General features: G+C 38.8%; 1 protein-coding gene across 7 annotated transcripts; it reads right to left on the bottom strand.

Moving 5' to 3' along the window:
• Positions 1-19,019: 19,019 nt before the first annotated feature.
• Positions 19,020-70,448, bottom strand: khk (ketohexokinase). Of its 7 annotated transcripts, none has more exons than XM_051924622.1 (9): positions 70,226-70,448; positions 45,547-45,663; positions 40,737-40,874; positions 40,280-40,414; positions 34,278-34,350; positions 25,614-25,760; positions 24,306-24,394; positions 21,651-21,808; positions 19,020-19,462 (listed from the first exon to the last, which is right to left on the bottom strand). In XM_051924622.1, exons 1-9 carry the CDS (start codon positions 70,315-70,317, stop codon positions 19,377-19,379), a joined length of 1,035 nt encoding a protein of 344 aa, XP_051780582.1. In that variant the 5' UTR covers positions 70,318-70,448; the 3' UTR covers positions 19,020-19,376. The 7 variants fall into 7 exon arrangements, with proteins under 7 accessions (XP_051780582.1, XP_028653052.2, XP_051780583.1 ...); XM_028797219.2 differs by having other exon boundaries at positions 40,737-40,871; XM_051924623.1 differs by having other exon boundaries at positions 40,737-40,849; positions 70,226-70,372.
• Between the last annotated feature and the right edge of the window lie 1,641 nt (positions 70,449-72,089).

The following is a 72,089-nucleotide window of genomic DNA, read 5'->3' as shown; positions in this document are numbered from 1 at the left end:
TATGAACTGCATTAGATCCTACAATAGTTCATTTGCTTTTGCATATACCGGAGTAAATATCAGGCCACCAAAAGGCAATGGCCTATACTGCTTTCGCATATGTGCACAAATACTGCATCGCATTGGAACAGTGCACCCTGAAACAAATCAACAACGCAAATATGCACAAATCTACATCCTACATCCACATTACGCAAACTATCAATCAAAGTGCTGCATCACAACAGGCACGGATTCAAAACGAAACACCTCCCGTCTCAGACATACGTTAATGGCAGCGAAGGCTACAACGGGCTTCTCACACAGCACAGGCAAATCGATTACAGCTCCAAAACAACACGTCCCAAATACTACACATGCAACAACGCGCCTCTAAAACTACACAAGGAAAACATACACCAGGAAAATTCATTCGGATTAATGAATGTCATTTGCAATTATTGTCATTCAGTTCACTTCCCTGAAGAAACAACTGGCAATACAAGTTATACATTTACACGTTGTTGTCAAAAGGGTCAAATTAGACTGCCTTCTTTACATTCATATACTGAATATCTACAGAAGCTTATAACTGAGGATGTACCTGAAAGTGAAATCTTTATCAACTACATTAGATCCTACAAATCGGTATCCACTATGAACATTAACGGTGGCACTGCACGTGACATCCGTCTTGAAAAAATGTTGTTTATTGATGAATGTTCAATGGCATGAAGTCACTTACTCAACACCATTCATAAACTTCTACAAACGTTTATGAATAATAATATTTGATTTGGAGGAAAGGTACTTTTATGAGGAGGAGATTTTAGACAGTGATTAGCTATTCTTCCAGATGCCATGCACTCAGCTATTGTTCAGTGCACCTTAAAATACGCAGACAATTGGCATTGCTTTCAAAAGATACAGTTAGTAAAAAAGATGCGATGTCCAGAACCAGATCATAACAATTGCTTATTACAACTGAGAGATGGTACACTCACCAATACAGATGGACTTCAGCCACATATTATTACAATTCCTCAAGCCTTTATCTGCGACGACTTAGTTACAGAGACATTTGGAACAGCAATCTCATTAGACCAAATGCCCCTTTTAACACAACGCACTATATTATGTCCAAAAAATATTAATGTGGAAAACATTAATACCCAAGTCATTCCATTACTTCCTGGAGAGACACAACTCTTTCTAAGCTCTGACAAACTTGACTCTGATCACAACAATAACCATCTTAAATGACCTTACAAGTTCTGAGCTGGAATTACCTTTTACACTTAAACGGCGTGTACAAAGAAATTTTCAAATAAACCTTTACACTGTGCCACACACTTTATTGTTTGCTTTCTATTTGCATCATCTACACCGTCACACTATTCTATATCTCATTCATACATCACGTTCTTTGTCATTCCCAACACCAGGGGTTGGCGAGCGAAGCGAGCAGGGGGCGGAGCCCCCTAGTTGTATTCAGATTTTGAATTCATCAAAGTAGCCACGTTTTGTTGATAGAACAGCCCAACTGTGATAACCCCAGACCATCACACTTCCTCCTCCATGTTTGACAGTTGATATAACACACTGAGGAACCATCCTTTCACCAACTTGATGGCATCAAGCACCCTGTGTGATGAACTGAAGGTTTCAAATTTTGATTCATTCTGAGTTTGCACAAAGTCTCCTCTTCACAGTAGAAACTGAGATTTGCTTTTCTTGACCACTGCTAAGCTGTGTTTGATGCTGTTGTGTTGTGAGGCTCCTACTACGCAAGCTGGTGACCCTTACAAACTTGTCTTCTGATTGGGTTTTGACTTTGGCTCTGCCAGATCTCTTCCTGTCCCAGTTTTTTCCAGTTTCCAATTGCCTTTGGATTGCATTGGACACTGTACTCACTGGCACTTTGACTTTTGTTTCTCTAAATGAAAGGCCTATAGCCATGGCCAAAAGTTTTGACACAAATATTAATTTTCACAAAGTTTGCTGCCTCAGGTTTTATGATGGCAATTTGCATATATTCCAGAATGTTATGAAGAGTGATCAGATCAATTGCAATTAATTTCAAAATTCCATGAAAATTAACTTAATCCCAAAAAAGCCATTTCCACTGTATTTCAGCCCTGCCACAAAAGGACCTGCGCGTGCAGTCATCATTGCTTTGCACAAAAACGGCTTCACAGGTAAGAATATTGATGCTAGTAAGATTGCACTTAAATCAACCATTTATCGGATCATCAAGGACTTCAAGGAGAGAGATTGAATTGTTGTGAAGAAGGCTTCAGGGCGCCCAAGAAAGTCCAGCAAGCACCAGGGGCCTCATGTATAACGCTGTGCGTAGAACTCACATGATAACATGGCGTAAGCACAAAAGCGGGAATGTGCGTACGCACATAAAAATCCAGATGCAGGAATCTGTACGTACGCAAACTTCCACGTTCTTCCGCTACATAAATCCCGATCAGCGTGAAAAGTAACGAATGTGCACGCGCCTTCTGTCCTGCCCCAACTCCTCCCAGAATTACGCCCTTTGAATATGCAAATCAATATAAAGAGCCTTCTGTGAAAAGACAATGGGAAAAGCACAGGGGAAAATAAGAATTTCAGCGAATACCAAGTGGAGGCCAAGGAAAAATGTACTATTTGTTGGTTTAAACAGTGGTATAATCAACAAAAGGAAGTTGATCGAGTGACAGTGTCGGAGAAACTCGAAAGCTCAAGTTCACAAAGTCGCACAGTGCCTGAAATAAAGAAGAAGTCGCATATCAAAGTCGCCATGAAAAGGTGAGTCGTAACCCACCGTCTGAGTGTCATATGAAAGCTTATTAGGGTACAGACAAAAAAAAAAATAGGCACACAGTGTGCAAAAAGCACGAAATGACAACTTTAATCTCAAAATTTCCACTTTAATCACGTAGTTTATTTTGCGATTAAAGTAGAACATCATAAACTTCATCTTAAAATCGTTTAATTTACTAGTTTCTCAAATCCCATTGTAACTAAAGTAGCACGTTATATGCTTTGTTCTGTATTTGATCTTCTATGTGCTCTGTGTGTGTGAATCACTACCTGCTTCTTAAACGGGCTTTCTCTTTCTCCGACAGGACACATAATCCATTACATTCGTGATATTACAGCTCTCTGAATAATTAAAATACTGAGATGTATATGTGATATCTTTTTCATGATGATAGGAATGAAAGCATGTTATTAAACATAGGAACACGGTGGCGCAGTGATTGGTCGTGTCTTACGCAAGAGGCTTGCTGCGCCATGCGCGACCTTCGATGAAATAATTTATTACAGAAGTACTGTCTCTTTCAAAGGTACTAACCCCCAATTCCTGTCCTTACTTTTCTTTCTCCAAATACCCAATCGCCACACAATCAGCTCTGTAATAGACGTGAAGCCATTTGTAAGCTTAGAACGCCGATTCTTCACAACCTTTAAGGAACATTGAAATATCTTCGTAGTACATGTTTAATTATTCTATCCATCTATCCTTCCATGTCGCATCAGCACCAGCAAGAATACAACACAATGCAGGAAGAATCCATGATTGATCCATTATTGTCTGTTTTTTTCCTGCATTGTTATCAATCTTTAATTTAATATTGTTTTTTGTATCAGTATGCTGCTGCTAGAGTATGAGAATTTCCCCTTGGGATGAATAAAGTATCTATCTATCTATCTGAACTAGCTAGCGCTGCGGCACCGTGTCCTCACATGTTTAATTATTAACAATACAGATTATTTAAATGAAGTTAAAGTTTTATCTGTATAATATAATCAACATATTTTGCTGCATTTTATCTAAAAAATGATATCGTCATCATATGTAAATACGCGTTTTATAAAGTTGTGCAGGTTGTGGGTTCGCTTCCCGGTTCCTCCCTGTGTGGATAGCACTTTGAGTACTGAGTAAAGCGCTATATAAATGTAATGAATGAATGAATTAATTAATTAAATATTATAACTGTAGTGCAAGTTTACAGTGAGGTAATTGTACTTATAAGTACAAACAGTTCTACAAGGAGCACTTGGACTGATTGAGTGCGTTTATAGTCCTTGGGATAAAACTTTTTCTAAACTGCAAAGTCCGTACAGGAAAGTCTCTGAAGCGTTTTGCCGTGGCTGAGGCAGCGTCTGCTTCATGCTGTATACCGATAATTCTCTTTCCAATCAGCTGCTGCTGTGATTCCCCACTCAGATACAGTGATATAGATACTCTGAGTGGTGCAGTGAGAGTAATATGGAAAAAGATGATCTGCTGTGGCAACCCTTAACGGGAGCAGCTGAAAGAAGAAGAAGATGCAGAGAGTAACAACGCTAGAGTAACAGCGAGAGTAACGACGCTAAAGCAGTTATGGTATTTGGAATACTATGGCTATTCCCTGGACCATTATATTGCTGCAGGTTAATTACAATCAGATGCATTACACTAATAAACAACATGCAGTTAGTTTCAGTGTATTTATAAAGCCGCGTCAGGAATGTGGATCTAAGAAAGAAAGGGTGACCACACAGGAACAGTAGCACTGCTTTGACGCTGGGTGCAGCCAGTCTGCAAAACCGAGCGGAGAAATTGCATACGCCAGGGTATAAGGTACCGTGGAAATGTGCGTGGCTTTACACCAAGTTTAGGTTTTATACATCGTGATTTAAGCGTGGAAATGTTCATACGCAACACTTCTGTGCGTACGCACCGTTTATACATGATGCCCCAGGACTGTCTCCTAAAGTTGATTCAGTTGCAGGATCAGGGCACCACCAGTGCAGAGCTTACTCAGGAATGGCAGCAGGCAGGTGTGAGTGCATCTGCACAGACAGTGAGGCGAAGGCTTTTGGAGGATGGCCTGGTGTCAAGAAGGGCAGCAAAGAAGCCACTTCTCTCCAAGAAAAACATCAGGGAAAGACTGATATTCTGCAAAAGGTACAGGCTGAGGACTGGGGTAAGTCATTTTCTCTGATGACTCCCCTTTCCAATTGTTTGGGGCATCTGGAAAAGAAAAGGTGAGCACTGCCATCAGTCCTGTGTCATGCCAACAGTAAAGCATCCTGAGACTATTCATGTGTGGGGTTGTGTCTCAGCCAAGAGAGTGGGCTCACTCACAATTTTGCCTACAAACACAGCCATGAATAAAGAATGGTAAAAAAATATCCTTCGAGAGCAACTTCTCCCAACCATCCAAGAACAGACTGGTGACGAACAATGCCTTTTCAGCATGATGGAGCACCGTGCCATTAGGCAAAAGTGATAACTAAGTGGCTCGGGGAACAAAACATCGACATTTTGGGTCCATGGTCATGAAATTTCCCAGACTTTAATCCCATTGTGAACTTGTGGTCAATCCTCATGAGGCGGGTAGACAAACAAAAACCCACAAATTCTAACAAACTCAAAACATTGATTATGCAAGAATGGACTTCCATCAGTCAGGATTTGGCCCAGAAGTTGACTGACAACATGCCAGGGCGAATTGCAGAGGTCTTGAAAGAGAAGGGCCAACGCTATGAATATTGACTATTTGCATAAACGTAATGTAATTGTCAATAAAAGCCTTTGAAACGTATGAAATGCTTGTATTTATACTTCAGTATACCATAGAAACATCTGACAAAAAGATCTAAAAACACTGAATCTGCAAATTTTGTGAAAACCAATACTTCCGTCATTCTCAAAACCTTTTGCCACAACTGTACACTTCTACTGGTAATAATGCTCTGTCTCATTTCATTTGGTAATTCCAATTTTTCATTGTCCTGCTGGAACACCCATGACCTCTGATGCAGACCCAGCTTTCTGACATTGGGCCCTACGTTGCGCCCCAATATCTTTTGATAGTCTTCAGATTTCATGATGCCTTGCACACAGTCAAAGCATTCAGTGCCAGAGGCAGCAAAACATCTTAGAACCTCCACCATGTTTGACTGTAGGTACTGTTTCTTCGTAGGCGTCATTCCGTTTTCTGTAAACAGTAAAATGATGAGCTTTACCAAAAACTCTACCTTGGTCTCATCTGTCCACAAGACGTTCGCCCAGAAGGATTTTGGCTTCCTCAAGTACATTTTGGCAAACTCCAGTCTGGCTTTTTTATGTTTCTGTGTCAGCAGTGGGGTCCTCCTGGCTCTCCTGCCATAGCGTTTCATTTTGCTCAGATTTCGACGGATAGTTCGAGCTGACACTGTTGCACCCTGATTCTGCAGAACAGCTTGAATATGTTTTGAAGTTGATTGGGGCTGTTTATCCACCGGACTATCCTTCGTTGCAGTCTTTTATCAATTTTTCTCTTCCGTCCACGTCCAGGGAGATTAGCTACAATGCCATGTGTTGTGAACTTCTTGATTATGTTGCACACAGTGAACAAAAGGAACATGAAGATCTCTGGAGATGGACTTGTTGCCGTGAGATTATGGATATTTTTCCACAATTTTTGTTCTCAAGTCCTCAGACAATTCTCTGCTCTTCTTTCTGTTCTCCATGCTTAGTGTGGCACACTCAGACACACAACAGAAAGGCTGAGTCAACTTTTCTCCATTTTAACTGGCTTCAGGTGTGATTGCTATATTGCCAGCACCTGTTTCTTGACACAGGTGAGTTCAAACAAGCTTCATATGCTTGAAATAAAACGATTTACCCACAATTTTGAAAGGGTGCCAATAATTTTGTCCGGCCCATTTTTGGAGTTCTATATGACATGATGTCAGATTTGGCTTTTTTTCTCTGTTTTTTTGTGTTGTTGCAATGCACATTAAGGAAATACACGTGTATACCAAAACATTTGTAATTGGAACAATTTTCTGGGAGAAATGGTGCATTTTCTGGGAAAATTCCAGGGGTGCCGATAATTTTGGCCATGACTGTTGTGGACTATGACCGGCAGCTTATCCCGGCCAATACCCCCAAGCCGCCAGGTGGAGCCCTCCCTGCAACGTGGAGATGTTACAGCAGGGCATCATGGACCTTGGAGTTTCCCTTCACAGCCCTGCTGGATACCATGGGGACCGCAAGGGGATGCTGCAGGGAGGCCCAGGGACTTCTATTTGCCTTATAACCCGGAAGTACTTCCCAGTCGAGGGGACAGAAGCAATGACGTACTTCCGGGTTGAAGAAAAGGAGTTTTTACCTGACCCAGAAGTGTTAACAGTCACATGGACTGAGGGACAGAAACACTTCCGGGTCAAGAAGTATAAAGGGACTATGGGTAACCCCAGCAGCCCGAGTCGGGAGTGGGAGTAGGACAAAGCTCCCAGGAGGAGAGTAAAGGCAGCTAAGGACTGAGAGATAAAGAAGTTCATTGTGGGGATTATTGCTGAGTGCTTTGTGTGGTGTTTGGGACTGAATCTCGTATATTATGGTGCTTAATAGACGTGTGAGTTTTATAAAGAGGTGGTTTCCAGGCAAGTCTAACACTGTACTTCAGAGTTTGTAGTAACACAGTCTGTTCCAACTCTGTTTTAAGTAAGCAACAAAAGTTGGGACACCTGTACAAATTGTTTGCTTCAACTTGCAATTTAATTTAACTGCTGCAGAACATCTGTAGCTTGTAGGCTATTAGTTGTTCCCTGAAGAAGGTCCATTTGTAATATTCTGATATTTCTTTTTTTCAGTTTTTGTAAACTCAGGCTTTAAATTGAAACCTCTGGCAGTTTACTGCTTACTTTTTCACCATTTTAGGTGATTCATTGCATTTCAAATGATTACATATGAAGTAAAATGTGAAAACCTGAGGTTCTAAAACTTTTGACAGGTAATGTACACATATTGATGACACCAGTTCAGGCACCATGAGGGAGCAAAAGAGAATATCCCCCAAAACCCCCCCCCCCCCCAACTTAAATGTCCCAAACCACAGTTTTGGACAAAAGAACTTCTGCCTCACGGTTGTACATTACGACACTGACACTTAATGCTAATTCACACTAAACTCAACACATTGACACATCTTAAGATCTCATTTGTCCTACTTCACATAGTGAAACACTACACGCAGGAAAAATAACAGCAGACTCTGCTAATACGTTGTCTAATATGTTTTAAGTGAGACAAGTTTACAGTTTAGCCAATGCTCTTCCTTGGGAAAATTTTGAAATTTCAAAACTCTGTACAGCATTCTCTGTTCGAGATATCACTAGTCAACTGGGTGTGATACCCTGGGTGCCTGCAGCCATGGGAATCTTCAGTGTCCTAGGACATCCATTGTCATAACAAGGATGGACTAGGGCAAGTGAGAATACAAGTTAATGGTGCAAAGTGTAAATATGTGTACTAATTTAAACAGTATAAAGTTAAACCGTGCCCAAAGTGCAGTGCTATTAAATGTCAATAAATAATCCATAACAGTGTAGTGAGGAAGTTAAAATCCAATAAATAAAGTCAATAATTAAAACCAAGGATAAAATCACAGTCAGAATCAAGGCTACCCTCTGGTTTCTCGTGCTGTCACTTTCTCTATCTCTTCATCTCCCCCAATTACACTTGAGGGGGAGCATGGCTGAGACAACAGTTATCACAGTCTTCAATGTGGCTTCCATTCCAGCCACCTCCTTTAGTATCTGGTGGGACACACAAGTTTGATTCCCACTTCCTGCCATCTTCCGTTGGTCTAGCAGGAACCCTGGAGCTCACAATCTTCCTTTTTCTGACCACTCAGCTAATATGATCTGCCTCTGCATCTCCATTCCTTTTGATGCACCATGGGCATTTCTGACCACTTTGCTTCCTCTGTTACACTGGCCCGAATGTCTAATCGTACTCTTCTCAACTCTATTTCCCACTATTTTTTCTTCTTCCAATCTTTGGACCTACTCATATCTTCTATGCATTTTATGAATGTAGGTGCTCTAAGCAAGCAATAATGATGGATAACTGTGCCAATTATGCTTACACACATGAACAAACAATTAGCCATTTTCCCCATTAAACACCCAATGGCTGCATGTCTTTTCCCCCGCACACATCCACACTCACAAAATCTGAGCCACACTATTCATAAAATCTTGCATGCACCGGATCCTCCATGGACTCCGGACAGGATTTTGCACACTGGGAGGAGAGTTATTTTAGGCAGACAAGCAGACAGATAAACAGACATGGAGACCCCAGTAGTTGCTTTTTGAACCAAAAAAAAAAAAAAAAAAGTGTTATGAATTATAACGTCTGTGGGAAAAAATTAGAAACCTTTCAAAAACACTTTGTCCAACATTTAAATATTTAATTAGATTAAATAAAGAATTTCCATAATCAACAAAACTACTTAAACTCCAAAAAAGGTACAAATTACATTTTTCAAAAGCAGAATAAAATTTTTAAAGTTCAAACAGAAAAAAAGCAAATCAAATCCAAAATCTACACAAGGGAAAAAAGCAATCAAACAAAAGACCAAGTTCAAAGTCAACTAAACTGAAAAACAACAAATCTAAAAACAACAGCCAGGTAAAAAAAAAAACAGGAAAACCACCATTTAAATTGTCAAAAGGATGACCAGACTTATAAACAAGGGGTTCACAAATGGGAGCCAAAGAACACTGTTACCAGAGTTAATACCACAGAAATGTGGCAGCAGGTGCCTTAAATAGGCCTCTTGTGTAATCTGACTGAACACCCAAGAGCACCAAGCAAGTAATTCTGAGGAAAAGGACTGGGTAAGAAAAAATGTAGACAGGGGTCAAATATGGATGTACGAGGTACAAAAATTACAAAAAAAATGTAAATGTTAACACTCACAAATTTGAATTAAGCGACATTTACTTAAAAGGACGAATTAGTCTGCAGTTAAAAGATACGTTACAATGAAAATCTGAAGCTACTATCACTGTCTGAATGGAAAAATTAGAACTGTTTGTCATGTATGGAAATGAAGTTATGTGCTTTTTATTTTTGCTTTGTAACGGCCGACCCCTTACCCAGCCGGCAACTACACCTCCAAGACCTGTGGCCTGGATAATTTACTGAGATGAATCTAAACTATTAAGCCGTACCTCTAACAAATTACACTTTTCCCCCACAATCGACGGTGTAAATATAAGTACACAAAAATCAGATGATGTAAAAAATAAACTGACTAAATGTATTAAATGAAACCACAAGACAAATGCAAAAATAGAAACATAAATATCCCTCCACCACATCAACAAAGAGACACCACCATATATAAATACAACAAAACACTCCCTTGCCCCTGTAACATAACACACAACACGAATAACAACAATGAATGATATACTGAATGATTATGAACTTGAGTCCGGTTATAAAAACTGTCCTGAATACGGATGACTGAACTAGTGGTAAATGAGTCGTTTGAATTTCCCGGCAATTGGAGCAACCTCACCATGATTCCTCGGCGTATGGTGGATGGCGAATCGACCCCGGGGTCTCAGCAGATGAAGGATGAAAGCAGTACGGCAAAATGAAAAACAAACTGGTACAAAGGCGCGATGTGGAAAACAGCAAGTAAGTTGATACATGGTTGAAAACGAATAGTCTCGTCTCGTCTCTTCTCTTCTCTCCTTTCTAATTACTTAAATAGTCCTTGTGACGGCTGTAATTGATTAATTAAGAACAGGTGTTTTCCAGGTTAGAGGCTGTGGTCTTCTTCCATCATCCGTCCCCGTTTCCTGATACACATACATAAACAGCAAACGGGACAATGGAAACAAGACGCACTCAGAACTGACATTTGACAACACTAACTATGTAGCCCCACTACAGCTTATTATTGAGTTATTATTTTTAATGCCTTTATGCAATTTTTATTGATTTCATATTTGGTTATATATTGGTGTACCGTCTCTATAAATACTAGGGGGCTCCGCCCCCTGCTCGCTTCGCTCGCCAACCCCTGGTGTTGGGAATGACAAAGAGCGTGATGTATGAATGAGATATAGAATAGTGTGACGGTGTAGATGATGCAAATAGAAAGCAAACAATAAAGTGTGTGGCACAGTGTAAAGGTTTATTTGAAAATTTCTTTGTACACGCCGTTTAAGTGTAAAAGGTAATTCCAGCTCAGAACTTGTAAGGTCATTTAAGATGGTTATTGTTGTGATCAGAGTCAAGTTTGTCAGAGCTTAGAAAGAGTTGTGTCTCTCCAGGAAGTAATGGAATGACTTGGGTATTTATGTTTTCCACATTAATATTTTTTGGACATAATATAGTGCGTTGTGTTAAAAGGGGCATTTGGTCTAATGAGATTGCTGTTCCAAATGTCTCTGTAACTAAGTCGTCGCAGATAAAGGCTTGAGGAATTGTAATAATATGTGGCTGAAGTCCATCTGTATTGGTGAGTGTACCATCTCTCAGTTGTAATAAGCAATTGTTATGATCTGGTTCTGGACATCGCATCTTTTTTACTAACTGTATCTTTTGAAAGCAATGCCAATTGTCTGCGTATTTTAAGGTGCACTGAACAATAGCTGAGTGCATGGCATCTGGAAGAATAGCTAATCACTGTCTAAAATCTCCTCCTCATAAAAGTACCTTTCCTCCAAATCGAATATTATTATTCATAAACGTTTGTAGAAGTTTATGAATGGTGTTGAGTAAGTGACTTCATGCCATTGAACATTCATCAATAAACAACATTTTTTCAAGACGGATGTCACGTGCAGTGCCACCGTTAATGTTCATAGTGGATACCGATTTGTAGGATCTAATGTAGTTGATAAAGATTTCACTTTCAGGTACATCATCAGTTATAAGCCTCTGTAGATATTCAGTATATGAATGTAAAGAAGGCAGTCTAATTTGACCCTTTTGACAACAACGTGTAAATGTATAACTTGTATTGCCAGTTGTTTCTTCAGGGAAGTGAACTGAATGACAATGATTGCAAATGACATTCATTAATCCGAATGAATTTTCCTGGTGTATGTTTTCCTTGTGTAGTTTGAGAGGCGCGTTGTTGCATGTGTAGTATTTGGGACGTGTTGTTTTGGAGCTGTAATCGATTTGCCTGTGCTGTGTGAGAAGCCCGTTGTAGCCTTCGCTGCCATTAACGTATGTCTGAGACGGGAGGTGTTTCGTTTTGAATCCGTGCCTGTTGTGATGCAGCACTTTGATTGATAGTTTGCGTAATGTGGATGTAGGATGTAGATTTGTGCATATTTGCGTTGTTGATTTGTTTCAGGGTGCACTGTTCCAATGCGATGCAGTATTTGTGCACATATGCGAAAGCAGTATGGGCCATTGCCTTTTGGTGGCCTGATATTTACTCCGGTATATGCAAAAGCAAATGAACTATTGTAGGATCTAATGCAGTTCATAAAGTTTTTACTTTTAGGTACATCGTTAGTTAGAAGCTTTAGTTGAGCTTTGCGTTTTTGGAGTCGAGACATTTTTTCTTTTAGAAATATGGATAAGTAATAAGGAGTATTGCACTCACTGTTAATATGGAGCCTTTTCTGCGGTTGAACGGTTAATAGTGCCTTATTGTAATGAGATCCACCTATGCTGCATAGCCGTCTATTTTGTTGTTTCTTTCGTGTTCGTGTGTTTGTTCCTGTTATCATTTCCTTTTCGTTTTGTACCCGTGACCGTGTATTCATGACTTGTTTCTTTCTCAGCATGCGAAATATGGATAAGTAATAAGAAGGATCGCAGTCACTGTTAATATGTTTCCTTTTCTGCAGTTGAACGGTTAATAGTGCTTTATTGTAAGGAGATCCACCAATGCTGACACCTATGCTGTCTAGTGTGAAGGTGTTGATGTTCACTTTAGAATATGTGGCTTTGGGTGTCACTTCTTATGGATGTGTGTGTGTGGGGGGGGGTGGGAGGGGGGGGGTGTGAGGATTGTTGTGGCGCGAGCGTCTTCTTTCTTTTTGTGTTCCTGTCTTGTTGAATCCCCCTCTTGGTGTGTGTCCCGTCCGGTGCCTGTAGGGGGGGGGTGCCTTGCTGTTGTGCGCGACCCTTTTTTTTTTTTTTTTTTTTATGTCTAGTTTCGTGTGCAATGTGTTTCGTGCTTTGCTTGCGTTTGAATACTTTTTTTTGTGCCTTTTCCTTTTTTCGGTGCTCTTTGCGCCTCATTTCTCCATTTTTCCTGTGCTCACTCCTTTTTTCTGTGGTCTTGTCCGCCTCTCTCACCCTCTTTTGTCCGCCTTTCTCGGCTCCTCAGCCGACTCTCGCGGACTCTTTTTGCGCCTGCGCAGTACGTCTTTTTGCAGCTACGGCCCATTGCCGGATGTGCCTGCGTCCATCATCCGGTTTAGCATTCTCGGTTAGTAATATGGATAAATGTGAGTATGTTCCATGGGTGGAACCCCAAGAGACAGGACCATCTGTCAATCTCTGTTTGGGAACTGCCCACCAGCCTTATACAGGTGATAAAGACAGGTGGATCAAGTGGAGTGTGGAAGGAAGATTCAAGTTAGAATAGGAATTGCTTTTTCCAAAAAGTATGAGATTGGGAATGGGTCTCCACTTGGAAATGGGTGTAGTCCTTCTTTTCAATGTATTGATTAATGACATTTTTTCATCTGTTGAATCAGACATTGATAAGTCATCATTTGCCAAAAGAGGAAGAAACATTGAATACATAGCCAGGAACATTCAGGCTGCTATAAACAAGGTTAAGGACTGGGGATATTATTGGAGATTCAAATTCTCATTAGGAAAGACTCAGGTAGTTTGCTTTTATTGAGAAAATTTGTAAGCCTAAAATTTGACTGAAGTTATACGGTGTGTCTATTCTACAAGAACTGCATGTACAATTTCTGGGTATGTGGATGGACTCAAAGCTAACTTCAAAGGTTCTTATTGATAAAATGGTGGAAAGGCCTTAAATCTTCTTAAGTGTTTAGCTGGTTTTGATTGAGAGGGCAAAATGTAAGTCTCTCAAGCAAATTTATATTGAATTAATAAGATCAGTGTTTGATTATGGACGTGTTGCTTATGGGTCAGAAAAACAAATGGGTCAGAAATACCCAGAAAACATGGATTATTTTTATAGCTTCAGGAACGCCTGAGAAAATGCAAATAATAATTATAACACTTATTTACTCCAGCCAAATTGAACTTAATAATATTATTATTAATAATAATGCTTAATATCAATAATAATAACTAATATTGATAGTAATAACTAATACTAAGAATTAAGGGTCGCTTGGTCCAGGGATTATCTGGGCAACATCAGGAACAATGCAGCACTCTCTCATTAATACTGAGCTAATTTAGGGATGTCAATGAACCAAACATGCATTCTTTTGTTATTTGGAAAGAAACTGGAGTTCTCACAATAATAAACATCCATCCATCCATCCATCCATCCCTTTTCCAACCCGCTGAATCCGAACACAGGGTCACGGGGGTCTGCTGGAGCCAATCCCAGCCAACATAGGGCACAAGGCAGGGAACCAATCCTGGGCAGGGTGCCAATCCACCGCAGGACCCGCACAAAAACCCACACACCAAGCACACACTAGGGACAATTTAGAATCACCAATCCACCTAACCTGCATGTCTTTGGACTGTGGGAGGAAACTGGAGCGCCCGGAGGAAACCCACGCAGACACGGGGAGAACATGCAAACTCCACGCAGGGAGGACCCGGGAAGCGAACCCGGGTCAATAATAAACATGTTGACTCAAAGCAAATTTGCAAATACCACACAGAAAGTGACCAAACCAGGAACTGATCTTGGGTCCTTGGAACCGTAAAGCAGCAGCACCAACCACTGTGCCACAAGTCACACACTGGGTCACACACTGAAGATTAAAGCAGTTTTTTAGAATACAGGGTTCCTGGAGTTTGAAATAAACTGTCGTTATGTTGGTTCAGCAGAAGACTTAATAACTGACACTGGATAAAAAATAACTTAATGGAGAGATGATTTCTCCACACTTATAAGTTTTACATTTGATTTTTAATGTCCTGATCGCAGGCCTTATGATAAATCACAGTGATGTGGAACAGGTTCTGCAAAAAAGAGGTACAGTGCAGCATTTAAAAGTCAAGTATGAAGTTAGACTTTTAAATATACATGCTTTAATAGTGAGAAGAAAGCAAAAGAAGTATATGCTGAATGCAGCTAACATGTCCCTGAAAAGCAACTTCTTTTACTGTATACAGTATGGCTAAATTTCACAATGATGAAAAAAAGACTGGGGTTTTTTCACATTAACATTTTTGTATTCAGCATACTGAGGTTGAAAGTGGACTTTATGGAATTCCTCAGTTATCATGTGATGGAATTTAATAAGACCTCTAACATATTGCACTGTCCGATACTGCAAGTCAAAGGTAATACTGTTCAGCTGAAGAAACATATCTTGCCATTGTTAAAGTAAATTAAACAACAGTCACAAGACCATGTCTAGTTAACTCTGAATTACCTGACATATTGTGGATCTTCAAGAAGGCTAACGTGCAACAGTAAGATCTATTTTGCAATTAAATGATATGATCAGCAAATGGAATTGGATACTTTTTGATCATCATAGCTTCTACTGAATGTCACTTTAGGCTCCTTCCTGAATTTAATACAAGAACATAGCTGATATTGAAATTCTTTTTTGGAAAAGTTTTATGCATACTGGTTTAGTTTTCTTGTAAGTTGTACAGATTCGGTCATCGCTGAATAATGTCAGATGATGACATCCATCTGTTTTGAACACACTCACACAGTCCAATTCTCTGTCTCAGTGAGGTGATGTCTAAATCTCTTTTCAGAAAAGCCATTAAGAGCTTATCACAGAAAAACAAAAAATCACTTTATATACAGTATGTGAATATTAAATACTTAATTTTTTTAAAGAAAGTTACCAGCATGTGCTGACCAAAACTTGGAGGTCAATAATGGTGTCAACAATAGAAAGGAGAATCAGACAAGAAAGAAATAAGTGAGTTAAACAATATCCAAGATTAATACTGAGGACAAGTAGCATACCTACAGTACCTGCATGAGTGACAGGATGGCTAACTTGGCTGCCTTATAATCTGTAAAGTCCCGCCCAGCCACTGCGTTTACACTTGGTGCTCCAGTTTACCCTCTCATCCCCTGGCTGTGCTTGTGATGGTCCTCAGTGAGTGTCACAATGTGTGTGTTTGTATCTTAAGATACATTGGGATCACAATGTCCTAAAATCCTGAAATGGAACTGGGGTAACAAAATGGACAGATGTATGATATATTGCAATAAAGTTTATAGTGTGTCACAATAACCAGACATAAGAGTCGTGAAAAGGTTTGGGGCAGCCACCTGTATAATTTGGTTTCCTGGCTGCAAAGTTGCGTTCAATACAAATAGCACTGATGTGCACAAAACCGAGTCCAAAACAGAGCTGAGGGAACAGGGAAAAGGTGGAGACTTTTAAAGAGGAAGACAGGAAGTGAAGTCAAAGGGGTCGGGTTCATGAAGGTCTTCTGTCATTGGTGCGAGCCCAGACGTGACATCACAGGGGCCGGAGACGGCAAGGTCTCCTTCCATTGGCTCGGTCCCGGAAGTGACGTCAAGAGGACCAGGTGGGATCTCCCGTGAATGGTCTGCAGGCAAGGGAGAAAAAGAGTCAGTGCACTCTGCCACATCCCAGTATGTCTCAGAACTGCCCTTACTCAAGCCCTTTAGCTGCCTCCCATGCGCACGTGTGTGACAAGTGAAAGAGTGTTGCATTATGCAAACATTACTTATTTCTTACACATAGATGCCAGCTACTTGTATCAGCTAAGTGAAGAGAATATTTCCACCATATTTCCCATGAGATAGGCCATATCACAAAGTTTAGTTTTGTGAAACATAGAATAACTAATTATAGCTTTTTTTTTCTTTTCTATTCAGTTACAAGAAGTGCACTTATATTTGAGGTAGGATCATGGAGGCTACAGCAGGGAAACGGCCTGCAGTAGCATGGAGGCACGCCAAAGATGAAGTGTTGCAGGTGGTTCAATTTGGTTCAAGGAGGCCTGTCACCCATTTTGAACCGTCAAGCCCTTGCACATACAACATCCTGGCGTTACTTAGAGAGGATGACCAATTAAGTCTGCATGTGTCATGGCAATGTTAGCAGCCAGAAATTAGTAATCATAGTATGTAGTCTCATTTATTCTTTTCATAAATATGTTACACTTATGTACAGCCTGGAACTGCCATAGGATATTCTCTATTAGCTGTTGAAGCAACCATTGCACAACCAACCATGAATTCCAAATACTAGGGAAGTAATGCATTCTTTCACCATACCTAAGCTGCCCAATCTGCTCTAGTGGCATAACCACCATAGTGTCTTTAGTTTAAGGTATCCCTGTTATGACCAAAAGTGATAATGGAGCACACTTTCCTCTCTGGTAGTGTTTTTCTTTAAGGAATCCTCATGAAATCAATTATAGACTGCAATCGTAGAGCTTTCTGACACTCTTAAACATAATGGTTCTTCAATGGTTCTTTACTAGATTGAGTGATTCCTTGTATAACCTTTACAATTTAATTCTATGCAGGGTTCTGTACACATTAAATTGGTCCTTCAGAAATCTCTAATGTATACTAGGTTAACTAGCAGGATACTAACAGAACAGGAAAAACTGAACTTTGTGTTATTGTGTTCAGCAAGAGTTCTTTAACAATCAGGAACTCATTCATATTTCACAAATCTGTTGTCATCTATGCATGGTTATTTATTGAACCTGTTATGGACCTAAGTAAAGATTCTTTCTGAAACCTTGTGTGGATGGGTCTTTTGGGAACCAAAAATGGTTCCCCTATGGCACGGGTGTCAAACTCCAGTCCTGGAGGGCCGCAGTGGCTGCAGGTTTTCATTCTAACCATCTTCTTAATTAGTGACCAGTTTTTGCTGCTAATTAACTTCTTTTGCTTTAATTTTAATTAACTTGACTTGTTTCTTTTTCCTTAATTAGCAGGCAAATAATAGTGAAACACAAAACAAGCTGCTCACCTGTACCCATCACACAATATCTGAAAATAAAGAAAGGTGAAGGCCTCACTAAGACTGAACTCTCAGGTCACCAAAACATTGTGATGGTGTTCTTAGAAAAAACAGAAAAATCAGCAGTTTTGGAAATGTCTGCTGTGGCAGAATAAGAGCAGCAACAAGGCATGGAATTAAATAACGACTTTAATTAACAGCAAGAATTGGTTTCTCATTAAAAGATTGGTTGGAGTGAAATTGGTTGGAGTTTGAAGCCCCAATTTAGCTGGTCATCTGTCAGCTCATTTCATGTCTCATTTCTGTTTGGCTGTCATTTAATGACTGCGGTGGGTTGGTTCCTGCCTTGTGCCCTGTGTTGGCTGGGATTGGCTCCAGCAGACCCCCGTGACCCTGTGTTCGGATTCAGCGGGTTGGAAAATGGATGGATGGAAAATTAGTTAATTAGGAGTGAAAACGGGTCACTGATTAGGAAAAGGGTTAGAATGAAAACCTGCAGCCACTGCAGCCCAACAGGCCTGGAGTTCGACACCCCTGCCCTATGGAATCACTTGGAAGAACCACTTTGGCACCTTTATTTTTAAGAGTGTGCTGCCAGGACTGATATTAAAGTGAGTTTTCCTCTTAATCCATTTGCATTTGTTTCATGATGGTGCTTCTTAGTTAATTTGAATGGTGTCTTCTTAATAAAGGCAAATAATGAAACCTAGCCCTGTTTGATTATTTTACTTTCAAAGTGTTTGACTTGTGAATAAAATATGAAATTGGTCAATAAAAATAATGAATTTTAGTAGCTATTACTCCCTCTGCCCAAAGGAATCTCACTACAGCACATTGTTCAACAATGGTACAATCCCACAGTGGAGTGCCCAAGTTCATTTGCCCTTGGCTTCAAATGATGACTAATGGCAGAGCACTGTGCATGTTTGACCTACCCATATGACATTACGAACGTGTTGTATTGCATCTGCTTCTATCCACTGCAATTACTGTATCATTTTCAAATTGCTTTTTAGTTTATCCTCGCATTTACCAAGTGGCTAAATGAAGAATCACTCGCCTGTTTTGCTTTTATCTTTACACCAGAAATAAAAAACATTCTTTTTGAAAGCAACAGACACTCAGTTAAAACACAATACATACAATTTAGCTTTTTTCAAATTAAATAAAATTTATTGAGCTATTTTTCTTTAAATTAAAATAATTTAGCATACAACCATGAATGCAGATGACTCCTGCAGCTGGAGACATGCTTGAAACATGAAATTTCTTCTGTTAATGTATGAAACTAGTAAAGCATATATATTTTCAAATACCCGAACTTTAAAATTACATGAATTGCAATTAAAAGTGATAAAAAATATAAGGTAGTGCCTATTTGTATTAGCAAATCAAAAATGATACAAATGTGGCAAAACATATAAGACCACCACGCTCTTTCTTTATAGTGTTGGAAATATTGCTCCATTTACTCATTCTTAGTTCAGGAAGAACTTCTTTACTTAAACAATGCCATCATATCCATGTAATCCACACTTCTTTCCAGCAGTTTTACAGCCGAAGGTTAATGCTTCTTGAAGACTTTTCCCTGTAAACATATGGAAATATACCATACTAAGTAATTCTGATTACTTTCCACTTTTGTATTATGCTTACTATTTTTAAATACTGCAATTGAATAACTATTTTGTGGAAAAAAATACAAGCCAAACCAGCCCTGGACCTTACAATATACCTGCATTTTGTAATAAAATCTGAAAAGTATTTTCCCTGACTTGGTTAGAAGGAATTGAACTGTGATGATATCTGGTGTCTTGAAATCTTTTGGCATTGGAGCAAGGAATCTGTCCACCTCTAAGTTTTCACTGAAGCTACATATCTCCAAACCATTTTATGAAGGACATGTGGGCACATGTTTAGTTGGGGTATCCTCCTTGTATTCCTCCAGAATATTGCAGTTATTCACCATTTCACATAAGACTAAAAATTCTATATTCTGCAGCCATTACTCCAGTGCTTTAATGGCAAACTCTCTTAGCTCACCATTAATTAGTCATGTTTAAATGATAATTAGTTAAGAGAGGAGTTGCAAGGTGTTGGAATTCCTAAAGTTCAATTATGGATTCAAATGTGACCAAAATGAAACTTTCTCAAGAAACATTAGTCTATTGTTGTTTTGTGAAATAAATGTTATTCCATGTGACAAATTGCCAGAAAACTCGAGATTTTTTACAAAGGTGTCCACTATTGTCTTGTACCATGAATAAGTAAGGTGTATAGAAAATCCAAGAAAGTTTCACAAGGGGGATTAAATTAGTCCTCTAACCCGAGCCCCTCAAAATTCATCAGTGGTATTTATATGAATTGGTAGTAGACAAGGATGAACACAACAAAGAAGAAAGTGTAGTATAGATGTCACTGTAACAAGGAATAAATTATTTATATTTTTATTTTATTAATTTTCATTGTAATCATTCCATACAAACAGATCAATTTATAACCCAACAAATTTGAAGACTAATCAAACCCCACCCCTGAGAAGGAGAGCTTAGCTAAAGGAAAATTGCTTAAGGCTTTTTAATAAGGCAACATTAAACAAAAAAAAGGGAGAAGTAAATATCTATGTAAATAAGAGATGGAGAAGGGAGTTAAATGCGGTAATAATTATTTCTCTTATTCTAAAATAATATTGATTAAATCCTGCCATGTTTTGAAAAAATTTTGTACAGATCCTCTAACTGAAAATTTGATTTTTTCCAATTTCAAATAATATAAAACATCGGTTTCCCACTGACTTAAAAGAGGAGAATTAGGATTCTTCCAATTTAACAAAATAAGTCTGCATGCCAAAAGTGTAGTGAATGTAATCACCATTTGCTTGTCCTTCTCCAATTCAAGTCCATCTGGAAGAACACCGAACACAGCTGTTAATGGGTTAGGAGGGATTGTGATACCAAGGCTGTCTGAGAGGCACTTAAAAATTTTTGTCCAAAATAAATAAATGGCTTTAATTATTAACAGATTTCTTCAAGCATATGACTAACATCTTTTTTTAAAGGTTTGAAGAATCAAAAAGTCACAATTGTTAGTCTTTCAACCAAACTGTACTTTGATTTTTAGCAATTTGCTCAAATCTGCAACTGCCTCTTTTATGTCTTGACATGCTATTTTTTAAGAGTAACATAAACAAATATTTTTATGTAGATATTTAATTTTTTGCCAAAATTAAACATATCAGAGACTGACAAATGATAATGTAAATGTTATTGTAAACAGGCATAACTGCAAATGCTTTCAAGTGCTTAATTCATTATTTCAGTGTTATCTGTGTTTAAATAAGAACATTTATTTTTATAGCACATTTTCATGCAAATGATGTAGCTCAAAGTGCTTTACAAGATGAAGAAAAAAAAATAAAAATAAAAAATAAGATTAGGCAATACGAAGTAACAAAGAATAAAGTAAGGTATGAGGGCCAGGAGAACAGAAAAAACAAAGGCCAGAGGCCTGGAGAAAAAAAAAATCTGCAGGGGCTCCGAGGCCACGAGACCACCCAGTCCCCCCAATAAGATGCCTGCAGCAATTAAAGAAAACTTCTTAAGTACACAAGTGCAAGGCTAGTTTACTAAACCAATATTGAACTGAATAATTTAAACATTTGTTTTACAATTAGAAAAATACATTAAGGCCTTACACAGAACTAATAAAACAACTAAAACTCTACATATAAAAAACAAAAATAGGCAGAAGAATTAAAATAAATATTCTCATCTTACCATTGGATAAAGCAAAAATAACTGAGGCATTGAAAGTATCCCCTGCTCCCAGGGTGTCCACTATTTTTTCTGGGGGGAAGGCATCTGAATGAACTATCTTATTATCAGAGCATAGTCCATCGGCCCCTTTCTCTGCCCAGGCACATATCAGAATTGCTCTGCAAAATTACAGCTTATTATTACTAATTTGCATTAAGACTTTATGATTTTGGAAAACAAAGCAAGTATTTGCACTTTTATTTCTAAAAAAGACAAAATACACTAAATCAAATTTTAGTTTTGATGTACAATCAAAGTTGTTAAAAGGGGTAAGAATTCCTAAAAAAATTCTCTGTTTCTTACTACACTTTCCTCACAATGCCTATCAGAATATATTTGAACCCTTTCTATTTTTGGTTTATAATTTTACTGAATACCTAAAATCCTTCAATTACATTACTAAAGGTCTGCACTAAAAAGTTACTATGAGAAAGGTGCTAAATAAAACTATCATATTGATCTTTTCCCTAAACGGTCCTTTCAAATCATTGTCATGTATGTGTGTTTGTGTATCACCCTCCAGGCTCATCTAAAATAGGTAATACCACCCTGGGCCAAGAGGGGGGCTCGCGTTATCATTCTTATCTTCTTTTTCCTCCAGACCCCAGCGAGGGCAATTGATTCCTTCCTTTCTGGTACCCTGGCTTTAAATCCCAATAGTGCTAGAGAGAGACAGTTAATTTTGACTCGACTGAGATGAAGGATGGAGTTCCGTGTTCCTTAGAATTGTTGCCAGAATGGCTTGAATTAATTTGTTTACAGTTATTTGTAATGGAGGTGCACACAGTGGCCCTATTTGTTTCATTTTGGGACCTAAATTAAATGGGGATGATTGGCTTGACGACTTCACTGCAAGGATTATTCTCATCAAGACAAAGCTGGCAACACTGTGAGGATTATGTTTTTGATTTCTTCAGTGCCTTGAATACCATTCAGCCACCCCTGATGAGGGATAAGATGAGAGATATGCAAGTGTATGACAGCACGGTGTCCGGGATAATGGACTATCTGTCTGGTAGACCGCAGTTTGTGAGACTCAATGACTGTGTCTCTGATATGAATGTGAGCAACACCTGAGCCTCACAAGGAACAGCCCTGTTTCCTTTTTCACTTTATACACCTCAGAAAATAAATATAACACCAGGGCATGTCTCCTGTAGAAATTCTAAATTGATTCTGTATTTATGGGGTGTATCGATAAGGGGGATAAGACAGAGTATAGGAGTCAGGTACAGAACTTTGTTTCTTGGTGCAGATAGAATTGTCTGCAACTTAACATCAGCAAAGCCAAGGAACTGGATCTACACCCAGACACTATTCAGGGAGTGGATGTAGAGGCAATGCACTCTAAAAAGTACAAGGGAGTCCACATCAATGACATGCTAGACTAGTCTCATAACACAGAGGAACTATGTAAGAAAGGGCAGAGCAAACTCTTTTTTCTTAGGTGGCTGTGTTCCTTTATTGTGGGTTGTTTTGTCCTTCACATCTTTCATTACTCTGTGATGGCCAATGTTAATTTTCTATGCTATGGTGTGCTGAACTGGTAACATCACTTTAAGAGATGGCCACTGCATCAACAAACTAATTAAAAGGGCAGGCTCCATTATGGGATGCACTCTGGACACCCTGGAGTTAGTATCAAAACAAAACTGAGTGCCATAACAAACAATGCTGCATATCCTCTCTCTGACACACTAATACTGAGGACTCATTCAGCTGAAGTGTGTCAAGAAATGCTACTGGGGCTCCATTACACCAACAGAAATATCACTGCATAATGCCTCTCTCTTACTGTTTCTTTCTTTTCAGTTTTCTTTCTTTTTGATCATTCTGATGATTATTCTGATCATTGTGTGTGAGTGTGTATTTATTTATTTGTGCTTCTGTAAAAAGACTATCTATCTATCTATCTATCTATCTATCTATCTATCTATCTATCTATCTATCTATCTATCTATCTATCTATCTATCTATCTATCTATCTATCTATCTATCTATCTATCAATCAATCATTAGGTAAAACAGCATTATTCATAATTTAAACAGATAATACTGAGATACAGTAGATTGATCAAAATAGTTGAATTCTATTTGATCTTTGTAATCAGTACCAGTAAATATTTCTTACAGCCAAATAATACAACTGTGAAATATACACTATGGCAGTACTACTAGATAAATAAAGCAATTTAAAATGAAATTAAAGTTTATTTTTGGTTGGGTTTTATTTCCATATTAGTACATTTAAATAAACCTGATTAAGAAACATTACAAAAATTAATTACAATGTACATAAAAAACTCGAAGGAAACTTTATTTGCTGAAAAGAAAAAGACCATTCAGTTACTGAACCACCACAGTATTGTTTCAAAGTTTACAGAACTGATAGGATTTAAGTTTTACAAGTAGAAAAAATAATGTACATCTGAAGTTTTTCTAGGGGCTTTGTATATTAAGTATTTCACAGGTAATATCAGATGATTAAAGTTTGCAGACAATGTATGACATTGTGTTAAGATACCTTTAAGGAATCATTACACATATTATTCAGTACAATCATAGTTCAATTAAATATGTCATCAGTATTGAGAAAAAAATTATTTTTCCTCTTACCCCTTTTTCACTTTACTGTATAAGCCCTTTAGCGCTTCAGATGCAGAATTGAACCCAAACTTTTGAGCCACGTCCTTACTAACAAAAACCTGAAAAAAATTAAAACAGCAACTTCATTTTTAAAATTAAATACATTTTCTGTGGTTCTGTTGTGGTGTTTTAGTATTGTACTAAGCTGTGCCTGTAATATTCAATAAGATGTAACTTGACTAGGCATGGTGACTGACTGTATTCATTTTTTCTACTACCTGTAATAACTATGGTATGAACAAGGTGGCAACATATATAAAATCATGAAAAAAACAATAAGGAAATACATAAATATTTATGTCTTTGTTTATATAAGTGTGCATTATTTATTTCTGTGTACTTTTGAATCATTATTATCTACTTTTAATTTGTTTCTTTGACATCTTGTAAAGCATTTTGAATTACATCCTTTGCATGAAAATGTGTTATAAAACAATTGTCATTGGTATTGTTGTTGATGATGAGGGGATGGCAACAAACTGAAGTGGGTGTAAATGACTTATAAAATAACATGACCACAATTTATTTTGCATTTATAAAATATAACAAACCTGCTGAGGAAAAACACTAATTGCTAGTCAGGTGCCCATTACACATCAGATTGACAAAAGGCCAACCTACATTTCTAGAGATTCTGTTACTGCTTGTCAACATCTACTAGTAGCACATCACTACCAAAGACTCCAGTAGAGAGTGCTGCAAGACAAGTAGTACTATATTATGTGTGACTACAACTGAAAATCCCCAAAATAACACTGCAGCAGACTGTCTTTTGGGACTGTATATGATTATATCTTTATAAAAACTGTTTTCATTTAAATCCTAAACAAAGAAATGCATAATTTATATATGAAAGCTTCACTAGTCACTAAATGACAAACTAAAATCTTCTCTGCATCCAAAAAACATACCTCCATCAGTACAGATTGCACATTAGACACATTATCAGACATCTCTACCCTTAGTTTGGATATAACAATGCCATCTCCATGTAGGATTAACAGACAGACTTGTCTGCTTTTCTCTAGTTAAGCTGTACTGAGAAAGCAGTTGAGAAATGAGTAGTTGCTGATAGCATGCTTATGAATCAGTTAGCAAGAAAAAAACTTTCAAAAACAACACATTTGACTCTTTACCTCTAAACCATCAAAACTGATAGCTGTCTAAACCATTAGAAACACTGCTTACAAAGCTTCAGAAATGTTATACATGAATGCTGCCTATTATTCTATGTTGAATGATGATTGGAAAAAAAAATAAAACATAAGGTAAACATACCACATCGCCATAAGAAAAAAGTTGATACAAGTCATCCCTTGTTTTCTCAATTTCCACAGATACAGAAATTTTTTGACCAGCTGCCACCAAGTCATTATACTGTTCTATTCTTTTTATCATCTTCACTTGCTCATCTGAATTTCTTGCCTGCAAAAGAAACACCTTAAACATTATTTTATTTACATTTCACCGCTGAATTAATTTTAGTGAACTGTTAATGAAATATCATGAAAGACGGAAAACGGTTATTCGCTCTGCAATGGAAAATACAATGCAATATTTAAATATTTAACAGCATGGTGTTACACTTTAAAGAATATTTGCATTTGAGCCTGTAGTATTCATAATATTGTTATTATACATATGGCTGAGAATAGGCAGGGGGCTAAGTATACTGTATTATGCCCATACTTGGGTCATCATAATTATGTAACTGTTTTATGTTTTTAAACAAATATTCTGATTCAAATTTGTAATATGTTGCATCCATCCATCCATCCATTGTCCAACCCGCTGAATCCGAACACAGGGTCACGGGGGTCTGCTGGAGCCAATCCCAGCCAACACAGGGCACAAGGCAGGAAACAATCCTGGGCAGGGTGCCAACCCACCGCAGGACACACACAAACACACCCACACACCAAGCACACACTAGGGCCAATTTAGAATCGCCAATCCACCTAACCTGCATGTCTTTGGAATGTGGGAGGAAACCGGAGCGCCCGGAGGAAACCCACGCAGACACGGGGAGAACATGCAAACTCCACGCAGGGAGGACCTGGGAATCGAACCCAGGTCCCCAGATCTCCCAACTGCGAGGCAGCAGCGCTACCCACTGCGCCACCGTGCCGCCCTAATATGTTGCAATTAATGTTTTTCTTTTTATTTAACTGAAGTAAAAACTTGACATTACATCCTTTGTAAGGGTAATCTGGGTAGCGACACTCTTATGGATCAATAAGACCACAACCATCACTGCAAAGGTTCAATTAAGATCCTATGTGCTGTAGCATCAAAAGGTTATTTAGAAAGACAGCCAATCTGGACCCCTACAGTACACCTACATGGTGACAGGAATCTGCAGGATGTTGCAACTAGGAGGAGTCCTGCCTATATGACACAAATAACTGAAATGTTATCCAGGACCCTGGAAGTGCTTATGTGGGAAGTAGCATGGGCCACATCTTAAAAGATATTGCTTCCCTTTGTTCAGTTAACTTGGAGTTGGGAGGTGGCAGTTGCACAAAGACTAAATTAACAAAGCAAGCCTAGTGATAAGAAGAGGAAAGCATATGGTAGCTGGTAAGTGGACCTTTCACTCCATGGGGCATTCAGGGAAATCCTTTATTAGTTAAGCTCTGAAGGCTTAGGCATTTGTTGTTTACCTTCTTTTTGCACCCCATTGGCCTTACCTGTAATTATGACTTTATTTTTCTGTTAATGAATGCATCCTAGACTTGGTGCACTTTGTTATGACAATGTACATCCCCATCTGTATATTGTTTACATTTACGTACTTATAAGATGGGTCCTTATACAGGTAGTAGGGTTGGCAACTAATTAATAAGGTTAGAATATTTTTTTTATTTTTTTACATTGTTTGAAAAGCACCTTATATATTTCTTGAAATTCTAACAGCTATTAATGAGTGTTACACATGTGTGTCATAGGGTCACTTTCTGGGCTGGTCAAGTAAGCACTACCACCCCAGGAAACCAGGGGGCACAACCTCTGACTCTTTTGTCACCCACAGCTCTGAGATGATGCCCACTGAGGGCAACTGACTGCACCTCTTCCAGTGTAAGAGCTAGGCTACGGACCTCCGACCCTGAAGCCTGGCCTCTTTCTAGAGCAGGCATGTCAAACACGCGGCCCGCAACAGAAATCTGTGCGGCCCGCATGACAGATCCTAGTTAGCACTGAACTTGTACAAAATGATTACTATCGTTTGTGATTGAATCGTTCTGCATCTTCGGTGTTACTTATTGACTTTTCTTACTTCTGCCTTCTGACAAAAGCGCGTTTTCCCATGGCATTACGGTACTGGAAACGTCATCTGCTAGTATAGCCATGAGCCTTGACCAAAGTTAATGAGCCGCAGCGTCACAACTGAAGTGCTAGGCTGCAGCAGGGTTGGCCTTAGGCATGTGCAAACTGTGCACCTGCACAGTGCCGCCAAATCCCAGGGGCCGCCACGCCAATATATATTGAATATAAAACATAAAGAGAAAATAACGACACAGCTGACGGCAATGTGGCCGAAAAACATTCTGTTTCTTGTTAATTAGTACGCTGTATTTACTAATGTCGCTAGAGTCGGAGCAGTAAGCTATATGTAGTATTATAATGTTTTGCTGTAATGAGAATATCATGGGCCGCCACTTGGTTTTCAAGTTACAGACACGTGTAGGCCTATATAGAAGCATGTCATGAGCACGAGGCGGCTATGCAGTGTCCGCAACGGATGTGGCCATCCGCCGTGCATAAGATACCGTATTGACATTGCCAGGCGAAGGGGCCACCGATTCTTTCTTTGCCCAGGGCCGCCACGATCCTAGAGCCACCCCTGCTAAGGCTACACTACTGACTGGGCTGCTGAGACTGGCCACTGGGCAGAACTGACCATCACGAGTAGTAATAGCCCGCATATTTTCACGTTTTTTTTGCTCTAGTTTCATTTAATTTTGTGCTAGTATTGTAACGAACAGTTAGTGCAGACTACAGCTGAAGATCTGAAGTGGACGCGAGAAGTTGGTGAGTTGTTTATTAACATATTTTTGTGATTTTGAGTTTGTAAAATTATTGTAGGTCAGGTGGCTTTTTGCATATCGGCTTATTTTACAATATAAACTTTGAAGTAAACTTAGTAAAGTAAAATTAGATTTTTGGAGGATTGGTTTTCCAACTTGAATTACTGAGCAATGAATTCAGTGAGCATTTTCGTGATTTCAGTTCACACAAACAGGGCATTGCACTGTTCTCTTACAACGTTGAGAATGCGCCTGAGAGTATCCAAATGGAATTGATTGAAGTGCAGTCAGATTCTATTCTGAAGGCAAAATACAACGAAGTTGGTGTGCCAGGCTTGTATGCTTACCTGCCACCCTCGTATGTGCAGATCCATAAGTTGGCATCGAAAGTACTGTCAATGTTCGGAAGCACTTACCTTTGTGAGCAATTGTTTTTGTTAATGAAAGCTACCAAAACCCCACATCGCTCAAGACTTACCGTCGAGCACCTTTCATCCCTCATAAAAGTTGCAGCTGCACAAGATTTCAAGCCTGATATTGACGAACTGGTTACTAACAAGAGATGCCAAGTGTTGGGACAAAAGAAATAAATCTCACACTGTAAGGCTCCTATATAAGCAATGAATATAATATAATGAATATCAATCATCAAGACACTATATAAAAGCAGTTGGGATTGTCCTTCCGTCCCGTAAGTGCAAAGCATAGCGGTATTCCGCTTATCACAGACTTACTACTTGCGGCTTGAGGTACGAAGCGACGTGATGTGAGCAGAGTTCTGGTGCTCCCATCGTTCCCTTGCTTTTGTGCACAATGCGCTGGAAAAATAGACAAAATTATGTCTCTGGAAATAATTAATGTTGATGGAGTACAAATCACTGCATAGTAAATATCAGGGGAGATGGTGCTTGCTTATTCTCATCTATAGCTTATTTAGTGAATGAAACTCCGTCTTTACAGATTTGGGCTGACATTATACGACATGTTTTAAGTAATTGGTCAAGGTTTCAGCCATTTACAATGATGCCGTCAGGAATCACTTATACAAATGAGCTTCAGTATCTCACTGAAATGTCAAAGTCTCAAACTTATGGTACCATTTCTGAGCTAATGGCAGCGGGAGAGTTGTTCCCCAATGAGTTTCAAGTATATTATTATGGAGTCCTACACTCCAAGTTTGGACAGGCACTCGAGGGGATAAAAAAACTTAGGTTTTCAGGAGATGTTATGAATGGGCACTTTGATGTTCTCATTCCCTACACTTACATGCCTGATGTACACATGGAGTGCACACAAATTGAGGATAAAAGTCGGTTGCATTAAAAGGCGGGTGAGCCTAGTAATATAATAAGGACCTAGCTAAGAGGTTAAGACTCTAATTCTACACTGCTGTATGGAGACTGCATGGAAATAATTTGCTTTTCTTTAAACTTTAAGTGTTACATTTTTTAAAGTTTTCAGTACTGGAAAGAAAGCTACAGTAACTTTGTATAATAGTATAATAGTATTTGTTACAGTACGGCCCGCTGATGCACGTATGGCAGTCGAAGCGGCCCACCACTGGTAGTGAGTTTGACATGCCTGTTCTAGAGCTTTTACGCTACAGCCTATGGTTCCATTTTGCTTTTGTTTATTGACTGTGCCAATCTGATCTTTAGCTGATATATATTATATATTGTCAGATATGATGATAAAGCAACTCCAAATGCTTAAGAGCAGGTTGAAAAATTGAGAGGCTGAATAGGCAGCATAGTTAATTTAATGTTCATGGCTACTTTTCCTAAAAGTCCAAATAGAACAAGTCTTTTACATTTATATTTTGAGGACTCAGTTTGTTCAACCAATTAGGGAAGAAGAAGAACAGGAATCCTGATCATATTGCTGTAAATATAAAAAATAAGTTATAATAAAGATGTTATGTCTAAGCCCTCTAATTTCGGTTATTAAACAAAAAAAGCATTTACAAATTTAGAATATCTGACATTTCGATAGTAGTATTTATTCACTAAAACTGGTGCAAATACAATAGATTCCTTTGAATTATGTGCTTAAGTGATCCAGACGATGGACTGGGTTCAGGGTTGCTTTTGCACCAGATGTTTCTGGGAAAGGCTCTGATCCCTGGTACACTTACTTGAATTAATCAGGATTAAGGACATACACTGCATCCGGAAAGTATTCACAGCGCATCACTTTTTCCACATTTTGTTATGTTACAGCCTGATTCCAAAATGGATTAAAATCATTTTTTTCCTCAGAACTCTACATACAACACCCCATAATTACAACGTGAAAAAGTTTACTTGAAGTTTTTGCAAATTTATTAAAAATAAAAAAACGGAGAAATCACATGTACATAAGTATTCACAGCCTTTGCTCAATACTTTTGTCGATGCACCTTTGGCAGCAATTACAGCCTCAAGTGTTTTTGAATATGATGCCACAAGCTTGGCACACCTATCCTTGGCCAGTTTTGCCCATTCCTCTTTGCAGCACCTCTCAAGCTCCATCAGGTTGGATGGGAAGCGTCGGTGCACAGCCATTTTAAGACCTCTCCAGAGATGTTCAATCGGATTCAAGTCTGGGCTCTGGCAGGGCCACTCAAGGACATTCACAGAGTTGTCCTGAAGCCACTCCTTTGATATCTTGGCTGTGTGCTTAGGGTTGTTGTCCTGCTGAAAGATGAACCGTCGCCCCAGTCTGAGGTCAATAGCGCTCTGGAGCAAGGTTTTCATCCAGGATGTCTCTGTACATTGCTGCAGTCATCTTTCCCTTTATCCTGACTAGTCTCCCAGTCCCTACCACTGAAAAACATCCTCACAACATGATGCTGCCACCACCATGCTTCACTGCAGGGATGGTGCCACGTTTTCTCTAAACGTGACGCCTGGCATTCACACCAAAGAGTTCAATCTTTGTCTCATCAGACCAGAGAATTTTCTTTCTCATGGTCTGAGAGTCCTTCAGGTGCCTTTTGGCAAACTCCAGGCGGGCTGCCATGTGCCTTTTACTAAAGAGTGGCTTCCATCTGGCCACTCTACCATACAGGCCTGATTGGTGGATTGCTGCAGAGATGGTTGTCCTTCTGGAAGGTTCTCCTCTCTCCACAGAGGACCTCTGGAGCTCTCACAGAGTGACCATCGGGTTCTTGGTCACCTCCCTGACTAAGGCCCTTCTCCCCCGATCGCTCAGTTTAGATGGCCGGCCAGCTCTAGGAAAAGTCCTGGTGGTTTCGAACTTCTTCCACTTATGGATGATGGAGGCCACTGTGCTCAGTGGGACCTTCAAAGCAGCAGAAATTTTTCTGTAACCTTCCCCAGATTTGTGCCTCGAGACAATCCTGTCTCGGAGGTCTACAGACAATTCCTTTGACTTCATGCTTGGTTTGTGCTCTGACATGAACTGTCAACTTTGGGACCTTATATAGACAGGTGTGTGCCTTTCCAAATCATGTGCAATCAACTGAATTTACCACAGGTGGACTCCAATTAAGCTGCAGAAACATCTCAAGGATGATCAGGGGAAACAGGATGCACCTGAGCTCAATTTTGAGCTTCATGGCAAAGGCTGTGAATACTTATGTACATGTGCTTTCTCAATTTTTTTATTTTTAATAAATTTGCAAAAATCTCAAGTAAACTTTTTTCACGTCGTCATTATGGGGTGTTGTGTGTAGAATTCTGAGGAAAAAAATGAATTTAATCCATTTTGGAATAAGGCTGTAACATAACAAAATGTGGAAAAAGTGATGCGCTGTGAATACTTTCCGGATGCACTGAATGTATGTACTGTATATATCTGGAATAAAAATTCAAACTTAAGTGTAAATTCCCAGGTGCTGAGTTTGTGCTGTTTAAATGTAGAAGGTTTACTATGGGAACAATGGTCTCCTTATAGAGTTAAAAGACATGTGGCTAGTTTGAATGGCAACATTAAGTTGGCCCAGTGTGTATGAGAGTTGCTCTGTGTGTGGGAGTATGCAATGCATTAGACTTGCCACCCTACTGAGGGATGTTTCCTGCCTACTCTCTTAAAATCTGCAGTATTCTTTGAGTCATCAATTCCTAAATTTATATATTTCAAATGACTATTTCACATAGTCCATTTACAAGAACAATTCCAAAACACTAGAATACTAAGAAAATGTAATATGACAGGGACTTATACTAGATGTTATAATTGCGTACACTATATATGATGACAAACCAATTATTTTCATGAGCTATATTTGATACATTAAAAACACATTTTTCATTAATCCATATTACTAACTGAGAATGGTAAACCGGAAGGCATGGATGCAGGTACACGGCGATGGGACCATGAGACATAGTGCGCAGGCGCCTACAACGCGCGTCTGCAAAGCAGGCGTTATGGACTGCATTAGATCTTACAATAGTTCATTTGCTTTTGCATCTACCAGGGTAAATATCTGGCCACCAGCTGGCAATGGCCCATACTGCTTTCGCGTATGTGGACAAATATTACATCGGATTGGAACAGTGCACCCTGAACCACATCACAAATGCAAATATGCACAGATCTATGTGTTAGATCCAGATGACGCAATCTATCAACGAATGAACCTCTGACGGAGCTACAAAAACGAGCCTGCATGGATACGTAGGCACCTACAACGCACGTCTGAAACCGCGGAAGCAAAACTGTCTTGGCTCCAAAACCAAACAGCTCGACTAACAGAGCTACAAAAGCGAGCCAGCATGGACAAATACAATGAACATGGACGGCTACAACGCGCATCTGAAACTGCGGAAGCAAAGCAGGCACGGGTTCAAAACGAAAGACCACAACTGACGGAGACACAAAAACGAGCCCGCCCAGATAAAGATACTCCATACCAAGGAGAACTCATTCAAGGACAACACACCATCTTTACTACTAATGTTGTGTATAAAGAAATATTCCAATATATCTTTCTAATGTGCCATGCTATGGGTTCTTTACTTCCTTTGTTCGTCATCTACACCTTTACACTCCAACATATCTCATACATACATCAATGTATTTCGGGTTACCCAACACCAGTGGTTGGTGAGTGAAGCGAGCAGGAGGCGGAGCCCCCCTAGTGTTTAAATAATACAGGATTCTGTAAGTGCAACCTAAATGCGATGTTCCCTGCATGGAATTTGCATATTCTTCTCAAGCCTGTATGGGTTTCCTCTGAGTGCTCCCGTTTCCTCCCACAGTCAAAATATACCTGCAGGTTATGTGGATTGGCATTGATAAATTGGCCCCAGTGTGTGTGTATGTCTGTGTTCTCCTGCAATAGCACTGCCCTGGATAAGTGTGTTAGGAAGATAATTGAATGGATGGATTCTCTAAGCATACTTTTAAAAATAAAGTCCTACTAATATATTAATCATTGAATTTTAGAAAATGTACCTGAAACGTTTTAACAGACTACATTCTACTTGCCACATGTTAACCTGAATAGATGTTAATCTTTAGTACATCATTTAGGACTTCCAGAGTTAATTCAGTTCATTAAAACCTTAGTTACTCTAAAGGTTTTTAATTTTACTGATTTTTTATTAACCAAACACTTCTCAAAAACTTAAAAAATTAAAAACTATATAAATAGTAGGCTCCATCTGCATTTCAGTTAATGCAAGGATGAATGAATACAGAACGGGAAAAAAAATGTAGTTGTGTGCATTTCACATTTGTGAAATCATTTCTCACTGTAAAGAAAAATCCTAAACAGAGAAACTACCTGTAGAAGGCTTTGTCTGAAATACTAATCCACATTATGACACAAACATCAAATTTAGTAATTTGTGCTAAATCATAATCATTATTTTCACCATTATCATAATTATCATCACCTATAACAAAACTGGTATCAATAAAATAAAGTAATTCTAAAAAAAAGAGCACAAGAATTTCATCTTACCTCAAAGTGAATCCACTTGTAGTCTGAAAAATCTACTGCCTTGAAATTTTCAGCAGTTACATCTGGAAGATTGCTAAATTCAAAATGTTCAATGTCAATTACTTGTTTTACTAATTAGTGTATTAAATGGATTAGAGTACAAAATACTAATCTCAAGAAATTTAATTTAACAAGGATTTTAAGGTCTGAATTTTAAAAATTTCACAGTTAAACACTGACATTTTTTCAGTACTGTAACTGAGTTGAAATGGAAAAAGAAATATAGTACAGCATATGAAAATAATGTCTAATTCCATTTCGTTTTATTCTAATTATGTCATAATTCAGAGAAAAACCTGCATGATGCTTCATTAATTCGTTAGATAGAACTAACTGCTTATACTATACTGAACATTCTATTCTATACTGAACATCTTTACAATATAGTAATATACTAGGGGGCTCTGCCCCCTGCTCGCTTCGCTCGCCAACCCCTGGTGTTGGGAATGACAAAGAGCGTGATGTATAAATGAGATATAGAATATTGTGACGTTGTAGATGATGCAAATAGAAAGCAAACAATAAAGTGTGTGGCACAGTGTAAAGGTTTATTTGAAAATTTCTTTGTACACGCCGTTTAAGTGTAAAAGGTAATTCCAGCTCAGAACTTGTAAGGTCATTTAAGATGGTTATTGTTGTGATCAGAGTCAAGTTTGTCAGAGCTTAGAAAGAGTTGTGTCTCTCCAGGAAGTAATGGAATGACTTGGGTATTAATGTTTTCCATATTAATATTTTTTGGACATAATATAGTGCGTTGTGTTAAAAGGGGCATTTGGTCTAATGAGATTGCTGTTCCAAATGTCTCTGTAACTAAGTTGTCGCAGATAAAGGCTTGAGGAATTGTAATAATATGTGCCTGAAGTCCAGCTGTATTGGTGAGTGTACCATCTCTCAGTTGTAATAAGCAATTGTTATGATCTGGTTCTGGACATCGTATCTTTTTTACTAACTGTATCTTTTGAAAGCAATGCCAATTGTCTGCGTATTTTAAGGTGCACTGAACAATAGCTGAGTGCATGGCATCTGGAAGAATAGCTAATCACTGTCTAAAATCTCCTCCTCATAAAAGTACCTTTCCTCCAAATCGAATATTATTATTCATAAACGTTTGTAGAAGTTTATGAATGGTGTTGAGTAAGTGACTTCATGCCATTGAACATTCATCAATAAACAACATTTTTTCAAGACGGATGTCACGTGCAGTGCCACCGTTAATGTTCATAGTGGATACCGATTTGTAGGATCTAATGTAGTTGATAAAGATTTCACTTTCAGGTACATCGTCAGTTATAAGCCTCTGTAGATATTCAGTATATGAATGTAAAGAAGGCAGTCTAATTTGAACCTTTTGACAACAACGTGTAAATGTATAACTTGTATTGCCAGTTGTTTCTTCAGGGAAGTGAACTGAATGACAATGATTGCAAATGACATTCATTAATCCGAATGAATTTTACTGGTGTATGTTTTTCTTGTGCCGTTTGAGAGGCGCGTTGTTGCATGTGTAGTATTTGGGACGTGTTGTTTTGGATCTGTAATCGATTTGCCTGTGCTGTGTGAGAAGCCCGTTGTAGCCTTCGCTGCAATTAACGTATGTCTGAGACGGGAGGTGTTTCGTTTTGAATCCGTGCCTGTTGTGATGCAGCACTTTGATTGATAGTTTGCGTAATGTGGATCTAGGATGTAGATTTGTGCATATTTGCGTTGTTGATTTGTTTCAGGGTGCACTGTTCCAATGCGATGCAGTATTTGTGCACATATGCGAAAGTAGTATGGGCCATTGCCTTTTGGTGGCCTGATATTTACTCCGGTATATGCAAAAGCAAATGAACCATTGTAGGATCTAATGCAGTTCATAAAGTTTTTACTTTTAGGTACATCGTTAGTTAGAAGCTTTAGTTGAGCTTTGCGTTTTTGGAGTCGAGACATTTTTTCTTTTAGAAATATGGATAAGTAATAAGGAGTATTGCACTCACTGTTAATATGGAGCCTTTTCTGCACTTGAACGGTTAATAGTGCCTTATTGTAATGAGATCCACCCATGCTGCATAGCCGTCTATTTTGTTGTTTCTTTCGTGTTCGTGTGTTTGTTCCTGTTATCCTTTCCTTTTCGTTTTGTACCCGTGACCGTGTATTCATGACTTGTTTCTTTCTCAGCATGCGAAATATGTATAAGTAATAAGGAGGATCGCAGTCACTGTTAATATGTTTCTTTTTCTGCAGTTGAACGGTTAATAGTGCTTTATTGTAAGGAGATCCACCAATGCTGACACCTATGCCGTCTAGTGTGAAGGTGTTGATGTTCACTTTAGAATATGTGGCTTTGGGTGTCACTTCTTATGGATGTGTGTGGGTGGTGGTGGGGGGGTGGCTCGGGGGGGGGGGGGGGGTGGGGATTGTTGTCGCGCGAGCGTCTTCTTTCTTTTTGTGTTCCTGTGTCTTGTTGAATCCCCCTCTTTGTGTGTGTCCCGTCCCTTGCTTGTAGGGTCTGTGGGGTGGTTTTGTGTTCTTTTTTTTTGTGTTCCATGGGCTTGTTGAATCCCCCTCTTGGTGTGTGTCCCGTCCGGTGCCTGTAGGGGGGGGGGGGGTGTGCCTTGCTGTTGTGCGCGAGCCTCTTTTTTTTTTTTTGGGTCTAGTTTCGTGTGCAATGTGTTTCGTGCTTTGCTTGCGTTTGAATACTTTTTTATGTGCCGTTTCAAAAAATTACTACATAATAAAACATTACAGTCTACCTTTATTGAAAAGAAACAATGTTTCTGAAATAACTAAACAAGGCATAAACTCACATCCCGATCTAAAATAAGATGGAATAGACTTAGATATTGTTAGTAAAGTGGCAAATTAACAGAATTAGTAACCTGTTAATCCAATAGTAAGTTTGAAAGTGATAAATTATAAGAATTATTAGCCTGTTAATCCAACAGTAAGTTTGTACCACTTTTCACTCATACTGCCTAAAACTGAATTATTTTTAAACATACAGATATACAAAACATAATTATGGATATGACAGACAGCACATAACAATATCAGCATGAAAAACAACATGAATAACCCAAATATTTTAAAACCAGTTTGTAAAAACTGGTAACTGAATTAAATGCTTACTTTAGGAACTACATATCTTAATAAAACTGCAGATTAAATGTTACATGAAGAAATGTAAATTAAAAATGTATACAACAGAAGATTCACTTCATCTCCAGATGTTTTCATCCACGTTTTACACTTTCCTTACAATAGTTACTTATTTTTTTCCCCTCTAGGACCTTTACACTATGTGATTCCAGTCCAGTTTGCTCTGTGATAAATACTTAACACATAAACAATATAATCTAGTTGAAATTTAACAAACAACAGATTGTATCTGCAGAAATGACAAATTTCATGATTTCACTGGTACACAATAATGAGAATTTCTGCTAATACGAATTTAAGTAAATCAGTTATAATTATAGTTTTTAATTTTAAATACATTTTCTGAATTAAAACATTAAAGCTGGAGCTCAACTACAAAAAGCAAATTTTATTTACACTTAAATAAAAATGTGCATTATTTATATACTTTTATATACTTCTTCTCTAGTCCACACCTTTTATTTAAGTTTCGCATGAAGAATTAAGGCCAAACATTGGAACTAATTCTGGTGCTGGGCAAAAATAAAAGGTGGCACAATGAAAACACATACCATCTAACTAAACCAAAAACAGAGGAGGATAAACTGCAGATAAACAGGGTGCTGTTTCTATTGTTTGTGTTTTAGTAGATAATTAAAGATATTAATTCTGAACTCCTGCTTTAAATAAATTATTTAAATGAATTAATTGCATTGTACATGCAGTTGTGAACAGTGCCACAGCAGATATCTTGCATTACAGAAATGCCATAAAATATCACAGAAATATCTAGCTGTCTTTCTTTATTTTTTAATTTTCAATAACAATTATCCTCAGTACAGCTGGATAAAAAGGTGTATGACATATACCAATCCCCAAAAATCAAAGGATGAAAAAATAATATATTGCCTATAATTTTAAAATAACCTGATAAGTCTAATGTAATTAAACATTTTGTAAATTGATATAAATTACAAATACATTATTATAAAATAAATTATAAAGTATATAAATTATAAAATACAGCAGCTACTCTCAAGGCTACTTTTTGACACTTGTAAATAACTTTGACACATAAATAATCTAGTGGATCTTAAATTTGGCATCAATACACTACATGGTAACTTGTTAAGAATTTTTATATATTACCAATAGTTTACATGCAAATATTGCTAATTAAAGAAAAATACAAATAATTATGGCAGAGGAAAATAAATGTGCTGGTTAAAATTTCAGTGTTACACAAAATTATTTTAAAGCTATTCCTATTAAGTTTGATTGTATTGTCTGGGGTTCTGAATGTCAATTTTTTGTACTCTGGACCTCTTAGTTTTTAGTTTTCTCTGTGTTTATTAGCATGTTTTGTCAATTTAGTGTCATTTTGCTATTGTGCCAGTTTGTTTTTTTACACATGTATTAAATGATTTCTTCTCAGGAAAGTGAAGACCATGCATTTCAATGTGAGACAAAGGTTTTAATGGTAACTCTGATTGGCAGTTAGGTTGTAATTTACTAGTTCCAAACAGAGAAAAAGAACTGTTTTGCTATATTAAGCAAGATAGCACAGAGGTACATAAAAAAACATGCCTTTCAAAGGCCAAACAAAATTATAGATTCTGGAACACCAGAGAGCAATAGATGGAGCTCTAGCCTGTTATATTTGTAGTGAAGTTGAGCTACACCTGACCCTGTCTGTGTTTTAGGGCCTTAAACTAAAAATGACACCAAAAAGGTATAAAGCCACCTCAAGAGAGAATGGGTTTAGAGTTCAGATGAAGGCTCATTGACTAAAAAAATAAAAAGTCCAAAAAAGAAAAAAGGGGAGTAACAGATGGGAATTGAGCGAGTGAGGCTTTGGCAGTACTTGATATGTAAATAAGACAACGAGACATCCCATCTGATAGACATGGACTATTGCTTGGTTAGTAAGACACTGTGTTACAACAGGTTTTGAGTTTTGTCGTGTGTTTATTGCTTTATATTCTTCTTCATATATCTTCCATTTTTGTGTAATAGTGAAATAAAAGTTCCTATTTAAGAAAGGCATTGTTTTATTGGCATCATTCTGTGACAATGCACAAGCCAGGTGGTTGAATTCCTATTATATATATATATATATATAAAGTATATAAAGTGGCAGGCATAGTGGCAGGATGTCTAGCAGTACTGGCTATAATCATCATGAACCATTTAGTAACTAGTGATGGTTGCCATATTTTAAAAATAAAACTGCAAAAAAACTATAATATTGTGTACTCTGTCAGCCCAAAAAACCGAAAGGCATAATATTATTTTGGCTCAATATTGATGTGGGTTATATAGTAGTCATCCAGGTTAATTTATTTAAAACATAAATCCAGTGTCCATTGGAAATACAAAGTACTGAAATAAGTGGCCAGTGTTTGCTGGATAAAAAGTCACTAGAAAGTCACTGGCTCTGAAAATTATATGCCTAAAGTGGTGCATATGAATGTACAGGATTCTATAACTCTGCCTTCCATTTTGTGGAATAAACAATACTTAAACTCTTTCAGCATTAAAGTAAAGACTTTGTGCATTGTAGATTAAAACTTGTAGTGTTTAATTATTTGCAATAATAGTGTCACAGATTTTCTGAGACTGTTTTTATTTAATAAGATTGTTTTCATTTATTTCAGTACTGTGTATGAATGTAGCTCTTAGAAATTGGATTAAAGCCTAAAATCCACTACTTCCAACCACTGTTAAAACAATTAGTGCATCTGTATTGTATATTCTGGCAGTATGTAAGCATGGCATATATGCAATAGCACTGTGAAATCAGATTATCAAGTTTATTTGTTAACTTGAATCAGCATTTTTCTTACGTGTCATATAATAATACTGTACGAGAGCCACCGTTGGAGCAGATAATGCAGCAGGCACAAGGAGTCACTCCTTCATTCTGCCATACCACAGAAGAAATGTCCACACCACGAGCTGTGAAATCATCCACAATGAAGCTTTCAAAGAAAGAAAGTATAGCTTTTATATTTAAAAACATTACATGTAAAATATAAAAGTGGTGTGATTTAGAACTTAATGCATCTTCTTGGCATCTGGAAGACAAAATGTAATTATCAGGGTTAGGTGAACTGATAAAACTACCAGTTCAAACATTATGTGTAGTAATATGAACAGCTAGCTGAAACTTGCAAAGCTGCAGATTACATAATGTCAGTAAAGGGTGTTGCTTCACTTATTTTTCTTGAAACAGCATTTGCCTGAAAGAAAAACAGAAAAGTTAAAAAATGACTTAACTACGCTTGCATTAGTTAAACAAACCTGCTATTATGTAGTATGGTTCTGCTCCCATTAGTCACATTGCTAATCACTACAGAGGATGGTAAGGAACAATCCAAATGCTGAATCATGTGACTGACATCAATCCGGTACTTCTGGAGATCATTCAGAACAAAACTGCTAGATATTATTACAAATCAGGAAAAATATGTTTCAGTTAGATGAAAACTGCAAGAAATATAGCTTATAACAAATATCCAGCAACATAAAATGTTTCCAGAAAGTATTCTTCTCTTTTGCATTGTTATTACATTTTCTATTTGCTAAATCCATTTAAAATTAATTTATATGGGGAATATTAGTTTACTTTCAACATACATTACTATATAATACAACAGCGGAGAGAACATTATTCATTGTACATGTAATCCCTTCTTGCCACTGCATTCTGAAATAAGATCAGGGTCACAATGCAATGTATGAAAATACTGACAAAAAGTCTCTGGTGTAGGTTGAATTCTCTACAGCTGACACTCTTCATGACTTTGCTATGTATATGGAGATGCCTGCATGAGAATGACAGAATCAGAGAATATGTAAAGCACTTTACAGATGACATCACCAATCATCCCTGCAGTGGTTGTCTGTGAACTGACTCTACTAGCAGAGCCAAAAGAAAAATGAGTAAATAAGAGAAACAATAGCAGGGAATTGAATAGTGTAATATAAAGCTGTGAAGCTGGAAGGTCCTGTCCACCGGGTGCCAAAAAAACATCTTTCCTTGCAATTATTGAAATGATATGCTGTAAAGGAGAATTACACCACAAAACCACCAGTATTAAAATTAACACTTAAAGTGTATATCTGGAAATTTAAATATACACCAAGTTTTAATTTAACACTGGTAATTACAGTATGCTATGCATTATCACAACCAAACAGATGGAACAGAGTTCTACTAGAGAATGTCCTTCAAATCACTGCGGTGTTGGCAATGAAAATCATGAATCAGGATGCAGATTTTTAGAAAAAGCTGACAAAGGTACTTGTTTCACTAACATGCATTGGTATTCTATTAATTTCTTTACTGAACTGTAAAAGTAATGTGCTTATTAAGTTTGGTAGAAGACATATATACAACAAATAAATGAATGCCAATATGACAATATCTTGATTGCCAGTGTACTCCTGTATCATTATTTAAGTTATCTTCGTAAGATCTGATAAATACACAATCTTGTAAAAAGGTGGGATACACATCACCTCCCTCAGGAACGTTACGGTTTACTTATCTTATTAAGTGCACACAACATATTTACCTTCACTGGTAGTTGACAATAATCTCCTCACCAGCACAGATTTACCAGAGATGCACTGGTTTTCTATAGTTAAATGTGTCATTTTGTACTTCATTTCAGTGCATCTCCTCAACCATGGTATGCTGTGCAAGGGATAGAGTAATTGCTTATTACTGCATCCAAAGGTACTGTTCATTATTCAGACATTAATGATATTGTCCCTTTGGAATTATTTCTGAATTGCTGCATTAAATACATTAGAAGGAGATATAGAAACACAGATATGAGTAAATGCTTTAAATGTTTCATGCCACTCAATAAACAAAATTGTGTGGCTCCTTGCAGCTTTTAGCATTTCTTCTTCATGTAGTCTGAACATCTGTGTGTAATATGCAGGTAAGCTGCATTGCAACTTATAGCACAGATATCTTAACCTCAGTTCCTGCAAGACTGTACTGTTCATTTGCAACAAATAGATTTTATCAGCATTTTCAGAACAGGTATAGATTTTGGGTGATTTGGCCACTAATGTTCATGCTACCTATGGCATGTCTAAGATCTGGGAGATTTAACTGTGGACTATTAATCATCTCTATGATATCTAATGTATAAGATATTCATATGTCAACCAGTGTCACAAATTCTTTTTTAATATCTTGTATATCATAATATGTACAACAAAAAGGAGGCCAACAGTCCTTATTTATGTAAGTAAAATATTACTTCTACTAATATTTCACATATTTTTGGCCCTTGAATCCGATTAAGGCTGTCAGAATAAATCATTCCAGTGCATTTAACATTCAGATGGCAACATAATAAATGTAGAAGTGCTCAAAGGGATGAATACTTTTTGGTGACACATTCTATGTTTGCAGAATTAACAAATCAAATATTAACATTGAAAGGCCTATAACATTAAATTCTTTATTCTAAAGCTTTTATTACATGACTAGTATTTCTTTTCAGGTTTTCTATTTCTAAGAAACGGCAAACTGTACTTATTGATTTTTAGAATATCAACACTCTTACAACAATAAATAACAAATTAGAAAATGTACAAATGCCATAACATTTTAAATACATACAGCAAATGTAATTTACTATTATAAAAGATGCAGCAATTAAAATTTTTGTTTCTTTTAAAATGTTTGTTTGTTTACTTTATCAAAAAGACATACATCACATTTTGTTTATTAAATCATTTTGTAATAATGTGTCATATTGGCTACGATTGCACCACAGTGCCACCCTACGTCTTGGCTCTGATTATGGTGGAACTTTCTTTTAAGTGATTTATAGAATGATTTGCTATGATTGTGGGGCATGTCAAAATGTTTTTATCTGGGATGTTTTGTTTTTTTTTTTTTGTCATGAGTGGCTGTTGGACGTGTAAAGAAAGAAAACCTAAAATTAAATTGGGTAAATTTGAAACAGTTTTAGAGGAAACGTTTTTTTTAAATTCCAATGACTTTTAGAGATGAATTTATTAAATTTCAAAGCTCTGCACAGGATACTCTACTCAAGGTGTTTGAATTTGATAAAACTTTCCTGACAAATTTTTTCAACGAATAAGTGTACCAAATTTTAACAACATCAGTCCAATGGAAGACGAGTCATTTCACATGGACATTCAGATAAACAGAAAGATAGACAACTATGATGTAGATATTTCAGCCAAACACTCATTTTGCAAAATTCCTTTTCCACCTCATCTCAAAAGTGCTCTATTAGATTAGCAATTTAGGATTGTGCCATCCATTAACTGAACCAGCCTGAGGTGACATTTGCACATGATCCTATTAGAGAAATTAACTTGAAAGTGGAAAGGCTGTGGTCATAAAATGATGAACATGGTCAGCAACCATGCTTTGGTATGCTGTGGCACTCAAATGATGCTCAGCTGGTATTATGAGGACTAATATATGGCAAGAAACCCCACTCTATAACTACTGAGCTCTGTACTGTTGGCACAAGGCAGGATGGAACAAGGGTGCAACTGAATTTGAAAATACATGGCCTTTCTGCTAAATTGAAGACATCTTGTCATTCTTCTCTGACCTTATTCATTAGCAAGGATTTTCACCATAAGAACTTCCAATCACTGTATGTGGATTTGCTTAGAGTGGTTCCTCCGATGTATTGAGAATGAATTTAAGAGCTGTCTCCCTTGGTGAACTGACACAACCTATCCGTGGTGAAACACTGGCTTAAAACACAAGTCTTGTCCATTCCAAAGAGTTAATTTTTGTTCATAATGTCTTGACTATGTCTGAATGTCGTATTAAGCTGCAATGCTGTTTTGTGGAGCATGCTATTTGCATTAATAAGCAGTTGTACCTAGTAAAATGGCTACTAAGTATACGTAACAAAAGGGACTGCATTTAGTTGTTCAACTTAGTAATATACACTCACCAATTTTAGCAGTTTCCAGCTAATTTAACTCTGATGAGTTTCTTACTGAAAATACAATAGGAGCTGTCCCGGGAACTTTTTCTGTAACCAGGCAGTTTTTAGAAAATCAGGAACTTTTGTTCCCACCGTAGGAACTTCGGCCATTTGTACTTCCTGGTAGGTGGTTCCCTATACTTTTTTTAGCTCCTACTCCATGGTATGTACTTTACATTCAACAAGGAACTATTGTGGATGGGGCTCGGTCAACAAATTTTAGTAAATGGTTGACCAAAGCATTACAACCATCTTACAGATCTGTTAGTAGTTTGAACTTTGAAGACTTATCGGTGAAGATGGACCTCCTCCCAGGAGTGACACATTATGCACCGCATGTAAGCAATACTCTACCCCAATAAGTTGCTAGTTGCAGTTAGATCGAAGTAATAAGGTGCAGGTGCCCCCCATGAACTCCCTATCACGCCAAACATCATACCGCATCACTCTTCTTTGCATGTCACATACTTTGCATAAAGGTTGCAGTTCCTGCTGTGTTGCGGTAATGGAACACACAATCATGACCAAGGACCACAAATGGCCAAGGGCCTACATTGTACAGGAACTCAATGGTTCCTGAAAACAAAGTTCCTGTGGTGAGAAAAAGCCTAATGAGTTAAAACAGCCTCTATTTCCTAACTGGGACATCCAATCAGTTCCCCAGCCATTTTAGAGACATTATGTACCGGGTCCGGTCCTGGGTATTTTACTAGTGGACAATGCTTCTTGCATCTCTTGTGGGTGGATTAGGAGGGTATTCTAACCACATGCCGATTCTCTCTTGATTTAGAGAAGCAATGGTTAATCTTCAAGATTCTCCCATATTGTTGAGCTTGTCACCATATCAGAGAAAATAAGGTTAGCATCCCTACATAAGAATCTTATTTTGGCGATTTGTGCTCTTAAGCACAGTTATCCTGAATAAATGCATAAAATGTGGAAAAGCATTTTAAAAAGATTTTTCTAATTTTATTTCTGAATTGTTTTAGTGGCTTTCTTTGTTGTAAGCCTTATGCATAATGGATTAATAATAGACAGACATATAATTATGGCTGTTTTATACAATTCAGAAAAATTTATTGGATCCAAAAACTTATATTACTTACTTTGCCACTTGACCAGCTGCTAGAGAACCCATAAAAGCACAACGTGCTCCTAGTAGGGAAAGTACAGTGCAAGAGTTTGACGCATTGCCACCTCGCTGCCATCTTTGAGACAAACACCTAGGAAAAAATATATTTTAGTTACAGAAAGAGGTGCCCATTCGTAGATGTTTACCAAATAAAAATAAATATTGAATTGGATGTTTCACCCCACATTACTGTTTTCTGTATTAGACATAATGCCATAAAATTTTGATTAATCATCCACTGATATATAAAAGCATGTAAAAAATTACACAATGAAGGAGAAGGTGGTATAGAACTAAATATAATGTATATGAGTGCTTAACATTTTCTAGCCATACAACCACACAATAATAATAAAAGTAAAATATGTTTCTTGGTATGGTAAGTACATTTTTTGTTAATGAAATTGAAAATTCTCCGTTTTACTCTGTGTTTAATCTAATATTTGTGTCATTTCTGTAAATGATGCATCATACAGTGATTTTTCCCATTGTATCAAGAAGCTTTACAAATGCTCTGCGGTAATGTATAGGAAAGAACACTGTCCAAAAATAAATTTCATCTAATTTCATGAGCAAGTGCTATTTTGAATACAACAGGCACAAAATCACTTTGGTACCTTGATCTGATTCATAGAAGACCTGTTTGTTCAAAGCTGGGAACTTTAAAAACATAGATATTAACTGACTATAGTGGCACCAGTTGAAGGCACTCTGCTCTGTGTATAGCTAAAATGTTCTTCAAAATACCCTTCCTATGCTATATTTATTATTCTTACAAAATGCATGTGAAAATTGCTGAAAGTCATAGATGCTCTAAAAATTGTCTACTGTAGGTTTTAGTAACTTCTTCTGCTATTTTGTCTGGGCGCATTCTGGACACTTGCTGCCCACACATGCCTCATCAATTAAGTTTTAATATGAAATTACAATATGGTGTTAGGCTTTCAATAAGCACGAAGAAAGCAATCAGACTCATACATATACGAAAATAAATAATACTATTAAAGATCAGGACTGGTGAAGGCAAATCAGTAAGCAACTTATTGAAATGAAAGAATAAATCTACATACAGTATCAGCCTAGAAAAAGGTGTGGTGCAACCTATGCATATAGTATTTTACATGTAAGCTACCATGTTAGAAGTATGACTAGAAAAATGCTCAAATATTCAGCTTGTGAGCCATCTTTTGTTTGTACTTAATTTAAGTTCACACTATATATGTTTAAATCCATTTAATAGCTACTGTAGGTCACTTGCTATTTTGGAAACTTTCTTAAGTGTATGTTCTGATTATATTTAATGTATACTACCAGTCAAAAGTTGTAGAACACCTCAGTTTTTCCAGTATGTCTTTAATCAGTTGTAATGCAATGAATGACCTAAGTCAAGTCAAGTTGGGGAGCATGCACTGGTACAGTGCGTTGCCGCACCCACTACATGATGAAACAACTCGGGATCCCAGTTTGCAACCCCCCAGGCAGACACACAGTCCAGTCCCACCCTCTGGAAATGATCCTCTATCTGTCGCAGCCAGGAGTTATGTGGGCGACCCCTTGGCCTGGTCCAGCCACTCGAGTCCCCAACAATGAGGATCTTACGAGCCAGATCACCCTCGGGGAAATGTGCCACATGGCTGTAGTGCCGTAACTAACACTCCCTCACAATGTAGGTAATGTGTCTCATTCGGGACTCCATGAGCAACCGCTCATTCGACGCAAAGTTAAACCAATGGTACCTAAGGATTCTCCGAAGAGACACAGTACCAACGGAGTCCAGTCTTCGTCTCAGGTCACTGGATAGCGTCCATGTCTCACAACCATATAGCAAGACAGGAAGCACCAGGACTCTAAAGACTTGGACCTTCGTCCTTTTTCATAGATATTAGGAGCGCCACACACTCCTTTCCAGCGACCACATGACCCCTAATGCTCTCCCAATCCGTCTACTGACTTCATAGGAAGAGTCACCAGAAACATGAATGTCACTGCCAATGTAAGTAAACCTCTCAACAAGGTCAACACTCTCTCTACAAACAGACACACTACTGATGGCTGTGCTCAAGAGGTCCTTAAATGCCTGGATCTTGGTTTTTATCCAGGACACTCGCAAGCCCAGACACTCAGACTCCTCACTCAGTCTCTCGAGCACCCCGATCACAGCCCCCACTGACTCCGCGAAGATCACAGCATCATCAGCAAAGTCAAGATCCGTGAATCTTTCTTCACCAACAGATGCCCCACAGCCGCTGGACCCCACAACCTTGCCCAACACCCAGTCCATACAAGCACTGAACAGAGTAGGAGCAATAACACACCCCTGATGAACCCCAGAATCAACTGGGAAAAACACAGGTCCTGCCTCCACTCTGCACAGCACTCACAGTACCAGTGTACAGGCCGGCCATGATATCCAGCAACCTCGAGGGGATCCCGCAAACCCTCAGGATGTCCCACAGGGCAGCTCAATCAACTGAGTCGAACGCTTTGCGAAAATTGACAAAAGCTGCAAAGAAACTCTGACGATATTCGTGTTTGCCTAAAATGACCTAAAATGGTGAAAATATAAGCAGTGAACTGCCAGAGGTTTAAATGTAAAATTTAGGTTAGCAATAGCTGAAAAAATGGAAAGGGCAGCATATTAAAAACGGGCCTTCTACAGGGAACAACTATTAGGTTACGGCCTACAGATGTTCTGTAGCAATTAAAGTAAATTAATCCTTGCAAGTTGAAGCAAACAATTAGCACAGGTATCCCAACTTCTGTTGATTACTTAAAAACCCTCAGTTTGTTTTAAAACAGAGTTTGGACAGACTGTGTTACTATTCCCTCTGAAGTACTACTTGGACTATATAACACTGTAGAAAGTTGCAAATTCCAGTGATAATGGCAAGAAAACAGCAATTAACAAATGAAATGAGACAGAACAATATTACCCTTAGAAGTGTAGGCCTTTTATTTAGAGAAACTGAAAAAAAAGTGTTAGTGAGTACAATGTCCTACGCAATCCAAAGGCAATTGGAAACTGGAAGAAACTATTATAGGAAGAGATTTGGCAGATCCAACCCAATCAGAAGACAAGCATCTGAGGATCACAAGCTTGCATGATAGGCGCCTCACAGCACAGCTTAGCTGTGGTAAAAAAAAAAAAACAAGTCTCAGTTTCTACTGTGAAGAGGAGACTTTGTGCTGCAGGTTTGATAGGGCGAGTGGCACTAAGAAAGCAGTTCCTTAAAGTACAAAATAGGGTCTTGAAATACAAGCTGTGGACTACTACAGACTTGACTGGAGGTGTACTAAAACTTTTGAACAGCAGTGTATACACTTTATAGAACGTTATAATGCTTTACACTTTCTCTTAACACTCACATTTTGCAGTGCAAAATACTTCTTTTTTTAAAGCTCTGAATAGGAAATATAATATGGAACTGGCAACCTGAAATTGCACAAGCAATTAATAAACGCAGGGACCTGCCCGTGGACGCAAAAGACATAGTGCGCAAGTGCCACACAAAGTCCCCCCTGCCCAGAGTAAAACGAGAAAGACTACGAACCGTCTGACATGCCGCAAGCAGGATAAAGCGAGGTCAGAAATAAAACACAGAGTAGGAAACAAAGTAAAACTTTATAAAAGGATTAAAGAACGGGGACCAACACATTGACAGCGGGTTACAGATGATGAAAACTGGAATGCAACAGCTTCAAAAACAACCTAGGCACGAAACACATGCACACTGAGATACAGAATATAAAGGCAGAAACAACGACAGTTAAACGTCCACACCACACAGCGGAGGTACACAGCATGGTAAAAACCGACATAATACGGAAAGCGCAGGCGTCGCCGCCATATTGTGAGTGGCACTAATGCGTGGTGAAAGCGCAGGAGGAGACATAGTAAAACAAGAGGAGTCAACGCCCCCTACGGAGTCCACAAAGGTTCATACATCAAACCCGAGATGGTACGGACTCGCATCTGAAACCGCGGAAGCAAAACTGTCTCGGCTCCAAAACCAAACAGCTCAACAAGTAACACAGCTTCGACACCGAGCCCGCGTGGACAGATCTAATGAACGTGGATGCCTACAACGCGCGTCTCAAACTGCGTAGGCAAAGCAGGCACGGATTCAACACGACACAGCTCCAGTGACCGAAATACAAACACGCGCCTGCCTGGATATAATTAATGAACGCAGGCGCCTACAACGTGCGTCTGAAATGCCGCAGACCAGGCAGGCACTGCTCCAAAAAGAAAGAGCTCGACTAAACGAGATACGAAGTGAAACGGGAAACACTACAGAGTCCGCAATGCTCCACAATGCACTGCATAATAGTTCGGAAAGAGCTTCGTAGTAACAGTGGGGAGACCCAGAGTGACACGGGCAAACGCTCCGTATTAAACATACGTCATCCTCACACATCTAACCTATACAGCATAGGTGAATCACATTACAGTGATGTATTATTAACAGTACGATAAACATCACAGTATCGCAAACAAATGAAAATTATTACTCGAAAAAGGGAAATTATATTCACCACGGACCAGGTGTCATTGAAACAAAAGCAGAATAAAGCGAGATCAGAAATGAAAGACAGAGTAGAAAGCAAAGTAAGACGTCATAAACAGGTTAAACGAGGGGGCCAAACACATGGACAGCAGGTTACTGATAATGAAGACTGGAATTCAAAAGCTTCAAAAACCAAAGCTCGACTGACCGAATACAAACTGAAACGGGAAACACTACGGGGTCCGCAGTAGTCCACAATGCACCGCATAATAGTACGGACGGAGCTCCGTATTAACAGTGGGGGGCCCCAGAGTGACACGGGCGAACGCTCCGTATTAAGCGTGCGTCATCCTGACACGTGGCTGCCCAGCGGGCACGGGTTCAAAACGCCGGGGGTAGGCGAGCGAAGCGAGCCGCCTTGTTAATAAATATAATGCACAAGAAGCAACCAGCCTTTCACTTGCTGTAAGCAAAAAGCTCTAAGTTTTAACATTAAATACATACACATTTTAAATTTCCCTCAACCTGTTTGATAGTTATCCTGTACAGTTTCACAGCAACTTTACCAAGTTAAACGGTAAATACAATACATTTATATCAGAAAGTTGCAAGCAGCTTTGCTGAAGAAACATGTACTGTAGCTTTGGAAAACATCACTGACCTATTCCTTTACTTGATGCAAGAAATATTTTCATAAAAAGAATAAAACAGAATTTAACATACATTTAATAAATAAACAGATTCAGATAAAAGTTTTTCATGACCCAACCAAATGATTAAATTAAACTTGAACTGGTCCCTTTTCCATTGTGTTATTTTAAAAGCACAATTACCTGGAAGATGCTAAATAGTTGAAAACTTGCAACCTCCATTCACTCACACATTTTCCTAAAATAAGTTAATTTCAAACTAAATATAAAATTGTAGTTACTGACAATCATTACAAACAACCATTATTTATTGTACATGTATATAATTTCCTTCTCTACCAACTCTTTACAAATACAGAATTGTTTATATATGCTTTATAAACATACTCTCTGTGTAATCTGCACAGGGTGGGTGGTCTAAAGGTGGGGACTGAAGTAACAACCTTAAGGTTTGAAATCCAGTGAGTTAATCGCTTGGCCTCAGTGTCTGTATTTGCATGTATGCATTTTCTGCACAAGTGTATGAGAATGTGTATGCCAATACAAACAGTCTATTTCTGACTGGATCCTTATTTCAAGATGAATACCAAATTAACATAAACAGTTTTTTTCAAATAGATGAGATGTCTGATGATCTAAGCATGCTCGCAAACTAGATTTAGATAACACTCTTTAATCAAGCTTAGGTTTATATTAATAACATTTAATCATTATGAGCATATTTTATTTATTTAATAATAAGAGTTCCTCATAACCGAATCTACTGTGAACACACCTAGACAATGGCAACTGCATGAAAATGTTTGCCATGTACAACTTTGTAACTAGTGGATTGAAATATTCAGCAGGCACTCAGCACATGTAAACACTGAGAGACTACAGTGTATTGGACTTTGCTTCGATCACGTGCTTCTTGCAAGTTCAAGGTCAGTGCACATGTCTTACTTTCCTACTGCAGCTCTTTTATACTCATGTGTTTCTTTGGCAGTAAAAAAAAATTACACCTAATACATAAGAATAAAACAGAACATGCAACAAATCATATGGCTGTCACCTTAATGTTTATATTTGAAAATATATTACAGTTTAAAGAGAAAGTGCAACCTGTTCATCCCTAGATGTAGGTAATCACCCTTATGAAAAAGATCCAAATCCTAGTGGACCTTTCATTGCCCACAATTAGTGTGCAGAAACAATAAAAACATCTTAATAGCATGCTGCTTTAAACAGTCAAGAGACAGTATGATTAATCTGCACACTGAATATGTGGTCAAATTTGGAATATTGTTGGGTAGGTTTGGACTCCATTTTACAACAAGGACAAAAAAATGCAATAAAAAGTGAAGATAACACTTGTTATATTTATTTCATGAATGTAGATAAAGTATGAGCTATAAAACTGAATGTCCAAAAGCAGAGACATGATTGAGAAGGACAGGATTTGCTAAAACATTTTTCTCATTGTCTTCAACTTGAAAAAGTCACTATAACTTTAACTTTGATAGGTAATGTTTTAAAAATTAAAGAGTGTTTGCAGGATCATAACCTGCCTCATGTATACTTTTATTGCTTAAATATTCATAATAACAAAACAGTTGGACAGAATCCATATGCCAGCAACAACAGTGTGTATTTTGCAGGGGGCACACTCCCTCAGAAAAAGTTTTTTCTGTGCTTACAACTTAACTTTTAACGCTGACTTAACATCTTGAAAAAAACTGCTGATAAAACCACAAACACTCAGCATATCATTGGAACAATAATATTGATCCAACAGTGTAATCAGAAGCATGGGTGAGTTTCTCAACTTATTGCCAAGCTCTTGGCTTTGTAGTCCTACTGACTTAAGTTGGATTTAGGCCAAAAGCTGTCTTTTACCATTGCTCAATACTGAACTCTCAACCACTAAGGCAATCAATTTAGCTTTTTGCAATTTGAACAGTGGTTTTGCAGGACTGGATGGTAAACTGTTTACAGCAGGAATGTATTCTAGGCTCATAAAAATACACCATATTATATGAAAGCATCTCTGTGCTCTTTGTTTAGGGCTGCCTACAATTGTGATGTGTGGAATTTAGCTGCGGGCGGCACGGTGGCGCAGTGGTAGCGCTGCTGCCTTGCAGTTAGGAGACCAGGGTTCACTTCCCGGGTCCTCCCTGCGTGGAGTTTGCATGTTCTCCCCGTGGCTGCGTGGGTTTCCTCCGGGCGCTCCGGTTTCCTCCCGCAGTCCAAAGACATGCAGGTTAGGTGGATTGGCGATTTTAAATTGGCCCTAGTGTGTGCTTGGTGTGTGGATGTGTTTGTGTGTGTCCTGCGATGGGTTGGCACCCTGCCTGGGATTGGCTCCTGCCTTGTGCCCTGTGTTGGCTGGGATTGGCTCCAGCAGACCCCCATGACCCTGTGTTCGGATTCAGCGGGTTGGAAAATGGATGGATGGAATTTAGCTGCTGTACGAGCACTGCTTAACCAGATTGCAAATGCTCGAGAGTATGCAAATACAAAAAACATAAACTAATAAACTAATGAGAAGCTAACAGATGAGCTTCTTATAATATGGAGAGGTTTAAAAAAATGTTCTCCTTCTGTATAAACCAGCATTGCCTGTTGATGAACAGAAACAACATTAGGCACATTTCCCCCTCCCAGTTTATTGGACATTTTCTAAGTTCATATAGGTTGGCCAGTTGTCACCCAAATTTCAGGGGTATTGGAAAAGAAGTTTTTCCAGACTGAGGCCCTTCCTGACACCAACATCCTGAAACAGTGACCTAATTCTAACTACAGGTCACAAGGGTAACCTAAGGCACATTGTTAAGCTAAAACTGTTCTGCATCCAGAATTGCGGTTGATACTCACCTCAGTATTTAAACTGACAGGGCAGCTTGTCTCCTATGTGGAGTATGATTGAGAATATGACATGTAGAAGACTTACATCTGTACATCCCATTACAGATTTTCTGGACAAAGTGGAGGAAAAACAAATGGTTGTTGCTCATATTAATGGTTTCGTAAGGAGCTGAACTGATTCATAAAATTTTGCAGGGATAATTGTAAATATAAATTGTTTTAGGCAACTGGACCTTCCAACTAAAGACACTGAATTTAGGAAAATACACCAGGCATGAAAGTAAATCACTTTTCATTTTTACTAACAATTTACTAACATGTGTCAGCTGTAGTAATGTGTACTTTTGTTATCAATTCCTAGGGAAAAGGCAAAACAAAAACCTAGTTTCTTGCTGAACACATGAAAAAGTGGCATGAGTAATTTGCAAATAAACAAAAATAAAAATTAGAATTGAAAGATAGGTTGGGGTAAAAGCTCAGCTCTCAGAGAAACAGAATGGCTAGATATTTAGAAAAAAAGGAATGTGAGGCAAAAAGAGAGTGGTATTTGTGTTTTGACATGTCAAAATTTGACAGGCCATCCTACAGGATAGTACAAGGAGAGTAAATAGCAAAGCAGAATGGAGGAGATGGCTTTTTATTTTTGTTCTGTTGTCAATTTCCTGCTGCTTGTGATAGAAAAAAAACGTTTTGTCTATGTTGAGGTCATTTGTTCCATATACTGAATTAGTAGCATAGAGAACTGTATTTTATTATAATATGCAAATAAACTCCACCAGGCACAATAAAGAATCAAATGTGAGTAAGATAACAGTCAATCATAGGGAAAACTCATCTATACACCCACATTTACTCATACTGGGTGAGTTCAGAATGGGTCCAGGGCTGAATGAGATCGGCTGAAAATGAAGACTGTCCTGAATATTGTCTTACTGCACCAAATTTAATGTTAAGTGACACGTATCTGCAACACTACTTGAGAAGAAAACTGCACTGATTTGACAATGTGTTACAAATCCTAAAAGACGACACCCAATCCTACCGGAATCCTACGTTGGGATGCCAAGACACAGACTCTGCCTAAAACTGTATTTCATCTTGGCCATGGAACAATGGATTCATTTTTCCCTTGAAATTATAATTAAGAGCCACCATTAGCTTAGTCTTGCTTTTATTTTCAATCCCTCAACAAATTAAGCAATCAAGAAATAAAAGATTGATCTGAGAGTCATTTTCAGTCCCTTCATGTGTATTTAATGACAAGCATTTTCTTCACAGAGGAATACTGATTTTCATGCTTTGGATAGAAGAATACTTCAAAGTAATTTCCAAAGATGTATTGTTGTAAAATTCATTTTTTTATGTTTTATTGAGTTTTTAATTATTAAATGCCAAAGGGCCTATCTAATATTGATAGATAAACCATTCCAATGTTTTGTAGCCCTGTAGCTACAGCCTCTGCCTATGTTACCGACCTCAGGCCTAGGGGAACCTAGGCGAGGTACAAGCCACTGTTGCTACGGGGTGTAGCCACAGCGATATGGTGAAAGAGCATAGAAGAAGCAGGCAGCAGTCACAAGTCCCAGACCATACTTTTCTGTTCTACTTTATTCTCCTTTACCCAGAAATACAGTACTGTGCAAAAGTTTTAGGGAGGTGTAAAAAATGTTGTAAACAAAGAATGCTTTCAAAAATGGAAGTGTTAATCATTTATTTTCATCAATCAACAAAATGCACTGAATGAACAAAAGAGAAATCTAAATCAAATCAATATTTGGTGTGACCACCCTTTGCCTTCAAAACAGCATCAATTCTTCTAGGTACAATTGCACACAGTTTTTGAAGGAACTCAGCTGGTAGGTTGTTCCAAACATCTTGGAGAACTAACCACAGATCTTCTGTGGATGTCGGCTTCCTCACATCCTTCTGTCTCTTCATGTAATCCTAGACACACTCGATGATGTTGAGATCAGGGCTCTGTAGGGGCCATACCATCACTTCCAGGAATTCTTGTTCTTCTTTACGCTGAAGATAGTTCTTAATGACTTTGGCTGTATGTTTGCGGTCGTTGTCCTGCTGCAGAATAAATTTGGGGCCAATCATATGCCTCTTGATGGTATTGCATGATGGATAAGTATCTGCCTGTATTTCTCAGCATTGAGAACACCATTAATCCTGACCAAATCACCAACTCCATTTGAAGAAATGCAGCCCCAAACGTTCAAGGAACCTCCAATTGTTGCCTGTTGCCTGCAGACACTCATTATTGTACCGCTCTCCAGCCCTTCAACGAACAAACTGCCTTCTGCTACAGCCAAATATTTCAGATTTTGACTCATCAGTCCAGAGCACCTGCTGCCATTTTTCTGCACCCCAGTTCATATGTTTTCGTGCATACTTGAGTCGCTTGGCCTTGTTTCCACGTCGGAGGTATGGCTTTTTAGCTGCATCTCTTCCATGAAGACCACTTCTGGCCAGACTTCTCTGGACAGTAGATGGGTGTACCTGGGTCCCACTGGTTTCTGCCAGTTCTGAGCTGATGGCACTGCTGGACATCTTCTGATTTCGAAGGGTAATAAGCTTGATGTGTTGATGTGCCTTTCATCTGCTGCACTAAGTTTCCTTGACCAACCACTGCGTCTACGATCCTCAACGTTGCCCGTTTCTTTGTGCTTCTTCAAAAGAGCTTGAACAGCACATCTTGAAACCCCAGTCTGCTTTGAAATCTTTGTCTGGGAGAGACCTTGCTGATGCAGTATAACTACCTTGTGTCTTGTTGCTGTGCTCAATCTTGCCATGACATGAAACTGTCTTCCACAACCTCACCTTGGTAGCAGAGTTTGGCTGTTCCTCACCCAGTTTTAAGCCTCCTACACAGCTGTTTCTGTTTCAGTTAATGACTGTGTTTCAACCTACATGTGACATTGATGATCATTAGCACCTGTTTGGTATAATTGGTTGATCATACACCTGACTATAATCCTACAAAATCCCTGACTTTGTGCAAATGTACATATAAGAATTGATGCTGGTTTGAAGGCAAAGTAACACCAAATATCGATTTGATTTAGATTTTTCTTTTGTTGGCTCACTTTGCATTTTGTAAATTGCTAACAATAAACATTCATTATTTATATTTCTGAAAGCATTCTTTGTTTACAGCATTTTTTTCACACCTGCCTAAAACTTTTGCACAGTACTGTATATAAATGCTGCAATTTCTGCATAGATCAACATGGCAATCAGTGAAACAATGGTGCAAGCCAATTTCCTCGGCATAACAAATAGTGTAAACACATTTACTTTGAGTACTTGATTAAAAACCAATGTCCCCAGAACTCGTTAATTTTCCAAGGAAGCAGACAGTTCTGTATCCCCACATTGTGTGTAGATGAGATACTAAATCAAAGCAGTCTGACTATTCAAATCAGGTGACTTTTTAGCAAGACGGGTAAATATTTATGTCCTTGCAGATAGCCATCAACAATGACCTGTAGCAGAATTTTCCAGAAATTCTTCCTTTTCATTAAAATACTGGTTTATTATCCCACTGGTTTACTGGTTTATAGCCCATTTCATTAAGTAACACACAGAAATATCATCTTCTGTAGAATACTGAATTCTAGCCTATTACACTCTCCCCTGCTTTTTTTGAGATGTCTCCTGACATCTTGCTCCAAAGGCTCAGCCTTTGGTTCAGTGTCTATTCTGTCTCAACCAATGGTCTTAGGTAATAATCAAATCCTGGGTATGCGGGATACACTAGTGTGTGGCTTGGTAACAGATACATAGGATTCTGTATAACTGCATGGACACCAGGATTCCAAGGCTGGTATGATGGCTGCCCCAGTCTGTGGTATGTGAATACTTCTCTGGGTCGGACAGTGCTAGCCGATTTTCTTAAAGTGTCCCCTTCTCTGTCACTCTGGTGTTCTGTTGCTAGGTCTTCTTGACCATTTGTGGATTCCACTGCTTCATCAATATTCCTCACCTGGGGTTCAGCAACACTGGTCTCCATTTCCAGTCCTTGTTCCCTTGATGTTCCTTGCAAAGGATTTCTGTCAGGTTGTTGTGGTTCTCGTGGTTCAGGGTAGAACTCTCTGGCCTTGGCTCTGAGCCTAGAGCATGACTCAGATTCTATGACCTCAGATCTGACATGTGGAGGAAAGCATGGCAAGTGACGGGGGCCATATGAAGTTTCTGCTTCCTCATCGGAGTGATCAGACGCTGAGTCTGGTGTCTCACTATTTGTTCTTGTAGGTCTTTGCATTTTCCTTTTCACTGTGTTCGATTTAGTGTCTTTTTCAAGAGGTACAGTAAGTCATTGACAGGCAGCAGGAGGTTGCGGTGTAGTATCCGGGGTGTTCTGCTACCAGCTTCTGGCTGTACCTTGTATACTGGGCTGTCTTTAATTCTTTCCACAATACGACATACCTATTTTTCCCAGTAGTCACAGAGTTGTCCTGAGCCTCCTCTCTCAGATAGGTTTCTCACTAAGACTCTGCCACCTGGTTGAAGAATAGCACCCCTCACTGTACAGTCATAATACTGCTTACCCTTGGCCGATGCTTTCCGACTATCATCTGCAGCAATCTGGTAAGCTTCTTTCATTTTGGTTGCCCATTTTTGCACAAAGTCCTGGCTGTCTGTTTCCTCATTGTCAGTTGTAAGATTAAACAACAAATCGATAGGTAATCTTGGAGCTCTGCCATACAAGAGAAAAAATGGTGCATAACCAGTTGATTCATCTCTTGTACACATGTATGCATGCACAATTTGTGGTAGATAATCTTTCCATTTTGACTTTTTCTCTTCTTCTAAGGTTCGGAGCATCTGAAGCAGAGTTCGATTGAATCGTTCTACTGGATTCCCCTGTGGATGACAGGGGGTGGTGTGGGTGTGGGCTATTCCAGATAGTTGTTGGATCCTCTGGAATAAGTTATTTTCAAATTCACGCCCCTGGTCATGGTGCCGCTTTGCAGGGTAGCCAATATGGGGGATAAAGTCTTGGAAAATCTTCTCAGCTGCAGTTTTTCCATTTGTTTTTGGTGACATATGCTTGTGCAAATCGAGTGAAGTGATCCATCAGAACCAGAACATATTCATAACCTCCTTTACTTGGCTCAAGATGCAGAAAGTCCACAGAGAGCAGTTCAAAAGGTTCTCTCGTAGTAATTGAGCCCATAGGTGCTCTGTCTGGGTTACTAGGGTACTTCTGCTTGATGCCGGCGCATTGTCGAATCACATAATCTTCAATCTCTCGTTGCATGTAAGGCCAATAAAATCTTTCTCTGGCCAGATGAATCACCTTGTCAGATCCGATATGCCCCATATCATCATGGAGGCTTTTAAAGACAACTGGTTTTAGCTTATGTGGCAAAACAAGTTGCTTACTTTTTTCCTACTTGCCTTTACAGTACTCCCTTGTAAATGGTGAGTTTGTTCCATTCATGTATCAGTCTCTCTGTTTCAATTCCCATTTGTTCCTTGTCCTTCTTATTTGGACCCCATCCTCTGCTTTTGAGGTTAATCACTTCTCTAATGGTAGCATCTAATATCATGTGCAACCCTAATATCATTTAGTGACACTGTATAAGCACATTCCTGGCAACACACCATCATCTATTGAGGTGAACTACAGAGCAGCCACCTATGGCACTTCTTTATCTTTAGCTGCTTTGTCTCCCTGCCAGACAGCTGAGACGACTTCTGGAGATATTGTTTCATTATACTCAGTGATAGTGGCCTGTAAGTTCACAGGGAAGCGGGACAGTGTATCAGCATCTGTATTTGCTTTCCCAGGGTGGTATTTGATCTCAAAGTTAAAGTCTGCAAATTCTCCAACCCAGCGAATGACCCACTGCATTCAATTTTGCTGTACTCAGAACATATGTCAGAGGGTTATTGTCAGTATATACAGTGAAGGTGGGTGCATAATATAGTCTCTTAATTTTTCACAGATTGCCCACTTCAGGGCCAAAAATTCTAACTTGCCAGAGTGGAGATGGTAATTTTTCTCAGCTGGGGTGAGTGTTCTCAATCCGTAGCCAATTACACGTAGTTTACCATCCTGCTGTTGGTAAAGTACTACTCCCAGTCTTTCGTTTGATGCATCATTGTGCAAAACAAAGGGCAAGTCAAAATTTGGAATTTATTTTCTGAATAACTCACATTTCTCTGGTCGTGATTATTCCGTGCTCTCTCATTCGACACAGTACCTGTCTCAAGTCTTCCACATGGTCATGAAATGTTTTGGAAAAGCAAAGTACATCATCCAAATATGGGGTGCAACATTCATCTCTCAATTGCTCCAGTACCCCTTCCATGCATCTTTGAAATGCTGCAGGAGCGTTGCTCAAGCCAAAAGGAATGCGTACCCACTCATATAGCCACCATGGGGTACTGAAGGCAGTGACAGATCTTGAGTCCTCATCCATGAAACCTTGATGGTATGCATTTCCTTGATTCAGGATTGAAAACCATGAGTAGCCCCCAAGGTTATCCAGTTGATCTCGAATGCGTGGCAGGGGGTGTCTGTCAGGGATGGTTTACAGTTTAGCTCTCCAAAGTCCACACAAAGACGCAAACTTAAGTCCTTTTTCCTGACACAGACAACTGGAGAAGAGTAAGCTGAAGTGGACTTCTTTATCTATCCATGGTCCAAAAGGTTCTGGATGTATTCTTTCACCTCTTTGTATAAAGGCTTTGGAATAGCATTGTACCTTTTCTGCACAGGAGTATCATCCTTTAAGTGGATTTTTACCTTCAAATCTGGAATGCAACCAATTTCACCATCTTCACGTGAAAATACATCTAATTCTTCATATAACATGCGCTTAACTACCTCTTGTTCTTCCTCTTTTAAGTGGGACAAATCTACTGGTGGCTTCCATTTCTCTTTAGCAGTAACCTTGTATTTGTTGCTTTCCTGTTTAACTCTACTGTACTCTGCGTGTACAGCATTGACTTGACCATCAATTGGCTGGCTGAGTATTACTGGGTCAGATAGTGGGGGAAGGACTGGCTAGATATCAATAATTTCTCCTAGAGTGCCTAATATTATTCCACTAGGAAGGTAGATATCATGTAAGGTGTAATTTTGAAGAGGTATGGTAATTAGTTTTGAACTACTAGTTGGACTCTCAGCAATGGCAGGGAGAAGGTCAATGCCTTCTGGGCAATGATTCTCTGCTAGTGGCTTAAAAGTCATTGTGTCTCCTCTAGGCAAATCCCTAATTTTACATCTAACTTGACATATTTGACATGCTGGGCTAACAAGCCCCTTTTTCCCCATCCTTACTGTAATACCTGGTGATATTGCTTCCCCAGCTTTTACTTCTACTGTAGAGATGATGCAGTGGTAGTGCTGCTGCTTTGCAGTAAGGAGACTGTGGAAGATTGTGGGTTTGCTTCCTGGTTCCTTCCTGTGTAGATAGCGCTTTGAGTACTGACAAAAGCGCTATATAAATGTAATTAATTATTATTATGATATTATCTGCTGTGTCACCTTTCAGGTTTAATGCCTCACTCAGCAGTGCGCTAAGAATGGTGGTATCTGTCTGGTCACAGTTCTCTCGGATCAGTTCCTCTATAACATTGAAGCCTAACAGCGGACAGTTAACATGACTTTGACTTACTAACAAAGCATCATCAATGGCTACCTGCCCATGCCTGGAGCTCAGTATCTGAAGTGACACCTCAACCTACCCTTCAAATGGAATCAGTGCCATTTGCTGCAGTAATACAGAGTGGACTTCCTGTTAATAAACTCTCAAGTGACTGAATCTTAACATCAGGCAATGTCTTCCTTACCCACTCTCTCCCCACTATGCTAACCTGTGCTCCTGTGTCTAACAGCACTTATGCTTGAAGTCCATTGATTACACACGTGACCATGCAGCGACTCCCAATCTGTTGAGCAGCACGTTTGTTTAAGGGGGCAGTAGATACGTGTTTTGCACTGTGGGAGACTCAGTCTGGGGGGACCTGTTACTCCTGTTGGTCACTGGTTGTCCCCTCTCCAGTGACCTTCCCCAGTTTCCAGATTCCCATCTCTTAGTACAGCCAACAGCTCTGTGTCCCATCTGACCACAGCGAAAGCAGTGAGTTCACCGTTCTTTTCCCTGCTGGGCACATTCTTGACATCTTCTTTTAGGGCTACCTCTTGAGACCTGAGTGTTCAATTGTGGCAGTGCACGGACATGTCCACTGTAATGTCCAAGTAATGTTACCAGTATGCTTTGTGATCTTTTCAAATTTTTTTTCTAGCATAGACACTTGAGCTATCAGCTGCTCAATGGTTGTATTATGAGTTTGACTAGGGGGCTCCGCCCCCTGCTCGCTTCGCTCGCCAACCCCTGGTGTTGGGAAATGACAAAGAGTGTGATGTATGAATGAGATATAGAATAGTGTGAAGGTGTAGATGATGCAAATAGAAAGCAAACAATAAAGTGTGTGGCACAGTGTAAAGGGTTATTGGAAAATTTCTTTGTACACGCCTTTCAAGTGTAAAAGGTAATTTCAGGTCAGAACTTGTAAGGTCAATGAAGATGGTCATCGTCGTGATCAGGGTCAACTTTGTCAGAGCTTAGAAAGAGTTGTGTCTCTCCAGGAAGTAATGCAATGACTTGGGTATTTATGTTATCTACATTAATATTGTTTGGACGTAATGTAGCGCATTGTGTTAAAAGGGGCATTTGGTCTAATGAGATTGCTGTTCCAAATATCTCTGTAACTAAGTCGTCGCAGATAAAGGCTTGAGGAATTGTACTAATATCTGGGTGAGGTCTATCTGTATTGGTGAGTGTACCATCTCCCAGATGTAATAACCAATTGTTATGATCTGGATCTGGACATCGCATGTTTTGTACTAAGTGTATCTTTTGAAAGCAATATTAATTGTCTGCGTATTTTAAGGTGCACTGAACAATAGCTGAGCGGATGGCATGTGAAACAATAGCTAAGCACTGTCTAAAATCTCCTCCTAATAAAAGTACCTTTCCTCCAAAGGGAATATTATTATTCATCAATGTTTGTAGAAGTTTCTGAATGGTGTTGAGTAAGTGACTGGATGCCATTGCACATTCATCAATAATTAACAGTTTTGCAAGACGGATGTCATGTGCAGTGCCACTGTTCATGTTCATAGTGGATACCGATTTGTAGGATCTAATGCAGTTCATAAAGTTTTCACTTTCAGGTACATCGTCAGTTAGAAGGTTCTGTAGATATTCAGGATATGAATGTAAAGGAGGCAGTCTAATTTGACCCTTTTGACAACAACGTGTAAATTCATTACTTGTATTGTCAGTTGTTTCTTCAGGGAAGTTAAGTGAATGACAATGATTGCAAATGACATTCATTAATCCCAATGAATTTTCCTGAATAGTGGACTCATTATTGAACGCGTTGTCAGCTAACTGGCGCAAGTGTTTAGCAGGTGTCTGTCGTTGATGTCCGTGACGTGTATCTTTTGCTTGTGCCGTTTGAGAGGCGCGTTGTTGTATGTGTAGTATTTGGGATGTGTTGTTTTGGAGCTGTAATCGATTTGCCTGTGCTGTGTGAGAAGCTCGCTGTAGTCTACTGCGTGCATTGTTTGTATTGAGCCTTGCTCGTTTTTGTATGTCGGTCAGTTGAGCTTTCTCTTTTTGGAGCCTTGCCTGCTTGTTTTCCGGCATTCCAGATGCGCGGTGTAGACGTCTGCGTTTATTTATTTTGTCCCTTCGCTGCCGTTTACGTATGTCTGAGACGGGAGGTGTTTCGTTTTGAATCCGTGCCTGTTTCGATGCAGCACTTTGAGACGCGTGCTGTATGCGTGTACGTTCATTGTGTCTGTCCATATGCGCTGGTTTCTGTTAATGTGTTAGTTGAGCTTTGCGTTTTTGGAGCCGAGACATTTTTTCTTCCGGCGGTTCAGAAGCGCGTTGTATGTGCCGCCGTGTATTTTGTTTTTTCATGCGGGTTCGTGTGTTTGGTCCCGTTATCGGAGCCGTATCGTTTTGTACCTGTGATCGTGTATTAATGACTTGTTTGTTCTTCAGCGTGAGAAATATGGATAAGTAATAAGGAGGATCGCACTCACTGTTAATATGGAGCCTTTTCTGCAGTTGAACGGTTAATAGTGCTTCAGTGTAAGGAGATCCGCCTATGCTGCATAGTGTGAAGGTGTTGAGATGACGTATGTTTAATACGGACGGTTCCTTCAGAAATGGGGCTTTGGGTGTCACTTCTTATTGATGTTAGTGTGTTTGTGGGTCTGAATTGTCGTCTTTGTGAACGTTTCGTGTGCCATGTCCGTAGTCTGTCCCGTTTCGTGTCTAATGGGCTTTGTGTGGCGGTCACGGCTTCTTTTTTTTGGTGTGCTAGGAGCTTGTTGAACCTCCTCTTTGTGTGCGTCCCGTTTCGTGTGCAATGGGATTCGTGCGGTGCTGTGTGCTTTGCCGGCGTCTGGGGGGGGGGGGGGGGGGGGGGTTGGGGATGTTGCTTGGAGGGGGTGGTGGGATTGGTGGTGCGCGAGCAGCCTCTTTTTTTTTGTGTGCCAGTTGTTGAATCCTCCTCTTTGTGTGTGTCCCGTCCGTTGCTTGGGGGGGGGGGGGGGGGGGGTTGCTTGGAGGTGGGTGTGGGATTTGTGGGGCGTGAGCGGCTTCTTTTTTTTGCGTGCTAGTTTCGTGTGCAATGGGTTTCGTGCGGTGCTATGTGAGTCGCCGGCGTTTGACTCCGTTTTTCTGTGGTCGCGGCGCCTCATTTCTTGGGGTGCCTGCGCAGTACGTATTTCTTGGGGCGCCTGCGCAGTACGTCTTTTGCGGCTACGGCCCATGACCGGATGTCCCTGCGTCCATCCGGTTTAACATTCTCGGTTAGTAATATGGATATGCACAGGCAACTTTCAAATTATCATTATCGTTATGGTTCACAATCTTGTCAAATTATTTTGCTAGTTCGGACACTCGAGCAGTTAACTTCTTTATAGCTGCACTGTCAAATTGCATTCTATCATTTGCTTGACTCAGTTCAGTCTGATCAGCCTGTGAACTGCCCTTTTGTTGCACTGAATTTACAGAGACTGACCTATGTTTACTCGGAGTGTGAAGATGCTTTATTCTCTCTACTTCCTCCCTAGTAGATTTAGTTATCTTCTCTAGAATTATATCATCAGTCACCTTCAAGTCAGAAACAAACGGTTTTATGTCTTGTCTGATGTTGTTATTATTTTCATTGAACCCTTGATAAAGAGTAAGAAGAAATATGCCCTGAACTAATTTTCTGTCATAACTGAATTCAGCTCCATGCTGCTCTGATGCCAGCAGCACACGTTGTCAAAGTTCCATTATCCTATATACAAAATGTTCGGGTGTTTCCCTATCTTGTTGCTGAAACAGTTCTGTGCTGCTTTTATCCCTAATGTGTAGCCTAAGAAATTGTTTGAGTTCATCTAACGTGAGATCATCTCTACTCATGAGAAAATTTTTGAAGATACCTGGTTTAACTAATTTTAGTACAGACTTAACAACTTCAAACTCAGTATACAGCCCATTACACTAAGTAACACACAGAAATATCATCTTCTGTAGAATACTGCATTCTAGCCCATTACACCCTACAGTACCTATTAATACATTAAAATTAAATTCAATATTTAGTTTTAACGCATCTCAGTCAGTCTAGCCCTGCTAATACATAGTACTACCATTGGGATTTGTTGTGATTGAAACTAAACTGACCTGAAATAAGTGAGCGTGCTATGCAATGGGCAGGTACTTGGTATAGAGTCGGCTTCTGCCCAATAGCGACATGGTGAGTTCTGGCTTCCTGTGACCCTGCACTGGAATAATTAGGTTTTTACTTAATTTAATGTTTTTGTTAAGTGATATGTTCTCATTACTGGTTGCTATACAGAAATTAGATATCTAATTATTATTAAGGGTAAAGAACTAATAAATAAATAAAGTCTGCTTTATTTCAAGCGATTAATTGTGAGGTTTAAACTGCTAATATTATGCATTCAGAAATAAAATTTTCCTGGTGTTAGAATGGAGACATATGTCCTTTGCCTTGTGTTATAGCATTCTGGGGCTTGGTACATCCAAATGTGATACTTTCCACTAGGTGAAGAATAAAAAACGAAATACGTAGTAGCTCTATTTCCTAACCCTTTTTCTCTCTAGCTCTGTTGTGTTGCCATACCAAGCTGTGATTCAGAAAGTGACAAAACTTTCAATTACAACCTGTCATCACTTTTGAAGTCACTGCAGATTCTTTCCGCTGCTGCAGAAAGTAACAGCTCTGATAATCTGAACTGAAACTGACCTCCCTACACAGGACTGCCAATAAATCTTTAAATTTTTTTCTTAGTACTGAGCCCCACGTTGCCTTCTCAACCTCAGCTGGCACAAAAGCACTAATAGAAATAAGCCAATTATTGTCAGTTATCAGATTGTGAATGCTGCACAAAGTAATCAGTAATGTGTAAAGTTAATATAGGATTGGTTACTGAACATACATGAGGAACAGCTGTATTTAGAGTCAATGTCTTCGAAAATATTTTGCACCTTAACCACATCTCTTCAGTTAGTCTGAGAAACAAAAATCCAGTAGCACAAGGGTTGGTAAATACACATCATTTGTGGCCTACCATTGTACAACCGTAATGGTCTGTATGCCGCAAGTACAAACAAATCTTGTATATATTTTGAGAAACTTGAAGGTGTAGCATAATAAAATGGAGGCCTAGTGATACTGAATTCTTTACTAATCTACTGACCTTATAAACAAACCAAATAGTTTCAGCTGGTGACAAGTCAGATGTTGTAGCGTCCAGCAAGTGTAATCAATAATTTGTTACTTGGATTGATGCTTTCCGTTGTACAGAAATATGCAGTATGTGATTTTTGCTATATTTCCATATTATACATATATTCATCTTGCCTTTACACATTAATATTCAAGTATTTTAGACTATACTGGGAACCACATGAGGAGCAGAAAAATGTCCTTTTGAAATGTAAACATCCAGAGAGAAACTGGAAAACATGATTACAGCTGAAGCTCTAGGTTTTGCTAGGGTTTATACTTACACAAGGAAAGATATGAGATACGGAGAATATATGGAACTGACTTGATTATCGTGCAAATGTTGTCAATAATATTTGATGATAATGATAGTCTTCTTCAGAGTTGCAGTGTTAGCACTGCTGCCACACAAAGAGGAGACCAGGGTTCATGTCCCAGGTTTGCTCTGCATTGAGATTGTATGTTCTCCCAATGGGTTTCCTCCCGGTGTTCCAGTTTTCTCCCACCGTCCAAAGACTTGTAGGTTAGGTGAACTAGTGTTATTAAATTAGCCTCAGTATTTATTTGTGTGTGCGTGTTCAGCCAGTGATGAACTGGTGCCTTGTCCTGCCATATTTTTTTGTCTTATGTCCAGTGCTTGAAGCTTCAGCTTCCCTGTGACCCTGACCTGGATCCGCAGATTTAGAAAAAGGGAAGAATATCCTCCTTGTCTCTACAATTGTGAGCATTTCTCAAGGAAAACCTACATTAAAAACTAAGCTCAGTAATATTTTTCTCAAACATTCAAGTGTTTCGCCAGCTGTTAACTATTTGAGGTGTGTGGGTGTTTTTAGGCTAGCATTAGGTTTGAGATTTAACCTTATTTAGCAGGGAATGTGTGTCTACCAGAAAAAACAGAGGTCTCCGGCCAGTAGTGTTAATTCATATCTACAGCGGACTAACAGAAAAATCCTGTAGTTACTCAAACAGGAAGGTTTAAAGATGAGACATTATCTTTTTAAAGAACACAATTAAGCATACCTGTACAAACTAAGACAGACAATTGGCACGGTAGTTGAGACAAGCAAAACAAATAGCTGTCTGTGCTGTTTTGCATTTGCAGTAGTATATTTATGTTGTATTCATGTCTATGCATAAGCTCACATGACTATCGTACAATTCATCAAACCTTTCAGCTAGAGGGAGACTGACTTCAAGAGCTGTGTACTCTTGCTAACAATTTAATTATCTGCAGCTTGCATTATTCCGCAAAACTCTTGTACATTGATGCTGACCTCTAGATGGTCCTGCATACCGACTTAAACTTAAATGAAATTTGTACTTAGAAACTTTGCAGTGTGCTGCTCTCACTCTTGAAAGCATCATTTTTGTGCATAGGACTTTCAGGTTATTACTACACTACAAACCATACTTCAAAATTTCTAAAAATAGGAATGCCATGCTCTCTAATAATTTAGTCTAGAATATGACAATGTTTGTGCATTGATCTAGATCCTATCATTTCTGTTTAAAAGTGTTCCTTTTAATTAGTAATGACCTGATAATCCATAATCAATCATTTACCAACCCTTGTGCTACTGTTTTTTTGTTTCTCAGACTAACTGAGGAGATGTCATTAAGGTGCAATATATTTTCAAAGACCTTGACTCTAAATACAGCTGTTCCCTTTGTATGTTCAGTAACCAATCCTATATTAACTTTACACATTACTAATTACAGACATTGTGGACACTATTGCCTTACAGGTCTGAAAGATGATTTAATTTCTTTTAGCCTTTGGTCTTAGTTAGCAATGGAAAAAAAAATCACCTCAAAAGAGGCTATTAATGTGGCATGAAATGATGCTGTGATTTTGAAGTTAACACTGTCTTACTTATGGTTACAAGGTTACATTCTCCAAAAGTAACTGAATAACTGTAATAGTTTACCGCATGTGTGGTCTGTTCAATCAGCACGAGTTTTTAAAAAGTCTCTGTAGTATGGTGAAATATAAACTGCCACAAGAATCACAGAGGTGAATTGTTCAGGCAGATTGGAAGATGTCAATGTAATAATCAGTTATGATGCAAAGTATATACTCGAGGGCACTTGTGTAAATTAAGAGGAAAAGTGTTCAAGACAAAACAGAACGTGACTGGCATTGGGTTAGGGGGGATAAATCTGGATTGCCTAGAGAAATAAACAAGCCAATAAATGGAGACCATGGAAACATCACACAGACAAGGACTGGGTACTGGATTCATACCAATGATTTGGCAGTATTTAGAACAGTATTTTCAAGTTAGGGCGGAACGGTGGCGCAGTGGTAGCGCTGCTGCCTTGCAGTAAGGAGTCCAGGATTCGCTTCCTGGGTTCTCCCTGTGTGGAGTTTGCATGTTCTCCCCTTGCCTGCGTGGGTTTCCTCCCACAGTCCAAAGACATACAGGTTAGGTGGATTGGCAATTCTAAATTGGCCCTAGTGTGTGCTTGGTGTGTGTGTGTGTGTGTGTGTGTGTGCGTGTCCTGCGGTGGGTTGGCGCCCTGCCCGGGATTGGCTCCTGCATTGCACCCTGTGTTGGCTGGGATTTGCTCCAGCAGACCCCCGTGACCCTGTGTTTGGATTCAGCGGGTTGGAAAATGGATGGATGGACTTACAAGTTATTATGTAACAACATGCTAAAACAAAAAAGAAAGAAAAATCCACACAATCTTAGAATAAGAGATCTTCACCATGTGTAGTTCTACTTCATATAATACTAAATAGTCAGCATTTTATAAAATAAAGTTCAAAAGTTATTAAAATGCATGCTTTAAATATGATTACATTTTTGTAGATTATGGTACTGTTATTTCTTCAAAAGCCAATTTACTGAAGACACGAATCCAATTTAGTTATAACGGTGAATACTAAACGAATGAAGAAAAAATAGACTGGGGACTCCAATCAGCCTTTGGGCACACCCATTCATATCCATCCATCCATCCATTTGCCAACCCGCTGAATCCGAACACAGGGTCACGGGGGTCTGCTGGAGCCAATCCCAGCCAACACAGGGCACAAGGCAGGGAACCAATCCCGGGCAGGGTGCCAACCCACCACAGGACACACACAAACACACCCACTCACCAAGCACACACTAGGGCCAATTGAGAATCGCCAATCCACCTAACCTGCATGTCTTTGGACTGTGGGAGGAAACCGGAGCGCCCGGAGGAAACCCACGCAGACACGGGGAGAACATGCAAACTCCACGCAGGGAGGACCCGGGAAGTGAACCCAGGTCCCCAGATCTCCCAACTGCGAGGCAGCAGCGCTACCCACTGCGCCACCGTGCCGCCCCCCATTCATATCGAGCCATTTAAAACTGACAATCAATATAACACGTTTGTGAGGCTTAGAAGGAAAATTGGAATACGAGAACGAAACCGAAATATCTCAGAACGCGAAAACCCTACAAAATGTGACCGGGCACTGATTCAAAAAAAGCTCTTGTCCTGGACCTGTAAAGCAGCAGCGCTAAGCACTACCCTGTGCCATCCATGTTTTATATTTAGCTTTAGTTGTAATTATTTTCTCTCTTTGTTGTTTTAGTCAGCGTTTAGAATTTTTGCACAAATGAATGACACTTATTAGAAAAACATTTGACATTCAATCAACAGCGTTCAAGCAATAGATCACAAAACGAACATTAATGCACACGCCCACCCATTTCATACAAATACAATCCGTTGTTGTTTACAATTTTACCGCTCTTAATATGCAATATTAAAACCAATCGTTTTGCTCTGTAATTCAAATCAATGCAGCGTATATGCGTATCCCCATGAAACACAGCAAAACGTAACTTTTTTTTCTTTTGTGGCAAATTTCCCGTGTTACCTGGTATCAGTATCCTCCTCCGGATATTTGTCAACAACGCTAATAATATCTAAGCATACTAAACCGATGCACATGATTTTCTTTTCATCCATCTTTGAAGCGCTCGTATACAAGTCAGACTCTTAACATTTATGCTGATGCTTCACTATTTAAGTGGCCTTTGAATTCCATTGATACATCATTCAAACAGCAAATGTCCGCCTCTCGCTTCACATGACCAACTACCTGCGATGGTCCTCTAATGATTGACATGAGACTATTGACCAATTATGGATTTCACTTTTAGTCCCACCCCTTTTATTACCACTAGCCGCAGTACAACGGGTCCCGCTTTCTTCAGAATTCGTCGCTTGGCTGGTGGCGTCATAATGAATCGCCACTTTTTAAACCTAAGGCATAAAGACATGAAGTTAATAAATAACTCAATAAAATCTCTGCTCCCGCCACTTGTATAGAGTTACTTTTAATTGCCTGGAATATATATTTCTAAAATCAAAAACTGAAGCGAACGGAATAGAGCACCAGCTCCAAAAACAGACACCTCATGATACGCTGCAAAGTCGGATACTGGAATGGCCTTTAAACTGGATTACCTGAGATCGAACCTGAGCTTTGCACTAAAAATTAAAGGAAGTGTATTTGACATAACTACGTAACATTATTAAACCCGCTTAATCCAATTTAATTATAATTATTAAATAAGTGAGTAAGGAAAACTGATGGATAAATTGTAAAATTGTAGCCCAATTTTCTTGACATAAATTAGATAGCTTGAGCAGTTTCTTACTGTATATGAAAATACATTGAACACACTTTGAGGTGTGAGGTGCTTAGTATGAACATTGATGTTTTAGATCGGTTACGTAGGTAACACCTCATACAGTAGATTGTGAAGAAGCGGTTGACGTTTGCCTTCTGTGTAAGGATGGACTAACACCTGGACAAGGTGCCAGTCCATCACTGAATGAATATAGACACATAAGGGCCAAATTAGCATTGCCAACAGTATTATTATTATTGTTATTATTATTATTATTATATTAAGGACAATATATCTCAACTATGCTGGATTGGAAGACTAACAATTGTAATATTAACCTAATGACGTGCAGTTTTGCGGCTTCCCAGTCAGTGACCAGCGAGGAATGTAAGGAGTTCATCCGACTAAATATAGTTTTAAAACAGCTGCATCGGCACATTATTATTCAAATCTGGATGAGGACATTTGAATTTTATTGTTTCCTTCTTTCTCAATAATATTTTGCTTTATATTTCTCTTCTGCTTCCTGCCTAAATATGGCTGTGAGGAAGTCTTTGCTTGTCACAAACGCGTGTAGTGTAACAGCACCCCCACATGGTACTGTATTTTTCAACACCAAGGTGAAATGGATAACAGAGTAGGAATTTTAACTGAGAATTATTACAACACACAAAAAGGGAGCAAAACGCCTAGTAATGTCACAGTGGTGTATTATTCTTTTTGTACCATTTACTGTCAATGAAATCCTCTTCTTCTGCTTCCTTTTCATTCTCTCTCACTATCTATCTCTATCTCTCTCCATCTTTATCCTTAACCCGTAGGTTCTTCATGGCAGGCCAATTCTTTAACTGCATTCCCTTCTTAAGTTTATAAAAGTTTAGCAGAATATTTGCATTTTAGCAAATCCCAACTCAGACTATTGACACAAATATGATTAAATGTCATAGGATATCTCTAGGCCAGGGGTTTAAAGCCTCTTTTCTTGGTGTAGCGCCTCCTGGAATTGAAATATTTTGAATTATCCCCATTTTCTTTCAGTCTTAAATTGTTAAGTACAGGACTCTTACCAGGCACAACTAAAAGTGAGATCTCTTAACTCCCACC

The sequence above is a fragment of the Erpetoichthys calabaricus genome, chromosome 3 (genome assembly GCF_900747795.2).
Source record: "Erpetoichthys calabaricus chromosome 3, fErpCal1.3, whole genome shotgun sequence".
Classification (NCBI taxonomy): domain Eukaryota; kingdom Metazoa; phylum Chordata; class Cladistia; order Polypteriformes; family Polypteridae; genus Erpetoichthys; species Erpetoichthys calabaricus.
This window is presented reverse-complemented; position numbering and strand designations above follow the sequence as displayed.

Bases quoted from the DNA above. Each gene is read 5' to 3' on its own strand.
- khk (XM_051924622.1), bottom strand. From the start codon at position 70,317: ATGGATGAAAAGAAAATCATGTGCATCGGTTTAGTATGCTTAGATATT. The intron at 45,664-70,225 runs GTAACACGGGAA...ATTTTTTCCTAG, and splicing joins GAGGAGGATACTGATACCAG to GTGTTTGTCTCAAAGATGGC. The intron at 24,395-25,613 runs GTATGTTTACCT...AATTTTTTTCAG, and splicing joins TTTTTTCTTATGGCGATGTG to GTTTTTGTTAGTAAGGACGT.